The 64,281-nt window shown below is 39.2% G+C and overlaps 3 protein-coding genes across 9 annotated transcripts in view; 1 reads left to right on the forward strand and 2 right to left on the reverse strand.

The window, feature by feature from the left end:
* Positions 1-343, reverse strand: part of LOC113225859 (riboflavin transporter 2) — a 24,209-nt gene extending 23,866 nt beyond the window's left edge. Inside the window, exon 1 of one of the 2 annotated variants that reach the window (XM_026458311.1) lies at positions 1-343. This exon is cut by the window's left edge and continues 46 nt beyond it. The gene's annotated coding sequence lies outside the window, so the exon portion shown is untranslated. The other variant, XM_026458312.1, reaches the window with a different exon arrangement.
* An 11,856-nt stretch (positions 344-12,199) lies between these two features.
* Positions 12,200-46,536, reverse strand: LOC113225885 (reticulon-3-B). 6 transcript variants are annotated; one of them, XM_026458343.1, is made up of 7 exons: positions 45,661-46,536; positions 36,198-36,233; positions 23,763-23,970; positions 15,912-16,013; positions 15,116-15,222; positions 13,800-13,905; positions 12,200-12,411 (listed from the first exon to the last, which is right to left on the reverse strand). In XM_026458343.1, the coding sequence occupies exons 1-7, from the start codon at positions 46,301-46,303 to the stop codon at positions 12,357-12,359; spliced, it is 1,257 nt and encodes a 418-aa protein (XP_026314128.1). In that variant the 5' UTR covers positions 46,304-46,536; the 3' UTR covers positions 12,200-12,356. The 6 variants fall into 6 exon arrangements, with proteins under 6 accessions (XP_026314128.1, XP_026314131.1, XP_026314130.1 ...); XM_026458346.1 differs by lacking the exon at positions 45,661-46,536 and adding an exon at positions 43,453-43,664; XM_026458345.1 differs by lacking the exon at positions 45,661-46,536 and adding an exon at positions 36,332-36,435.
* Positions 46,537-49,341: 2,805 nt separating this feature from the next.
* Positions 49,342-58,187, forward strand: LOC113225880 (serine palmitoyltransferase 2). Its single transcript, XM_026458335.1, has 5 exons — positions 49,342-49,564; positions 51,226-51,438; positions 56,432-56,586; positions 56,670-57,093; positions 57,155-58,187. The coding sequence occupies exons 1-5, from the start codon at positions 49,403-49,405 to the stop codon at positions 57,833-57,835; spliced, it is 1,635 nt and encodes a 544-aa protein (XP_026314120.1). The 5' UTR covers positions 49,342-49,402; the 3' UTR covers positions 57,836-58,187.
* The last annotated feature ends 6,094 nt before the right edge of the window (positions 58,188-64,281 follow it).

Consider the following 64,281-nt stretch of genomic DNA (forward strand, 5'->3'; position numbering starts at 1 on the left):
TGGAGTGGCAGTCTGGAAGTTTTGTCACATATGCCCAATTTCCATCACTACAAACACTAAGTATGTACTTTGGTTATAGATATCAACATTGGATAATATCACATTGTTTGACTGTCGAAATCACAGACTACTTAGTGAACTACTTTCAATTAGGTAATACGTTGTATCATTGGTCAAGTGAGAATTAAAATAAATTAATTCGTTAACTATTTCTAAGATAAAAGACGAGCACTATTCTATTCTCTTTTTTTTTTTAATTTATAAAGGCTTTGGCAAAGCCATCAGCCTAAACATGAAGTTTAATTATGTTTCTGTAAATATTTCCGCCACAAAGAGGATAGGCAATTTGAGGCGGCGTGTTTGGATTGGATAGACTCGGGATTCCTTAGAACGGGCCGATACGGGTATTTTAGTTCGAGATTCGTATAATTTCGCGTTTTAATCTTCGATTAAGGCACAATAGCGCTATCCTATTCCACTTTAAACTAGATTTCACAAAATAATTGAAAGTCAAAATAAAAACGACACTTTTCCCTCCAAAAGGTCCAGAGCGAATCCTCTACAATTCTTCTGAGACCTATTCTATTCTATTTCCTTAATAGCGGACACTAGACACGTTTAAGTAATGTGAGTAATATTACAAAGGTGATATCACGCGACAGGGTACTGTGATATCATGCATCACTTTGGAAAAATGTGCATTACTAAAAATATACATAACGTTACCCATTACATAGACCATGTCGGGGCGCTCTGGGCGTTTCACAATATGAACCAAGTATAGTAAATATCTATATTAATAGCGCCACCCAGCAAATTTTCGACGTACTACTTGATGGGAGATTGCTAACCGTGCCGTAGTGTTACGTAGCGCTGCTGCCAGGTGTCGCTACTAACAGTACGCGGCGTGATACAATGTAATGTGTGAACATCACAGAGTGATGTTAGCATCACACTTTACCCGCGTGATGCATCACTCGGAAACAGTACGCGCGTGATGCATTACCCGAAACATTATCCGCGGGATGTATATTACCTGAAACAGTACGCGTGATGCTAATATTACAGAGTGATGTTTATGATGCGTGATGCTTAGTGTAATGAGTGACGATGATATTACGGAGTGATGTTTATAGTCTAAGTAATGCCAGTGATGTTGTAGCGGTAACATCACGGAGTGATGTTTGTATATGAGACAGGTATAATATTTCACTCTGTACCTCTCTGTTATCTGGTATATTTTCAATAAAGCACCTACTTCCGTTTCTATAGCTCTCTCGTAGTCTGGTAATACAATAGTAGGTTCAGGTTGTTAATTTCTAACTTTTTCATTTGGAGGCTCAGTGGGAAGATCTTGTATCTATGACTGTATTTCTTCAGGATAGCTTCCTTGTGAAGAAATTGATGAGTCCGAGACCATATGAACAGCAGCTCGGTCTTTAGCCACTCAAGTATGACATGCAACGTGCCACTTCTACCTGCAACAAACAAACATAATCATTAAAGTATTTTAAAAAACCTATTTGGTTTACTGTAAAAGTAATTATAAAAACATGTAATCTGATTCAACTTACAGTTCGAGGCGTAATCCATTCTTTTATAACATTATAAATTCTCAATTCACAATTTGAGTTCATGTGAAGAAGATGGCTGACTTGTGATGCAGAGAACGCTCACAGCAGAGACAAACACTACGGTGGTCATCAATATTGCCTTGGTGCTTCAACAGATGGTCTTTGCGCCAAGTACCAGCAAGCTTGGCAAACATAGTCACTGCTGTTCACCTGAAAGATGAGAAAAGTTTTAATGTAATTGCTGGTTTAAGATATTTAATTAAATGTAGACAATCTTTGGGAACTTTTTAAATGTTTAGTATCCGTCATTTGTAAGAGTAACGGTAAAGAAATACCTAGTAAGAAAACCTGTAGGCCAGGTTAGTTAACAAATAGGAGGTGAGTACTTACAAATTGTGGTGCAAGCCAAGCCATTAACGAATTATTGACAGTATCGATTCGTCATCTAAGGCTCGTTGACCTATTCAAACAGCGATGCATGGTGTTTATATATCCAATCAATAAGCCGGCAGTCAAACTCAAAATAGCGAGTCCATTGTAGAAAGTCGTGGTCGAGGAATAAAACAATGGAGAACATTCAAATTATATGAAATCGGTACGAATTACGAAACGAGATATCATTAGTATTTATGTAAATCTTTCCGGGGTTCTCAGTTGATCCCACTCATTGTGGGGTCATGGAAAAATTTCCATTCAAAAAAATCTCATACATATGTTTTAGAAAAATAAAATTATTTCCGGAAATGTTTCCAATATTTTTCATCTAATTTTCCACATTTGACGTTGACACCTGTCAAGTCAAAACTCAAAAGTTGAAGCGCAGACTAAGGAGAAGATACTACGTATGTTGAAGTTATTGAACGAAAACGATGGAAACAACAAGAGTTGGTGATGGTGTGGTTGTTCGAGGATTTGTCGCTATTGTGAGATCATTTTAAATCTCATTTTTCTTATAGGTGGCTTTTAGATATACAAGTTTATTTTATGATTCACGCTAGATAAGACTTAAAAAGATATTTCTAGACGTAAACATTACCACCACTATTTGAATTTTTTCGAAAAATTACCCAACAGTCAGTATATCTCAGGGTCGTATTCCAGAACTCTACTCAATGCTCAAGTCAGGACTTGAGTATTGCAGTGAGCACTGAAAGTCATACTCAAGTCCATGCCATTAGGGTCGTATTTCCAGTGCTTGAAATCATACTCAAGTCTGCTCAAATCCTGACTTGAGCATTGAGTAGAGTTCTGGAATACGACTCTCAGTCTCACATGCACACGCCATCATTCAAGTTATATAAAGTTATCAATTATGATCCGTTTAGGAATTTTTAAGTTATGGATCGCCATTAGAGGTGGGCTTTTAAATGCAAAGCACTTAAAAGAGTCTGCTTTTTAAAATAAGCGCATAAGCACGTTTTTCATTTTAAGCGTTAGCGTTGGTCACTGTCAATCTATGCGCTTAAACGTTTTATTAAACAACTTTTTAAGCATCAAACTAAAAAGTGAAAAGCGCTTTTACAAGCACGCTTTTTAAACGTACGTTTTAACGTTAAAAAATAAGCAGTTTTTTTCCATTTCAACGGTTAACAACTACAAAAGTTAAACAACTTATGTTTTTGAACGCTTTTAAACGCCAATGAACAAAATGTTAATATAATAATGTTATATCATAAACAAAAATAATACTCGTTTTTTTTAAAAAAAAATAACTTATCTTAAAACCTTTGGTGGTATACGTTTCACTATCAACACAACGTTGCAAGATTTTTTTGACATAAAAGTCTATGCGCTTCAACGTTTTCTAAACGATTTTGGTAACTTCAAACTAAAAAGCGTTTAAGTGCAAACGTGTTTAGAAAAGCACACTTTTTTAAAAAGCATAACGTTTAAACGTTTAAGAAAATAAGTAGTTTTTCCCATCTATAATCGCCATTATAGTATACATTCATACGTAATTGTTCCCCGATATGAACCCATAGTAAATATCAATATTAATAGCGCCACCTAGCAACTTTCTCACTTACTAGTTGATGGAACTTTGTATACCGCGCCGTAATGTTAGTTGTAGTGCTCTCGCCAGGTGTCGTTACTAACACCCACAGGTCACTGCTGTCAGCCAACCAGCAGAGACTAAAAATGATGTACCGATAAAACAAATCTACTTTATTGAATCGATTAGTTAATGAGAATCAATTTTAAGATTTTATTTTTGTAAATTATGTATGTATCTATTGTTTAAAACGCTTGAATCTATTAACTCTATTAAATAGAATTATTTTGATTGAATTTAACATTTGGCGCTAGCGTTTTTCTATTTTTAATTGTTTAAATCCATTTACATTAATCGATTATAATTTAATCGGTATTCTATTTTGTTTGTTACCTCAATTAACTTAAGATTTCTCATTTTCCAGATCGAGCATTAGGCTGATTTTTTACGTTTTGAAATAGAAAAATATAACCCTTTTTTTAAACCATACCTCGACTTATTAAATTTTGGCCCAGACTGCCCCGTCTCCATTACCTCTCGGAAAATTATCCAACAGTATCTCAATCTCACACGCACTCGCCATCATTCAAGTTAAGTTATCATGCGTATAGGAATTATTACGTAATGTATCGTCTCTTATTATACATTCGATATGAACTTAGAGTAAATATCGATATTAATTGCGCCACCTAGCAAATTTCTCACGTACTACTTGATGGACCTTGGTATACCGCTCCGTAGTGTTAAATAGCGCTCTCGCCAGGTGTCACTACTAACATCCATTACCCAAACGAAACAGTACACAGCGTGATGCTATGTAATGTGTAATGTTGATATCACGGAGTGATGTTTGCTGCTAACATTACTCGAAACATTACGCGTGATGCATCACTCGAAATAGTACGCGAGTGGTGTATTACCCGAAACATTACCCGCATGATACATTACCTGAAACAGTACGCGTGATGCGTAATGTAATGAGTGACGGTGATATTACGGAGTAATGTTTATAGTCTAAGTAATGCGAGTGATGTTTGTTTAAAAGACATCTCATGTGATAGTAATATTACGCGAAATGCAATGTAAATGCATCCAATTTGGAATATTGCAGTAGAACGATGTTTGTATTAGTACCCCAATTACTTAATAACTTACTAAATGGTGTAAAAAGATTAAACCGTAGACAATTTAAAATGAAATTGCATAATTTGTTAATCAGTGCTTGGTTAAATATAATATTGAGATTTTTCTTGGTAATCTAGAAGGAGATGGATACGCTTTCATACAATCAATCCAAGATGTAAAAACATGAAGGTGGTATCAGTTAATTGAGTAGGTATTAATACCTATCACTGAAATCAGATCACTGAAAATTCTGCGAACTGAGCTGAGAGCAGAGCCATAAGAGAATTAGTAAAAGTGAGGTTATGTAACAACATAATTAACGTCTGATTTTTGGAGTGCATTTGTTATTTTACAACTTACTAGATGGTGTAAACGAATTAAAAAGTAGACATTTAAAATGAAATTGCATAATTTGTTAATCATTGCTTGATTAAATACAATATTTTGATTTTTTACGTGGGTGAGTGTAGGTTGCCAGACGGTTCTTAATATTTCGTAATTTTTGTTTGATTCTCTCGAGTAATATGTAAGTAGATATTGTTTATAATGCAACTTTAACTTCTAGAAATGCGTTTTATAGGTTGCTTTAAAACGCATCCCGTTTTTCACCGACTTAAAAAGGAGGAGGTTCTCAATTTGTCGGTGTTTTTTTTTGGTTGTGTTAGGCTGTGTGATGTTATGGGTAATAGTGATATCACAGTGTAATATCACTTTTACGGGAATGTAATGTGATATCACATTACTTTTCGAGGTACTGTTTTGCCCAGTTTTGCGCATACCTACACTGTCTCTGGAAACAATGCCGACTTGTGCTTTGTTCTTGCCGCTACGTCCGTCGGAGCAATAATAGTGGTGTGCATAGATTTCGATTAAGTAATGTTGTTCACAAGTAGTAGTCGATAAAAAAAAATTAAAAAATACTTTTTTTTGTAAAGTTTAAGTTCATTACTTTATTTTTTTTGTCAGAATCAGGAATATAACGCACTCTATAAGTATGTCTCACTTTCAAATATACAGCCTAACCTATCATAACGATAATATCACCATCAGATTTTTATTACTAGTATTAATAGTATTATTAGTTAACACATTTCCCTGGAAACAAAAAAAAAACGATTATTAAAGTAGTAATGCGTCTCTTTCTAATAAGGTGTTTCAGCCAGCCATATTGTTTTTAACTTTTTAATTTTTACAGAAAATGTGGCCGCTTATGGATGACCAAAACTACTAATATACATAATACAAAGTAATATACTTATTTGTTACGCCACTTCATAATAGAAGGTTTCATTGTTGATATATATATTTTTTGTATTATTACAGTAAAAGCATATTACCTTTAAGCTAATTTTATTTAACCAAAATGTTAAAAAAATAATGGACTAGACACTGCCTAAGATGATTTTATCTAGCGTTGGCAACTTGTTAGACAAGTACAGACCACTACTTCGAGCTATCTCACGTGACTCGGTTTTTTATTTTTAATGAAAATAAACCTTAACATAACCTAATAAGGTGTAAATTTGTAATATTGGCACATCGAAGTGCGCAATCCAGTTTACATGAAATATACAAATCCGTGACTATAACCTACTGCTTCAGTGTTTAAGGGTTAAGGTGCCTACAGATACGATCGACATTGACGATCGTTAGCGATCGACAATGTGGATCGACAACGAGAGACATAGACGTTTTCGAGTTTGGGAGTGCTTATTGAGAATGTGGCATTAATTTCTAAATCCAAGATGGTTGCCAAGAATTAGAAAAAATGTATTATTGGTAATCCTTTTGGAAATGGCATTATAATATCTGAATACATGACTACTGCTACGACTTTTCGCATTTCTATGCAAGTTACGACTTTTCGCATTTCTATGCAATGGTAAGTTAGGTATCGTTTTCGAGATTTTTGGGGGTGCTCATTACGAATCTGGCCCTTATTTGTAAATCCAAGACGGTGGACATAATTTTTCAAAAAATGGCAAGTTGGGTATCGTTTTCGAGGTATTTGGGGGTGCTCATTACGAATATAGCACTTATTTGTAAATCCAAAATGGCGGACACGATTTATCAAAAATTGCAATATGAGTATCCTTTTCGAGGTATTTCGGGAAGCTCATTACGAATATGGCACTCATTTCTAAATCCAAGATGGCGGGCACGATTTTTCGAAAAATGGCATGTTGGGTATCATTTTCGAGGTGTTTGGGGGTGCTCATTACGAATATAGCGTTTATTTGTAAATCCAAGATAGCGGACACGACTTAAAAAAAATGCAATATGGGTATCCTTTTCGAGGTATTTGGGGATGCTCATTACGTATATGGCACTCATTTCTAAATCCAAAATGGCGGGTACGATTTTTCGAATAATGGCAAGTTGGGTATCGTTTTTAAGGTATTTGGGGTGCTCATTACGAATATAGCACTTATTTGTAAATCCAAGATGGCGGACACGATTTTTCAAAACAATGCAATATGGGCACTTTTTCGAGGTATTTGGGGATGCTCATTACGAATATGGCACTCATTTCTATATCCAAAATGGCGGGGACGATTTTCCGAATAATGGCAAGTTGGGTATCGTTTTCGAGGTATTTGGGGGTGCTCATTAGGAATATGGCACTTGTTTGTAAATCTAAGATTTCCAGAACCATCTTGAATTTAGAAATTAATGCCACATTCTCAATAAGCACTCCCAAACAACTCGAAAGCGTCTATAATTCTCGTTGTCGACAATTGTTATAATTGTTGTGACGTTGACAACGATCGACAATGTCGATTATGTCTGTAGGGTCCTAATCGACATTGTCGATCGACAATGACGATCAACAATGACGATCGACAATGTCGATCGTACCTGTAGGCACCTTTAGGAACTTCCATATATTAGCAAAATAACAGTTAGAGATATTATTTGTATTAAGTATTGACGCCTAGCTGCCCTCACCATCTGATTACATCTGTTACGAGCAGTCTTTTACAGAGGTCTAACAATCGCGTGAAATTAGATAGATATATAAAATCTTTATTCACCACCATGACAAATGCATACACAGACACGTGATACAGACATTAACTTAGACGTAACACAGTAATATATTCTACTATCTCTCTTGGAAGCCATGGCAATGAAAAGGCGCTGACTCAGCATAAATGACGCGGCTGCCCGCGATGCTGGTATTCTGCCAGGACCCTATAGGGACAGGGACGCCACTCGTAAAAACCCAAAACAAAACCAATTTAATTCAATTCAAATTCTAACCAATTCCATTCAATCCAATTCGATTTCACTCAATTCAATCCAAGTTAATTTCATTCAATTTATTTATTTATTATGTATTTGTTTTTTCTCAAACACCTTAGCCACTCATATTTCCAATTTTTGCATATTTAAAAGATACTCTTTCAGCTTCTGCTTGAAAGTTCTTTTTGTGACGTTGTTACGGATAGGAGGAGGAATATTGTTCCAACAACGAGAGGTTAAGTATCCTCCAATCATCACGGTTGAAAATCCGCACGATCGATCACGTCTAGTCATGGCCATACGAACGCCTCAATCAAGCCAAGGAGTAGGAGGTTTACTCCCGTTTTACTCTAACAGCCCTTAGTGGGGCAAGGGCATCCTATAGTTTGAGCAGACACTGTTTAAGGCTGGAAATATTCACATTAACTGACGACGCACCAAAGTCAAGCTTAGCAGCATCCTTCCTCGGCATATTAAGGTCAAGTCGAGCAAAGTTACGTATCCATAAGACAAAGGACTTAATTTTCGGGGGTTTAGTAAAACATAGCTAAATTGGGGATTGGGAATTTAGTAAAACAGCTAAATTGTAAATGTTTAGTTTTTGTATAATTCAAGTTTATGCGAAATATACGTTCAGATTTTTTGGGCATAAAAACTTTTTGCTTAATCTTGACGTAAATCCATAGGTCGGTAATGTAATTAAAAAGTCCGTGGGTATAATTTAGGACATTACGACCGACTTTGACGGCGTGACATGTCATGTCATGATATTGTGTACGAACAAGTGTGATGATAAAAAAATCGACCTCAAAAGTACGTGTAATTACGTCTATTTGCTAAGTTTTATTGAAATATCCCCTAGTTCGCCACTATACAGGACTTGACACTGGAGATAATAAAAAATCGGTTCTCACTACTCAAAGTATATAGAGAGAAAAACGTCTTGAATTGGAGAAATAGCAAAATCAACCATTAAAGTAATTGCTCCTAAATTAAAGTTAGGCGCTATTTATAAAACTGAATTTTCATGCGTGAAGCCACCCTTCGAGGTGGATGATTTTCTTCAAAATGAAATGGGACCACTATGGAAGTACCCCCTTTCCAACAAAAAAATAATCATGAAAATCGGTTCACAAATACCGGAGTTATCGCGTAACATACATACAAAAAAAAGAACATACAGTCGAATTGAGAACCTCCTCCTTTTTTGAAGTCGGTTAAAAACATTACCTAATCTTTTATCGCGTCGTGGGTCGCATTTATACGTCAACTATACTACTGGCCCGGTCACTTTCGAGACTAACTAACGGGCCAACTATATCGCAACCCATTTTAACGTTGTAAATTAATAATATTTATTTATATATATATTTATTAATTAGTGTATGGATGTATTCAGAAGAGTCCCGTGTCCAGCAGTGGAACGTATAGTTGAGATATCGAGCGAGGAATGCGCGCGAGCCATTTTTTTATAGGCGACAACTGGTTCGGTTCCTCGCCCCCTTTGCGGGGTATCAGGCAAGCCGCTGTCCTGCTACCGCTTGGACGACGGCTCACTCTAGGGCTCACTCCGAAATCTGTCTTAAAGAGAGACGCACGCGCATTTTCTTCATAACAAGCGATTTCGTATGAGGACTCCGCCAAGTTCTTTTTTTATTTTTGGAATTTAAAATAATTAATCGTTAGTGTTTTTACACCCACTTGTTTGGGTCCGAGGTTTCCGGTACTTATTACCGTTCTCAGCGTCGGCTGGCCTGTGCCCAGAGAGCAACACCGTGCCCCGGACATATATTCGGCGGACGCCGTCAACCCGCATCCCCGGACTTCATATTCGGCGGACGGATCCGGTCCTGTACCAGTTACTTCAACCCCGGACGTTACTTCGACGGAACATCCAGGGGAGTCCAGCTGCTGGTCGTAGGAAGGCAAAAGTTCAGTGAATAACCGTTGGGTTTAAAAAAACGATGCGCCCAAATAAATTTGTTGACAAGGGTATTCCTTCTTTTATTTAGAAGACCCCCCGTAACACCATGTACCTACACCATGCCTACACCTCTAAATTAAAGGCTAAATTGCCGCCTGCGTGGAGAGCCAGCGGTAGAGCTCCTTGTGACAGAGTTCGTGTATGGAAGTACTGCCACCTTACCTATTTCTACCGCCAAGTAATAACGCGAGCATTACTGCGTTCCGGTTTTGCAGGGAAAGGGTGCTGGTGAAATTATAAGCACGCAGGACTTGTCAACTTATGTCTCAGGGTGACGGGCGTAGTGGCAGTCCTTTAGGTCTTTGCGTTTTAAAGCTCTGAGTGGCACTACATCTGTTATGGACAGGTGTGTCCCTTACCAGCAGGCCCACGACTTGTTCGTACGGGACGAACAAGTCGTGGGCCTGCTGGCCACTTGGTAAAGAAAAAAGGAAAAACCCCGTTCAACGTTTACACTCTGTTCTGGCGAAAGTATTTCGTAGCGTCCTGAGCAGAAGTCTGTGCCTATTTGGGCACCATCAGGTCTGGTACTTAATTTATTACACGAGTTAAACCCGGGTTTTCACTATACGACTGCTCTGGACCGAGTGCGCTCGAACGGGCTAGATCGTATACAAGTCCACGCGGATTTCGGGCCACCCCTTACCCAAGTTCATCAGTGTCCAAGTCGTAGTAGCATTTGCTTCCTTTAACAATCAAGACGAAGACGACCGATCTGCAGCTGATAAGTATAGAAGTTGTAGCAGATGTGTTAATGGCTGAACTGTAAACTCATTTTTACACGCTTATTACAGATAGAAAGAAAAAACACATGTACCTATGCATGTTTTACATAAAAAAGTTACCCAATAAAAATTTGGTAAACAGATTAAGAATTATCTGTTGCTTGAGTTAGGAAAAAACTTTGCGTTTCACTCAAAATATTCATTAATTGCAAAAAAGCTGATTTTTTACCAAAAACCACTTCACGCTGTTGACCAATTCTGGGCAAATTCTTTACCTGCTAAACTCATATATATTTTACAATTTTCGTTTCTCTGTCATCTTATTCTTAAGTATACTTGCACAGCTGCAGTGAAGTGTTGTTTTGTTCCAAACTTAGGGTAGAGCACTTTTGAATCTAATCTTCTGATCAACAATTATTGTTATTAACTATTGTGTTGTTATGTTTGTTTTACTTGCTGCAATAATTAATGACCACATGACAGACAAAAATCTGGCAATTTGTTTTTTTCTATATTTAGCGGTAAGACCGCTAAGTTAGCAACGGCTCGATGATGCGACTGTCCTCACGTTGCAAAAGAAATAAGGTAAGTATCACAGAGTACTTAACAATACAATCGTTAACTGTATAACAGTTTTAAGCAAGCGGAGCTATAGCTCCGAAGCTTTGATTAACAAAAGGAAAAAAGGTACCTACTGATGGATAGTATTTTATAAATATAATGAAGATCCAAAAGTTTGTGAAAATGAAATTTAAATTATAAATGTGTCTTGAGGACGAAACCCTCGGTGTGCAAGTTTTGATCACGTTTTGTGGGTTTACTTTTCTGTGTTATGGCTTGAACTTTACTTCAAGCACAGTCAGAGCAGGTCGACTCGCGTAATAACGAATATATTTTATGTATATGTTTGTCGGTATGTTTTTGGACATTTTTAGCAGCGCTAACTAAGTGTTGATTATGATGTTCCATCTTTGTTTTGTATAATACCCAGTGACAGGACGAACAAGTTGTGCGCCTGGTGTTAAGTGACACTCCTGTCCATAACAGACGCAGTGCCACTCAGAACTTCAAAACGCAAAGATCCAAAGGGCACTGCCACTGCGCCCGTCACCCTGAGACATAAGTTGACAAGTCCCATGTGCTTATAATTTCACCAGCACCCTTTCCCTGCAAAACCGGAAAGCAGTAATGCTCACGATATTACTTGGCTGCAGAAATAGGTAAGGTGGCAGTACTTCCCTGGACGTACTCTGTCACAAGGAGCTCCACTGGTACTAAATCATATTTTAACTGACTAGTGTACCTGATGGCTACTTTGAGCCTAATGTGTTCCTATGTATGGGATAGATAGGATTACATTAGCAAAGGGATAGTGATCCCCAGACCCTACAATGTCGACCATTTCAAGGCAGCATTGTAACTTCAAACAAGTGGAAGTAAGCGCCGTGATACATTTCTGACCACCTAATTGTGGAGCGAAGGCCTGTGTGTCTGCTAGACGACGTCTTGTCAGAATGACACGACTTGGAAAGGCAAGAATGAAAAAGTCGTGTTTGGTTCGACAGTTATTTTAATTTAAAATTTCAAAAAGCAAATACAATAATCTCCGCATGACTCGTCTCATAAAGCTTTACACGTAAGGTAGTAATAGTAGATAATGTAATAAATATAACAAACAGTGAAGTACTCGGCGCCGAGGGCCCTCGGCTCTACTTGTCCTTCTCGCTCTCCGCCTTCCGGCCCAGAGGCACCGCCGCCCGCACCCTGCGACAAAAGAACAATTCAGCTCCCAGAAGCCATTCATCAACACGTCGTTTTACGAATGTGCCAACGAAAATGTTTGCTAAGTACATTTTCCTAAAACATACCCGAAAATAATTGCATGACTTTCAAAAAACGAACACGAAAAGTTTGTCATTTATGGACCGTGCGACATCTTCCCGGCCAAGGCCTTAAATATGACAACACATTACTGTCAGCTACTCTAAACTTATTTAAAATATTTTTTTTTGAGCACTTGCTATGGAGCCAGCAGCTTAATTAAACAAGTAACAAATAATTAAGAAACTCAAAAGGAAATAATACTTAAACTAAAAATTAATTTGTAGAAAAACTGTAACTATAATAATCTCAGTACAGAGTACTAAAAAAGAACGACCTCAAAAGTACGTGGAATTACGTCTATTTGCTAAGTTTTATTGAAATATCCCCTAGTTCGCCACTATACAGGACTTGACACTGGAGATAATAAAAATCGCTTCTCACTACTCAAAGTATATAGAGAGAAAAACGCCTTGAATTGGAGAAATAGCAAAATCAACCACTAAAGTAATTGCTCCTAAATTAAAGTTAGGCGCTATTTATAGAAATGGATCTTCAAGCGTGAACACCCACCCTTCTAAGTGGATGACTTTCTTCAAAATGAAATGGGACCACTATGGAAGTATCTCATTTCCAACAAAAAAAGAATCATGAAAATCGGTTCACAAATACCGGAGTTATCGCGTAACATACATACAAGAAAAAGAACATACAGTCGAATTGAGAATCTGCTCCTTTTTTGAAGTCGGTTAAAAACTCGCCATTTTTTTATTGGAATTTTAACTTCTGAACCAATCTATTATCAATAATTAATTGAGTAATTTGTACCACTTTTCTTTTTAAAAAAAAAGAAAATTGTGGTGTAATAAACTAAAGTGCTTTGGTACGCATTTCTAATTTTTCGTTTCTTTTTGTATTTACGTCGCAAAAATGAGTTCTAGTGAGAAGAGGGATAACAAAAATACAGTAATGTATTGTGCTCCCCCTAAATTAAAACAAGGGCCTTTAATATTAATTAATATTTTTTAATTTTTAAAGATGGTTTCCTCTCTTTACCCTTATTTCCTAAGAATGTTTGAGAAAAGTACTATATATGCCTCGGTGGGGACGGGTATTGTTTAACTCGTATTAATACAAGGTTTCGCTAGCGTTCGGCCTCGTCACCCATACTCGTCGGGCAATCCCTTACTTCCCGGCCTCTGCAGTAATGTATTGTTAAAAACATAGGTGGAAAAAGTAGGAGTTACATTAATAATAGAAAGGGGTAAGTACAGTGCGTGTATAAAGAAATGTTAGTCGAAGGGTGTAGAAATGAATGAACGAAGTCGTACTTAGAAGAGATCTCGTTGATCTTGGCACGCGCCAACTCGAGATTGGCGTCCACCTGCGCCTTGTTCATCTCGTAAGCCTTCGGTAGAGTGAACAACGCTATCCAGCCTGAGGAAAAAGAAATAATTATTTGCTACACGTTATAAAATTATGACTCTGGGAAAATAATTAATTCCATATATTAAAAAAATCTGTTTATATGTACTTTATTTCTAGGACCTTAAACTACGGTGGCTTCACAACCGGTACACGGCAAGCATAGTACCGAAAAGGTATGTAGCGCGCCCGCGACGACTGGTCTTTTAACAGTCTTAGGTTCACCGAATGCTTTCCACATTTGGAAATTTCCAATACAATTTACAAGCCGTCGACCACATTGAGTGCGCAAAGTCCAGCCCACGTTTTAAAAAATACAATGAATAATGCTGCGGTTTCACCAATAATTTCCCGGAGAATAAGGCGCAGAAGAATAAGAATAATCCAGGTCTGCGCGCGCAATTTTATTTATCCGCTTGACGTTCACTGGACGCGCTGCGGCTGTTTTGCGTCCGGGAAAACGCAACATTTCCAACGACATTTCCTTAGTACGTCAGACTTGTTATTGTTTATTGCCACAAGAGAACAAAATCTTCGAGAATTTGAGGTAAATTTATTCTTTGTTTGATACGAACGTATTGCATTTGCGTAATTTATTCTTCTATACAGTAAAATAAATAAATCTAATCATCAACACACACGCAGTTACGCACGGGTTTCCATTAAATTCTTAAGCTTTAGTTTCACTCATATAAGTTAGTACAAAGGACGCCGAAACATTGTGTTAACTAAAACCGTACAAGGAGATTCAAGTTAAAATGGAAACAAAAAAGCGACGTGTACAAACAATCTGTACCCTAACTGCGAATGGCCCACGTGTTCGGTGCACGATACATTTCGGTTCGGTTCATTCGAATGCGAGTGCGGGGCGCTTTGTTGGCTACTTGAATTGAAGTCGAATCAAAATATCGATATTCAATTACTTACCTATTACATGCGACTGTTAAGTATCAATCAAACATACGGACAGCGCGCGGGCGATTGATCAATGAAATGTCCGACGAGCTATATGATATAGGGGCCCTCGCAATGAATTAAACTGTACTACTGTCTTGGTCCAATGAGTGCTCTACGTTTGGTGGTACGGTCGCTTGTACCTAGAGTAATACGTAACTGTCGCAATTGTTTATTAAAAATTGTATAGTACATATTTAAAAAAAGTGACAGTTTGTACAAGTAGTATTACGTAGGTATGTATAGTTACGTGGCTGACTGTACGTACCGAGGATGATGAGCGTGATACCATTGAAGCAGGCGCCGACGTACGTGAGGCACCACAGCAGCACGCCGAACTTCAGCGAGTCCACCAAGTCCTCCACCAAAAATAATCTACGTCAAAAATATCATAAAGTTGGATTTAGTATGTTTGTTTTTCGCAGTGGCACTCATGCGCATAAACAAGGCATTGATCCCACGATAGTAGGTTAGGTGCATTTTTCACATCTCTTCGCTGACCTTGATCGTTCAATGTACGTTGCTATTAAGCAATCCCATGCACTGAGTAGGTATTGCAATACAGCGGGCTCTTGCAGAGTCAGCGTCAACTATTCATAATTATGTAGTATAGACCTTGTCAAATGTGCAGATACAAAACTGAATGTCTTTGTATACGTATACATATAAGATCGTATTTAGTCAAGTTGAAATGCTATCCACTGGTGTCCGATTCGGACGCAACGTCAATCGCCAAATGCGAGATTGAGTAACATTTTAGTTTATGTAGACCTACATATTATTTTTAATTTATAAATAAGTAATAAACGTAGCCAGTGCGCTCATACTAGTTATACACGGAGACGAGGCCACTTGCTACATCGTTGACGGAAATTGGTCTATGTAACAGAGAGAAAAACAAAAGAGCGCTGGAAGAGACACGAGTGACGGACTTAAGCCAGAAACAAAATTGATGATGGCGCGCAATTGAAAGACCTAAATAATGATTTCTACCTTTTCAGTAGAAGAAAAGGCAGGTAGTATACCGTTGGTGAAAACACTGGCTAAGATGAGACGCTGTTTACCTGCGCAGTTCGGTGAGCGCCGCGTTGAGGTGCGCGGTGGCGGCGGCCGCCAGCGACTGCGCGCGCTCCGCCGGCACGCTGATGTCCTGCTCCAGCAGCCATCTGCAACCACGCCGCGAACCACTTAAAGTGTGACCTTACTTCCCTAGGGTGGCCGAGGCGGCACTTACGCGTCGTACTTCATTATCATAAAAAAGTACAATACGGGTCTCTTAAAACTTCGGTATTGGCTGACAGATTGTTTCATTACCTTAACTTATACTCACCGATTCTTGGTAAATTTATATAAAGTTCAGGCCACAAATGACATAAATTCGTATATACATTAGGTTTTTTTTATACTATCAAGTGACGGGACGAAAACGTCGTGCGCCTGATGGTAAGCTACACGCCTGTCTATAACAGTTGCAGTGCCACTCGTAGCTTTAAATCGCAAAGATCTGAGGAGCACTGTCACCAGTGGCGGATTTGCCCTAAGGCCCAGTAGGCCCGGGCTTAGGGCGGCCAATCGTGACAAAAAATTCACTGATACAACAAATAACTCAAAGTACCTAAATAATCCAAAGGCTCGCGCACATTATGGCGGGCCGCACTGCACCGCATCGTGTAATAATAATCTTCCTAAATCACTTTCGTACATTTGTGTATAAAATATAGATATGTTTACATATCCACATATAATGTAATGTATTATCACTACCGCGTCAGTCTGTCTGATCGCGATAACGTCAAAACTACTGAACGGATTTTCATGCGGTTTCCACCAACAGACAGAGTGATTCATGAGGAAGGTTCAAGTGTATAATTTATTTAGGTTTTGTGTAAGTTGGCTGAGATCTTAAATGTTTTATTTAAATCTGAAACCTCCGAAAATATTAAAAACTAGCAGCTATTACTGTTAACCAAATGTTTTAATCGATTTCGATAAGAGTTGGCAATAAAGTCAAGTCAATTCATTATGTAGTCTACCAGTATATGATGAGACTACATGGCCTGGGGCCTAGGGCGGCCAAGACTGCAAATCCGCCACTGCGCCCGCCACCCTGAGACTTAAGTTGACAAGTCATGGGACTTGTCAACTTAGGTCTCAGGGTGCTTACTTACGTACTTAAGTGCCCGTAATTTCACCAGCACCCTTACCCTTCAAAACCGGAATACAGTAATGCTGACATTACTGCTTGGCGGCAGAAATAGGTAAGGTGGCAGTACCAACCTGTACGAACTCGTTCACAAGGAGCTCTATTGTTACGAAATTTAAAAAAAAATCTGTTTTACCTTAAGATTGTTAAGGACGGGGACACTTAGGGATTACCCTAATTCAAACAAGACAAGGAAATACTTAGTAAGTGCGTTTTTAAAGCGAAAAACATGTCTCACACGTCGCACATCTCCCGTGGGCGCTGTCGGTGTTTTCCTGCCAGTTTGTGTATATTGGTATGAAAAAACTACAGCGCTGTAAACAATCGACAGTCTCTTAACCGCAAGGATTAGCACCCGATATTGGGTACATAAATAAACACTTTCGCTTCAACTGCTCTCATTCAAGGAGGCTGTAGGTCAGGGGGCCTACCATAACCTTTCCACAAACAATCTTATTTCAATGTAAGCTTATTCTAATAGTACTCATATTCGTACCATGACGAACCCGTGAACCAAGTAATGTATTATTGCAAAAGTGATTGAAAGAACGAATGATTTCCCAATATTGTCTATTCCTTACTAAAAATAGGAAATAGATAACGCTATGTCAACTATATAATGCCATCTCTTTTTTTTTTGATGTTCCGAATCGTCTTATCGTAGTATAATGTTTAAAGTAGGTACTTAATGTTATTTACATTAAGAGAATTTTGACTGTTAAGAAAAGTATGTAATAATAAAATCTATAAAAATTACTTTGTTTTCAATAATTATTCCGCATTTTCATGAAGAAAAATAAATAAAACAAGCTCGAGTTTTGATAGTCACGTTGTGAGTTCGGAACTATAGTCTAGTGTCAAGTGTAAGTTTCGCCAATGAGCATATAGACGGCGCTGTTATAATTTTATGAATTAAACATCGCGTATTTTTATTTAAAGAAAAATTATTTACTATGTGTTAATAAATAAAAAATTAAACAAAATATTGAAGAGATATATGTAAATAAATAAGTTCAACTTAACTTTTAATCATTACAAATCAATATTAAGACAATAAAACTGAAAATAATATTGTTTCCACTGCATCCGTGTACCTATTTTAAGATTGCTAAATTTGACATAAGAGCATTATTACTTTAATGTTAACGTCGTGTCATGGTACGAACTGAGGGAATGAATAGTCACAAAGCTGCGAATAAAACATCATAGTTTTAACATTACAATAAACGTACTTAAGCGCGTTATGGTACGCAAAGTCAATGTAAGGTTAAAGTAATATTGTTTTAAGAGGTCGTGGTAGGCCCCCTGATCAATTTAATTGAAATCGGCGCTAACATAATGTTGCCATGTAAAAAGTTTTGAATATCCAATAGACATAATTTTTATTAGGCCAGACAATTTCCATGTAGGTTCAGTTGCCTGGGATGAAAAAATAGATATAGGAAACTCGTCTTATTACGTGATATATCTATTCGGTGACAAAATGTTATACAAAGTCAAAGTCAAAAGCCGTTTACTCCATAGGTAAAATAAATGTACACTCTTAAAAGGAACGTTAACGTAGGAGGATAAATTTCCTTTTCCTTAGTAAAACTCTGTGCTGTGTGCTTTTGTGTCACTGACATACGGGTAAATGTTAAGTACGTCCATCTCCCGCCAAGCGTGACGTGACAGAGCGCTCGGCTCGCGCCCGTCCCCGGACCTTGCCTGCGACTTCCCACTGCTCCTCTCCGATAGATAATAGTACATTAAGGGCGGCAAACCAGACGTTGTTTTAGTTGTGAAGTGTATTACAATTTTTTAAATTTAATTACTCGAAGTTTGTAATTTTTACCACCCGCGTCACACACATACAATGTTTTTCATCACATTGAAATAAATAAAATGATAATTTATTTCTTGAATAAATAATAGTGGCTTCACAACACAACAATTTTACTGATTCTGCAAATGGCGGCTCTTTTTTATACAAACAGATGGCCAGTTACATTCTTCCAACTCGAACTACAATGTTGTAAAAGGCAAAAACGAATACAGCCATTATGTATTAGATATACAATAAATAATTTCAAAGCATTAAATTTACTGTAGAATTTGAATTTATAAAATTAGTAGCAGTAGAACTCCTTGTGAAAGAGTTCGTCCAAGAAAGTACTGCCCCCTCACCTATTTCTGCCGCCAAGCAGTCATGGGAGCATTACTGCGTTCTGGTTTTGAAGGATAAGGGTGCTGGTGAAATTACAGGCACATGGGCAGCCCCACCCAAGCAGTTAACTTATACCTCGGTGACAAGCGTACAGGTAGTGCCCCTCAGATCTATGCGATTCAGAACTCTCAGTGGCACTGCAACTGTTATGGAAAGGTGTGTAACTTACCATCAGCCACACGGCTTGTTTGTCCCGTCACTTGATATTATATAAAAAAAAAATTAGTTACATTGCAAATATTTAGTTTTATTTCTATACTTCAAGCTTGTGAGAAATACATTCTCATTTTCTCAACTTTAATACTTATCAATTAAATTTAACGTGTTTAAAAGAAAGTACAGCCCAATGAAATAAAAAAAATCTGATGCAAAAGACCGCGGACGTAATTCAGATCGTTCATTAAGGTCGACTTTGCTTGCATGTCATGAGACTTGTTACGGATAAGTGTGACGAAAAGTAGATTACAACATTAGAGTAAACTTCGCCCACGACATAGTCGCTATTACTATTACATTGCACTGCGTTCATTGTATCGCGCGATGCTTGACTGTACCATTAAATGATTTGTCCACCCCATTTTCTAACATGTATGAACTATTGTAAGTATTCAAATATTTTTTTTAAGTTTTAGCTTTAATTTTTTTAATTTAAGTATTCTAAGCAAAAATTTAAAGTATACTGCAGTCAGTGTGTACTTGACTGTAGGTAACTTAATGCCGAATAGAATTTTATAATCGTTTGATACGGTCACGATTAAAGGATCATTAATTCATGACAGAAGCAGGTACTGGATAGAGGAGGACATAAGATATTTACAAAATATATTTTCTCCACAGCTGTTTGTAAACTATGATGCAGGTGTGATGTAGTCTTTAAAACGAATTTACTCCATTATTTGAACGTCAAATTTAAGAATAGAAGTAGGCACTATAGCTGTAATTTCACTTTTTATGTACGTATAGGTTTATACATATACGTACATAAAAAGAGTTTAGGTTCGTACCGTTATTGGTAAAACTAATGCAAAAAAAAAAGATTGGCGAATGCCATTCTACAGAAAAGAATATATTTTAAATAGCCCTATAAACGGTAATTGGAATAAAAAGTATTCCACATTTAAGTTGAAATGTCGTCTGGTCCTATCGACGACGGAGGCCTAACGTAACAACTTACAAATGCATGAGTCACATTTGCCATTTAAGTCATCAAAGGTTTTAAAAAGACGATTACGTCATACAGTTGTTACTTACAATGTGACATGAGACAAGGGGAAAACAAAATATTGAATAGCAATTATAAGAAACTGGATAATAATATCATGTAAGTATAGATCTACTTACTTTATAGTACATTATGTATTAAGATTACGGCGGTAAATAAGAGATTACTAACGAGAGTATGTTAGAATTTAATAACTCGAGGTTTCGATGTTGCTATTTAGTCAGTTCTAGTCGCAAAAAACTAGATTTTGTCGGTCCGCCGCTCAAAAGTTATAAGAATGTTTTACTGTCTACCCTGGAAATAAGCTTTTATTCCAGCAGCACCATTACTCAATCTCGAGAACCACAACAGCTAGCTTAGATCCGTTTACACTAAAAAAAAGCGCCCGGAACGCTTCCGCGGCCGCCTCTGTGTGGCCAGAGTATTATGGATTTTGCAATGGCGGTTTTTTTTTTAGATTGCCTGCTTTTCTTCTATATCTTATAATACAACTCGAACTAAAATGTTATAAAAGGCACGAGATGTTTTCGTTTCACCATCTTCTTGCCATCTATTAGTCACAAAAATTGACTACTTGTTGGATGGTATTACAATTTGCAAAATTAAACAAAACAAAAACAAATGATAATACCCTAATAAAAAAATAAAATACGACGGACATTAACGAATTTGTTTCTAATGAGTGTATATTACCGACTTTGCATCTTAACAGGTGGGAATGTGGCAATTTTGCATCTAAAACGGTTGCGCCATTTTCATAAGTTTGACAGTAGGGTAAAAGACCTAAATTTGTATCAGCCGAAACGAAAATGTTAACGAAAGAAAATTACCGAATCATGTTTGTTTATGTTTATGTAGGAAGTACAAGTAGGTATCATAATTGACGAATGAACTGAGATGTGCACTTATGTTTTCCATCAAAATGTTCACACGTTGGAAACGAGAGCTGTCTTTTCGGTGCATATCGTAAACATGTACCTACTCAAAAACAAAAACTGCATTCAAAAAGCAAACTTTCCATGTGCAAGAAAATGTAGTTGACAATAATGTTCTCTATTATTCTATGACTATGAATAAGGTTCTCTTCCATATGTCTGGATCACGACTACGTTACCTAGAATGTCTTGAACAAACTGGGTGCACATTTTCTTCCATTTTCAAACGATTAAACAGAAAAAAACAATAAATAAAACTTTCAAGCGTAATCTCCCTACAAAAAGTTACAACCGCCGTATTGAATCTATGAAGTAAAACGCGCTGTGATTATTTGAAATGGACAATATCGTCTTTGTTTCTGACCCAATCATGGACATTGTCAAGTTTGCGCCTTACCCCCGTCTTTCGGAGCGATTTTCGGAGAACCTATACGTCTCCGCAACTAACTGAAATTACCGCCTCGAAGCATTTGACGTCACAAACAAAATGACAATACAATACAAAAGAAGTCAATTTTAGACAGAGACGGTTTTGCTTGTATGCCCCTGAGATATAGAATAAACAATTTCCAAATTCTGAAATTACTGTACTATTTGAATACACAAAATAAATTTAGTAAAATATAATTAAATTGCAAAACTTCGGCTTTTTTTATACTTAAATTTTATGCAAAATATACATTCAGATTTTTCGAGCATAAATACTTTTTGCTTAATCTTGACGTAAAAAATCCATAAGGCGATAACATAATGAAAAACCATGGGCATAATTTAGGACATCACGGTCGACTTTGCCTGCATGTCATCGATCATGACACTGTTTACGAGCAAGTGTGATTGATGTAAATAATATTTAGTTGTTGGCAAAAATTACCCAAGTCGCACAATCACGTAAAATAGAAAACAGAGGTAAAATAGCCCTCTGTGTGAGGCAAGATTTCATCATCATCATCATATACAGCCTGACTTCACCCACTGCTGGGTATAGGCCTCCAAGTTTCTGTGCCACTCCCCACGATCCCGTGCCAATCTCATCCATCTTTATACTTAAATTTCATGCTAAATATACATGTATTAATTTACATGTACATAATTTTTTTTTAAGTTTTAGCTTTAATTGTTTTTATTTAAGTATTCTAAACAAAAAATTAAAGTAAATTTATTTAAATTTTATTTCCAGGCAAGATTTAACTTGCCTAAATTACGTATGTAATGTGTTGGCCAAAAAGTCAGTACAAATTGCACAATACAAAAATAGAAATTATTACAAGGTGCAACAAAATTTTGGAAAACCGAATCCAACACTTTTTGGATTGTTTATGTCACGTAAGATATTCGTATACATATAAATAGTATTCACCTTGTAATAAATGGAATACAAGCGCAGGTGATGTGCGTTACGATATTACGCTCGGTTAACCGGCGAGGTAAGTAGTCGAATACTGTTCAGCTGATTATACGAACACGTGGAGTTGCCCAGCAAGCCGGTTGATTCATTGACCCGCAAGCGCAGAGTGCGCCTTGCACACAGCCGCAGCTAAGGCGCTGGCAACCAAAATACTATCGAATACGCATTAATTATTATCTTAATCACAGATTATCACTTTTTGCCGTACAACAAACAGAGATAATATTTGTCTCTGGAGAGCGCTGCACCGAAAATGCTGGTTGTTTAATTCATTTTCAGTTACTCGTCATGACTACAACACTTATGTATATTTAATAATTTAACTGGCTGAGTGAAGAAATCGATTTCTCGCAGAATAAGCAAGATTAGCAACAAGCACATACAAAAATTCGTAAGGTCCGCTAATTCGTTCCGTGACTTAGTTAACATAACGTCTGCCACGGTTTGGTAGAAGACGTTGATTGGGATCCAGCCGATTCGAAGAAAGTTGTTCTCACTGTTTGATCTTTGTATTAAAAATTATATTTAAAAAACCGACCTCAAAGGTTTGCTGGAAAAAAGTCGATATTATTTGCTTTTGACAAATTTGATTGTAATCGGTTAAAGTAAGGCGCGCGAAACCGGATTGATCACCTAGTTTGCCACCCTTCGAGGTGGAATATTTTTTCAAATTTAAATGGGACCAACACTGAGGTGAGCTACCCTCTTTCCAAAAAAAGAATCATCAAAATCAGTTTCAAAGGCCGGAGTAATCGCGTAATATACACAACAAGAAAATGCAGTCCAATTGAGAAGCTCCTTCTTTTTTGAAGTCCATTAAAAAAGAGATTACGATTATTAGTTCATTATATTTGTTGTACGATAAAAATTCCTTCACAAACAGGTGGACGCCTTTAGCAGTAAGTAGTAGGTATTATTAAAGGCATGGTGTTTTTACTCACTTAAATGGATGTCCTTCATTGGTCTTTTGTACTGCCTGCAGCACGTTCTTGTAGACGCGGAAGGCGACGGCGGCGGAGAGCGTGAGCAGTGCAACGTACGCCAGCACAGAGACGACGCTGCAGCACGCCAGCGCCACCAGCACCACCAGCCCCGCGCCCAGCGCCGCGCCGGACCGCGCCGCGCACCGCCAGTAGATCAGAGACTCAACTGTAACACCACCACACATCTTTTTAATTCTTATTTCCCCAGCGACGTCAGTTATTGGCCTAACGCTAACCCTCCATCGAATGTATATAATATTTAGTATTTCGTTTACTACGGAGGAGTGCGTGAAGTGCAAAACGGTCAATGAATATTGTCCGTAAATGAACTCGACACGAGCCCAGTCGCAGTCGCGATCGCGAGATCAACAAATAAAGTTTTGGTCGGTAAACAAAGCTCACAGAAGTACCTAGTGGCATTCTAAGTTTCACGCTTATCGTAGAGTTAATGCCAATGGACGCAACTGTCTCGCCTACTCTATACTTAATAAGAACGCAAACGCAGACGAGTCTAACAATAATAAACGTTATGATTAGACATATTCACGGGGACATTGATGAATTATTTAATTTTTACTACATTCTGATGTACAATTTGGGATAAATTGCATAGCAGGAAAAGCAACCAAAGTGTATTAGGTAGATGCGTACGCCATAAAAACCGTTTTAAAAAAACAAACAAAACAAAAAGATTGTGAAGACAACAATATTGTAACAAATTTTTAAAGCAAACTGGTGTAGCGCGTGGGAAGTTCGTTGAAAGTTGATCCAAGTTGTGTGATCCTGGAATCCCGACCAGTTTGCACTGCCAAGACAAGGTCCGACAATCAGTATTGTCTTACACATACGTGTAAGCGCAGTCTTACAGTCACACCCGAGTGATTAAAGAAAATATGCAATATGTGCGTCAAATGCTGTAGCAAAATACATCATGAGTAAAGAGAGAGAGATTAGAGAAAGGTAAGACTAAAAAAAAATTGTTCGTTGTATCTTTACCATATTGACGATTTCAATGTGTGCAGGGTTTTTTGAAAGCACGTTCATACAAGGAATGCGGTTAACAGGTACGATTACAATCACTCTCGGCTCTAGCGAAGTGGCGATGAGATGATAACTAGTGTTTCAGTCATGACCAAACAATATGGTATGCCGGCGACGTCCACGTTAGCACTGCGCTTCCACGTCCTCAACGGAGGCGGCGGTCTCGCGGCCGCGGGCCCTAAGTATCAGCGGAGCAAGAGCTCGCTTGCACGCGGGAGAAATCGCAGACGGCAGCGAGATTCCACACAGGATCTTGAACTTAGTGGTTGTACCTGGTCCACGGGGAGGGAGGTCGTCGTTCTGCGCGGCGTGTCGCGACTGCTTGGGGCGCGCCATGACGGCGGAGTGAGCGAGCGCGCGCGGCGTCGCCCGCTGCCGCCGGCCGCCGGTCGCCACGAATACACCTTTCTCACAACGTCACCCAGCCGACTCAGCGCACCATGCCGCATCGCGTAAAACGTAGACTGTCTCTCAATAAACTTGCTGTCGGGTCCGAACGTTTATTTCAGTTTAACTGTACGCAACGTATCGAGATATAAATCATATTAGCTTAATTTTGCCGGCGCAAATGCCCGTAGGAATGCTCTCTTTAGGCACAGTGCAATAATTCATTATACCAGAAAAAGATACTTTAGGTCGGGACCAGGAGCCGCCTTAAGCGTTTGCGACACGAATAACTCCATCAAATTGTGGAAAGTTTATAGAGTATATTGGTCACCCTAGCGGCACATGCAAACCGCCAACGAAAGGCAGTAGAACGTCGCGTCATCGCGGCATCGGTGCCCCAAAGAGTCAAGACTCAGTCATATCTGACGACAATAAAGGCCCTCATAAAACTGATTACGTTATTTGTTTAGGTCCGTCTACACATTACGATATTACAGTGTGGAATCACTCCTAAGAGCGCTTTGAAATTTAGTCCGAAGATTGGAAGATACAGAAAAAAAAGCTAAAAATTATGACCAGTTTTATTATAATACTTTCAAAAGTATAATATTGCTCAGTTACATAATAATAATGTGGTGCGAATTGAGAGGGCGACTGTTGTGTGTTTTCTTTCACCGTCTGCTTGAGCACATTTGACTCGAAAATTGAAAGTGAACTCGCAACAAGTAAGCGCCATTCATGGTCTTATTCGAAAATATGAAGAGCTAGTCCAAAGACGCTCGAGAGAGCATTGCGAAATGGCAATCAATTGAAGTGCAGCGCTTGCCAAAATAAACAGGTAGGCGCTATTTGCGGGGTGCGAGTTGGCAGCGCGGGCGCAACAGGACGCGGGCGGGGAGAGGACGGAGCGGGACAGCGGTCAATGCCACTGCGGCTTATCGATCACTCTCGCTTGAACAATAATCTGTAGATGACAAGAAACACGCCGATTCAATGTTTCTACATACAATACTACCCAATTGAAGCATTCGTCTCAAACTGAATATTATGCCCAAACGCAGTATACGAATTGTTTTCTGAAAAGGCTTTCTTCGCATCCAACAACACAATCTGTACAACTCTGTCCGTCTTAGTGGACGACTCAGTGACCGGAAGTATCCATGTCTCTTAAATGGGTTGGTAGGTTAATGTGAAAGTACCTATAAGGCGCATCCATCGAATGTTATCCATTTTATAATAGGAGTTCACAATAAGTTAACTCAATTTAATGTAAAGAACAAGATGCGGACAGTACGATCGACTTCCTCGACCTCAATGATAAAAAAGAATAAATAAAAATACAATTGCTCCTTAAATGATTAAAAATCATTTATAATCTAATCACATTGTTATAGAAACATCGACAACGATAGCAAAATGCACATCACGCTTTGCATGTCTCTGCACTCGTGTAAAACAAAAAAGCAAAAGCATTCAATGGAGTTTTTTTAATTTGGAAACATCATGAATTTAGTGTATCAGAGATAAATCACTCGTTATAGAAACAGAAAGTCAGATATGAAACGAGGCATGTCTAATTTTTATCGATCTATTTTTCAATCCGAGTGAATAAGAGATGTTAAAAAGCATCAACAATAAACAATTAAGTAATACATTAAAAGGGAGCCGATGTGTCCCTTTCGAAACGAATCTAATCGGTGCGCAATTTAAATTGTATGTATCGCATCACGAAGCGAAGCGACCGTCACTTTGTGGGGTTTACGAGCTGCGACCGCAAAGGGAGATAAACGTAACCGCATTCAGCGCGTGCCGCAGGGCCGCAGTGCCACAGTGCCACAGTGCCGCACGTTGCGGTCGGAGCTGTTGCACCTACTCCTGTCTTCTAAGAACCAGCGCATGTTGTTGCCTGAATGAAAAGGCTAATCGCAATACAAAAACACTCTGTTATCTCGAATTGTACCATTACCTACATAATCTCAGGTTACGAGGAAAGATTCATATATAGAAAGCGTATAATGTGACGTCGATGCCAAAACTGGAAAATATTTTTCATCACACTTGCTGTAAACAGTGTCGCGGCGTGCAGACAAAGTCGAACGTAGTGTCCTAAATTATGTTCACGGGCTTGTTTATCATTACATTATCATTTTATGCACTTTTTACGTCAAGATTAAGCAAAAAGTTTTTATGCTCGAAAAATCTGAACGTACATTTCGCATAAACTTGAAGTATAAAAAAGTAAACGGTTACAATTTAACTATATACCTATATATATTTTTTATTTCACTAAATTTATTTTGTGAATTCAAATTCTGCAGTATTTTTACATTGTGGCTACATACATACATACATACATACATTGTGGCTACATACATACATACATACATACATTGTGGCTGCATACGTCTGTGCCTGATAACATTTTAGATAAATAAGACAGATATACACTTTATTGCTCACACGTCAGAACAAAACAGTATACATGGACAGCTGAAAACTAAGTGAGCAAAGACGGCCTTATCGCTAAGAGCTATCTCTTCTAGACAAACTGTGAGTTATAGAAAAGCTAATCAGAGCGGGGTACGTAGTGTGCCAATGGCAAAATTTGAATTGTATTATTTGTTGCATTATTTAATACGTTGTATAATTATAGACAAACTTAATATTTTATTTTATCAAATAATAAATAACGATATAGTACATTTTAGTTCGAGTTGTATTATCTATGGAAGCGCAGCTGGCAAAATGGTGATAAAAAAATTAAAGTTCCCGCCAATTGCAAAATCCGTACATTTTGTGAAGCGATATTCATTCTTACAAGGAATAAACTTATCGTTGTATCTATTTCCTCGCATATATAATATAGAACATTCATTGTACGTAGCACGGGCGGTAAAAATTACAATCTCGAGTCATTACAGTTTATAATATAAATTCTAACTTTCGTTTGTAACTTCTTATTTACAGTCCTTAGTACATCCAGTATATAACCGGAAATAGAGACGAAATGAGGGCCATATACTCCTGGTAACACACTAGCGATACAACTCTTACAAATATCAACTCTCGTTTGCCCTGAAATATAGACAGGCCAACTACTGACCTGCGTGTACGTCTCCGTATATTCCAAAAAATATTATGTATTTATTGTAATAAAGATAACATCTCTAACAATGCCGTGCTGTTCTATTCGGTGGTGAGGGAAAATAGCAAAACATCTAATTACAAAACAAACGGTATCACATTTCATCGGTAATTAAATATTAAAAAGGCAATTTTGTAATTTTCATCCATTATAGCAAAGCTCAAGTTCGTTTGCAAGCTGGTCGTTTTGAAGTGAAACAGTTGACGACACCCGTAAATTGTTTCGAACTCGGGCTGGCCAATCGGAGGGCAGTTGTCACAGTAATGATTTGGCAGAATAGTTTTCAAACAAATTAAATGACATTTCGTCTCTATTTCTGGTTATATACTCGATGCCTTAGTATAATACAATTTACTGGTGTTGTAGAACTTTACTTTCTTTCCTCCCAGTTTCAAGTATAAAACTTATTTCCCCAAAGTTTTGGGTGACTTAGAATGTAAGAAGGATAAAATTTACAAGTTCAAGGTCCGTAAAAATGGTCTGATCGTCGTGTTATGAGATAATTGACGTCCAGTGCACGCACATTCTATGCCCGATTTAAAGTTAGATGTTATTCTCGCATCCATCGATAAACCATTTCACTGCAAAAAAAAAATATTTTGGCAAAATACATTCAAGACAGATCGCCTGTCCGGTGATGTCACAAACGAGAGAACCTGTGTACTACGAGACCCTAAGAAAAATTGTTGATCAAAACGCATGTTGGGATGTGCGGTAAGAGCCACTTAAGTGTTGGTGCCAATTTCATATTACATGTTGTTACATGTATATGAATGGAAATATGTATTAGATAAATAGCCATATCACACTATTTATTCTCGTATCGTATTTGTGCGTAAACACTTCTAGACAGACAATTAGGTTACTCACAACCTGAACCTGATTAGTCGTCAAACATAAGTTATTCTTTCCGAGGATATTACTTTCACGATTTCAGGCATAACCTAACTTTTCCATAGCAAGTGTTCAATTTGCTAACCCCGTCAATCCACAGATGGTGAACTATAATGGAATATTATACGACATTTTCGACGCCCTGACAGACACCCAACGCACGTACCTACAGTAAAGGACTCCGCGCCAGTGAAAATGGCGCCTGCTTCGTCACGAGCGAGAAAGTTGATACAATGTCGCAAGTAACACAATTCATGGAATGTTGTACCTACTACATAATGAAATCAAGAGTGTAATCAAGAATGTAGAATAGTAGAAACAAAAATACAATAAAGTGTGAGGGAGGCGACGTGTCGCGCGTCGACAGACATGTGCTAAAAATAACGTCTTCCGCGTTTGTAGCCAGCCGCAGCAACTACGCGGCGGACGCCGGCCGGCTTGCTTCACATTTTAGCACTTCTTACCACCTCTGGGGTAGACTGACGCTACGCTCCTGACGTATCTGCATCGTTTCACGTTGCGTATTGTCTTTTCATACACACATATCCATATATTGTTGGTACAGGGTCAAGAGCACGTCAAGCTTTACACTTAAGACTTAAATGCAACTCTATGCCGCTTACGATAACAACGTTCCAGAGTACACAGTGTTAAGCTTGATGTGCTCTTAACCGTAAATTTGATCTGGAAATTTTAAAGACATTCTTAATCTGGTTGAGATATGCACTCCGAGGTCTACCTTTCGCCATGTTTCTCTCCATAATCCTATAAATTACTGTAATGACACCTAATCAAGATACCAATATTCAGGGCATATTTGTAAAATTATACTCTCGGTAGGTACAGAGTACCTACTAAAAAAACCGACCTCAAAAGTTCGTGGAATTATATCTATTTGGCAAGTTTTATTGAAATCGGTTACCGGAAAGTCGCGAAACCGGATTCATTCTCTAGTTTGCCACCCTTAGAGGTGGAATATTTTCTTCAAGTGGGACCACTACTGGGGTACCTTCTTTCCAACAAAAAAAAAAGAATCATCAAAAAAAGAAAAAGAAATATACAGTCGAATTGAGAACCTCTTCCTTTTTTTGACGTCGACTAGAAATACCTACTAACAACTTCGCAGGACTCTGTTACTAACATCACAAACAACAACTTTTGCTTCTTTAATAATTCGTTAGATTTTACTTTCATACATAAATAAACGTATTTAAATACATACTTGTAGATCGTTCTAAACATTGATAACTTTGTACAACACGCGGGAGTCGTCCGTTTAACCTTACTTACTACCAAATACAAATCTAACATGACGTGTCAGATAGTCCAAAAAGCTTTAGTTTCTTTTCAGCACACTTATCGTGTTTTGTCAAAAGCCACGGAACAAAAGCTGTTGTTTATGATGGTAGTAATCTAGTCCTGCGAGGTTGTTGGTATTTTAAAAATAACCCTGTATGGGCTCATGTTACGAGCAATGTATGTAAGTGGAAATTCTATGCAATGCCTGAAACGGTCAGGCAATGTATGAAATAAACTCTATTATAAAGTTCTAAGTGTAGGTATTATATAAAATGTCGTACATGCATTAGGCCATATATAAAATTTGTTAATTGTAGGTGCACAAAGCAATATCATAATAGGAATTGCTTTGTATTAAGAAAAATATTTTATGTTCGTCCAAGTGTCGCAATAGTTCATCTTGTAAGAATAATTAGGCAATTAGAAGAATTGGTAATTAAATTACAAACGATATTTGTTTATGAAAATATCTATGTTTATTGAACAAAATACTATATTATATTATTTTAACTGCCTCCGTGGCCGAACGGTTACCATGCCGGACCGCCACGCAGAGGTCCCAGGTTCGATTCCCGGGCCGGGCGAAATATTTGTATGACCTACAATTATTTCTCGCGTGAGTATGGGTGTAATTTGTGGTTGTCTATGTGTGTGTCCATGGCACCCGCGACACAGGGTTTCCCTAGTGCGGGGCTATGTTGAGTGTGTGCGTTATTATATATTATATTATATATATAATATAGTGGCACCGAAAGCTGCAGGTCAATTCAGAGCCTTACGATAACTCTGTTGTCGACCGATCCGACTAGATGTCGTATGATTTCTTTTAATTTTTATTCACAATAACCGAATCGACGGCAAACTGTCGTATTCGAAATAACCGAAATGACGCCACTCCCGCACGATTACTCTTACTTCTCGACCGGCAAAGGCTGCAACTAGCTACGTTATTCAAAACACAGTTGTCGGATGAACGTTACCGAACATCCTATTGTTTACAAAGCAAGAAGGTAGTATGAAAATCTTTTATTATTTTTCAATTTTATTAATTTATTTTAATGCGAGACTAATGCATTCCTATATTTAAGGCCTTTAAAGTCTTAAAAATGTATATAAAAGGATTTAATTTTTCTTATAATCTATATTCGCCAACTCCGTAAACGCTGTTGGATAACGATATCGTATCCGAATCCCAGTCTAGCGTTTAACTAGAACGTTCTGAATAGCTCCAAAAGCGCCCTTCGATTCGAGAACGATATCCAATCGAACGATTCGGTTAAGATATCGAGGAGTTCTGAATCGCGGTCCTGATACGCTAAATATGAAGGCTACACAAATCAAACCCAGCATACTGTTTAATGCATTAGCACAACTGTTATATTAAATGATAATCTGATGTCTAAAAGTAAATCCAATAATTCTTTGAATTCTTGCTATAAAAATTTTAACTCGAAGCCATTAACTTTTAGGTACATTCGTTTATCTTGGTTTGCATAAAGTACCTACAGCATTGAATGTTCAAAAAACAGTATCCATAATAATTTTCGGTTCAGCTCGGAAACGCAAACAAATTCGGTTCAGCTTTGTTCTAGCCTAACCCAAACCCGCAGGAGAGGGTCGAAGAAACGCAAACAGAAAAAAGAAAAGAAAGTCTACAGCCATCTTTCCATACATTCCTAGAAATTGAATATGACAGTTCAAAAAATATTAACTAATAAAGAAGCCCGGTAATGTACATGTAAAACGACTAGGTATTCTACACAATCCCTGAATTTTACACTTTGCAGGTAATATGTGTATAATATGACGCCCGTCTCACAGCAGAGGCATAAAGCGTGGTCCGCCACTTGCTGCAACCCTGACGTAAGTCCTTCACTTTCGCCGTTCGCATCAGTCCCCCATTTAATGCTCGTCTATTGTTGGTGCTTCTGTCCGGCCCTTTTTAATGACACCAATAATAGATGTCAATTTTAGATTATGCATGTTTGTCATATTATTACTAATCCCGAGGTATTTATTATGTTTTGAATCGTTGCCACTACTTACATCATCTATCATACAACATCAATCTGTTGGCATTCTGTAATCTAATTTTATTATCCTACTATCGCAAATAATAAAGTTACGAAATTCGAAAAGTAACATTTTTGGAAACTGACAATGTATTAATGTAGATAAAAAAGCACCGTGGCGCCAAACCAATATGCCATTTGGTTGTGCAAAATATGAGTAAATGAAATTTGATATAAAAACGATACACCAGTTTTATTTCATCAATTTTCCAAAAACGTTACTTTTCTCCTTGCTTCACTTCATTATTTAGGGTGCGCTGTGAACGTGGGTTTTCAACCTTTACGAATCGTCCTTCGGTGCACAGAGGATAATAATCTGTGACAGACACACGAGTGAATTTTGCAATTTACAGAGCACGTGAATCTCGCGCCGAAATGGGGCGGCTGTACATTCTGGCACATGGACAGACCGACAACAAACAAATGAAAAATATTCCAACGATAACGAGGTCAGGTTCGACACAATAAAGATAATTAAGGACCACTCAATCTATCTCAGAGGAATTCTATGCCCAGTGCAGAGACGCCCAAGTTACGAGTATGTCTCGTTCAAACAGTTAATCATGACATAGATTATTACATTAGGTATATATTCCTGTTTGTAGGTAAGCAATGGTGTCGCGGATGGGCATTGGTCAATAGACATTCTTACGAACGTTATCAAACAGAATTTGGGGCAGCAGTCACGAAATGATAAGAAACTGACGAGATCGATATCTGTAACTGTCACTCTGTCAGTCAAAATATCGTTATCTTTGCGCCGGCGGCAGCGGCGACATGTCGGATCAGGAGTTTCGCCACGGGAAACCACTCATCTAGCTGCGATCCCGCGCCCCTCTTCCGACTGATTTATCAATGTTTGTTTACACAAAGCCCTTATCGTTAAATTGATAGGTACTACATAATATCATTATCTAAAAATGTGAAGAGCCGTTCCAACCAAAGGGTTATTTCCCTCCACTGTCCGAAAAACCAGAAGGTATTTAAACATTTCTTCAAGTCTCTCTAAACAACAAACTCATCAAATCAAGAAAAGCTTTTATTGAGTGAACAAAGAACATTTTTAAAACAAATTTTGTACATCTGATTACAGAAAACGAAGAGAAACACATCCGCACCTTACAGGACAATACAATATAAATTCTCGATGTGGTCACCGATCAAGATTCTGGGAGTCCTAAAAATTAATGGATTCAAGAACCGGTTAGCGAAAATGGTGCGTCGATTAACACTGGAACTTGTTAAGTTGTTACGTCATGGAGGGTGGCTTAATGATAATGGTAACTTTATACACTTGTCATTAATTTCTTTTTTTAATACTCGATTGTCACAATCGGTATCGGAATTTTACGGAGCGCAATTGTGAGGATTTCCTGAGAAAGTGAGAAACAAAAAATGTCTATAGTAAATATAAATGTAATCCAGCCACAGTTCCTCATTTGACCGACATTACACTTAACAGGCACAAACTGTTCGGTAAATGCGACATACAATATTTGCTATTATTTAAAAGACACAGAGGCAAATAAAAACATTACTTATCATACGTATATGAGGTGTGTAATCCAAACGCCCGTTTTGCGCTATCGAAAGCGCAAGTAATGAATGCAAAACAAAAGAGCCACAAAGAGACCTCCGGCCACAAGATCGGGTTGCAGGCTGAAGTAGCACGCAGGTTATAGCAGAAACGAATACGAGGAACCTTCCCTGCAATTGGATCTCTAAAACAAGGTGCGAATGAACAAACTCGTTCGCTCTTCGCCAACCACGATTTCATCCGCGAGAAACTGCCTCTAATTGAATTAGAGAATTAACACTGAATTGGGAACGTTAGGCAACAGCTATGAATCGATTTTGCCGGACGTAGGCCAGCACGTGAGCTACAACGATAGTATTTTATCTTAGTCAGGTCCCAGTACTAATAAACTACTAGCCGATCTTCAAGGCATAACGACGTTACAGTCTATATCATGCAATAAAACGTACGTTTTAACAAAAAACCGGTCAAGCGCATGTTGGACTCGCGTATGACGGTGTTCCTGTATAAAATGATTCAAGTATCATTATTATTCATATTTGTGTCTACTAGTTGTCGTATAATACTTTGTTCAATAACTCTAAGATATATAAAATGAAACTATTTTTTCGGATCTAAATTGCGTACGTTTCGGGCTCTTTACAGGTCCTGCGGTCGCGGCTGACCAAGATGGTCAAGCCTTCAACCAGTTATATCTAATATTATCGAGAAAACCTAAGAACTCTGAACTCTAACGTCATTCTTTTGAAATATATTTTAAATTCGTCCAGCTACAACCTGCCTTAAATTTACAGCTCATACAATTTACATACGAGTACATTTATAATGCTTTTCTACAGTATTCTCCCACATTTGTATACTATCATTGTATTATTTGTCCGTGAATTTTCCTAAAATATATAAATAAATAAAATAAAATAAATAATTTATTGGAAAATATGTTAGTCAACATTATCTACTAATGAGTGAGTTTAAAGTTTCTTCGTTATACATTCTCTATTTTGAGATATAGAACCCGGTAAAAATAAGCTAGTAATGAAATGAACAAGTACCGTCCCAGTTATTGTAAGCCAACGGCTAGAGCTGCATGTAGCTAGTAACCGTCCTTCAATTGCCGGTACAGTGTGACAGCGTGTTGTCCCGCATACAATGTCACATAATGGTCAGTCTAAGGCCATAAATTACGCCGTTCAGTCAGATCTCTAGTGTCAGTTAAATAAGTCTAATTTCATATTGGCATTACGTTGTCGACGGCAGCGGTCGAAGCAGCGCGCATGCGCTTGCCGCTCGCCACCGATGGCAATCTTTTCGCACGCAATATTAATGAATAAACGCCATTCGAATGCGACTTAACCCGACAACCGTCATCTGCCCAACCTCAAGTAGGTACACCAGCGACTTATTAAGATAAATCATTATTAAAAGATAATTTGGCATTGCAGGTAAGAGTACCTAATTTATTTTTATCTTTACGCTTCCTGATTTTGTCAGCGGGAGTGTAACGGGTAAGGTGAATAATTTCGGAGAGTTATGGAAATATTCCAAATCGGTTAATGAGAGTTTAATGACTTGTGCCCCGGGTGTGTGCCGTACGTACATAGTTATTGTTTTCGGTTAGTTTAAAACACAGCATGTACTAATCATCGACCTGATCGCAGCGAGCAATGAATGACAATGACGCGTGCGAGTGACACAATTAGAACTATCTTGTCAGACCTTGACTTGACACGTGAAGTTATTATTGTTCTGTCTCCATCGGTCAGCGCGTTCGCGCTCCGCTCAGGTGACCCGGTACATCCACCACCGAAAACCGCATCCCGTAACCGCACAGCGACCGATAGCTAATCGCACTGTCCGAGTCCAACACTGAGCTCTCACAACACTTTGCTTTGTACGGTGGTCAGTAGGCTATAGGCGCCCGGGCGCGTGCAGCTCCGCCGCGCAGCCGCCGGCGGATACTGGCGGAGCGCCCGTCCGTGCGTATTTCTGCCACTGGCCCTCTCCCGGCGACCACTCACCTTCAGGATGCAGCCTCTTTGGGTCGAACCAAGCATCTGAAAGAGAAGGCGCGCGTTAGCGGGTTAGTGCGACAGAAGAGACAAGCTGCGAAGCTAAGCCGGCGGGTGACGTCGCGGACAGCAGGCGCACTTACTCGGGTTGAGGACGCTGCACAGCGAAGGCCCGGAGTCCGCCATGGTAGCACTTTACGTAACGTTAAGCTGCTCGGGCAGCCACGGACACGCGCCGCGCCTGACTCTCGCGTCGATACTGCCGCGCAGACCCGTCTGCCCGCGCCCCGCCGCCCGCGCATGCGCCGTTTAGCGCTCGCACCCACCAACCCTCGCGTGCATCCATCATCATCACACACCACTACCACCATGCATCCAAAAGACATGCAAGTTATAGCTCAAGAAGCAAATTAGTCGGTACATTTTTACAAGAGAGATAGTTACAGCTTGTCAACAATATGCCATTTAGTTAGTAAACATTTGGAAAGTTATAAACGATAACAGAAATATCACTTTATTTCACTTCCGCATCCAAATTTACTTCACCCTACAAATACTTATATCTATAGTCTATAGTCACCGTAACACATATATGAATACACTTTATTATTTGAATTTAATTTATACCAAGAAAACGTTCTCACTCGCATTAGATAAAGTGACTCTTGGTTACAAGTAATGAAGAGTACTAATCGCTAGCTAACTCAGTAACGGACACGGCCAAAGAGAACAAATACTTCGCAGTTGTGAGGCTTACGTCGCGAGTCAGAGCTCATTTCATATTCGCCGCTCCAGAATTCTGCATCACCCATGATTTGTGTTTGTGCATTTAATCATCATTTAAGCCACACAAAGCTCGTGCAGCTACAAACTTAATTCTCGAGGTTTTTTTTCATTTGAGTACAATACTATTTGAAATAAAATTGAAGTGATGGAAACTTCTTAGTTTGCTCCAGCAGATGCCACAGTACGATCTTTCAAATATGCAGTTTTATCTCAATCGGTTGAGCAGTGCAGAGATACTATAATAAATAGAGACAAATGATGACACATTGCTGTCGTAGCGTAATCTCAGCGTGAAGGTGTAGTCAACGTGGTGCAACAATTTGTCATTTATCGAGCGCGGGGCTGGCGCGGGCGCAGGCGGTGCGGGTGGGTCTACAGCGCCGCCGCGTCAAGGCCGCTCTGGCAATGATCTCGGCCTCGTCGCTCGACAGATCCTCATAGGCCAATTCTGTACGTCGGTATTATTGTTTTCAAGCAAATCGACGCCTAAATTGACAAGCATTTTCCGCTATAATATTCACACCTCTCAACATACCTATAATTAAGTTGCCCTTTGTCTGTGACGTCATTTTATTGTAACAGAGTGCTTTTTATATCTAAGTATATTTACACGTAGACATTACCGGCCGACATATTCCAGCACGATTGCTTATTACCATAATAACACGGCGCAAACAAATCGCACTTTATTGTGCATACTGTTAGCTTACCCAATCGATTCGGCATAGGAAAGGACCAAGGAATAATCACTGCAGGCTCTTAATTACCATATTCCTTTTATTTTTTATTTTTAACGAACTCGACCACGAACTCGTCCGATGGTTTTCGCCGTCACCCCAGTGGCGTCGTCTTTTTTTTAAAAAAATTCCCCATCCTAACGAAATCGACAACTAAATTTCCAAATTTAGTAATTATTGTAAGTCGTGAATTTTAAAGTAAATAATAGATTAAACAATAGTTTTTACTAACAATATATATTATTATATCTTGGTTGTAGCAGCTGCGGCCTAATAAGTTTTTATACTATTTATTAAATCAATTTCAGGTGACGTTGTATGTATAGCCGTGTAAGCACACCTAGTGCTTAGGTATATCGAGAAGTAATTTCGGTGAGTCACTCTGGTAACAGTAGATGACGGTGCCACCTTGTACCTACTCCAGAGCAGACTGTGAGGCGTGCATTAGAAACAATTGAATGAATTGTAGCTATCTAAATCGAATAACCTAAAATAAAATAATGATAGTACTGTTAGGAACGTTTCTGCTCGGATCTGCCAACCGACCGTCATAGCCTCGACGCGGATTTACCTATCGTTGATTTGTATAACGTGCTTTTTGTATTACATTAGATTTTGTAACCGATTTTTACTTCATTAAAATTATTCTTGATTTTTTGTCGTTTTTATGATTTCTGGTTTAGATTTCTAACAGTACTTATTAATAAGAAACCACCAGATAGGCGGAGATCGAAACTAGATGGGGTCTATACGAGAGATACTCCCTGCATGTTTATTAAATAGGTATTGAATAAGTAAGTTACTGTAATGTAGCAGTTTGTCATGCTCGGTATCAAGCTTATAGACTGTGTTACCAATATCCAGATTCGAAGTCGAACTAAGGTAAAGGACGTGGGGAACCGTATCACGAAGCTAAAGTGGAGCAGATCAGAACACCTGATACGTAGACAAGATGACAGATGGAGTAAGGCGATAACTGAGTGTCGTCCAAGGACTGGATACAGGAACGTTGGGCGTTCAGCGAGATGGGCGGATGACATCGCAGGAATTGGGGGGCGAACCTGGATGAGATTAGCACGAGATCGTGGCGAGTAGCACAGAAACTTGGAGGCCTATACCCAGCAGTGGGTGAAGTCAGGCTGTATATGATGATGATGATGATGAATGTGGCAGTGTGCTTTAATTTCTAAAGTACGTGTGTGAATTAGCAATGCCTCTCATTAACGGTGGGAGATCGTTGTTTGATCGAGATGGAACCTTGTTGAACTGTGAACCGCGGAGTTCTCGCGCATGCTTGACAATGCTCGCGCATTTCGCGGAAGATTTTGACTCGTAGGTATCTATGTATCTATGTAGTTTGTACGTTACACAATTGACCATAAATTTCGTTATGCAATGTATAATAAATATCGTCACAAAAATTCGCTTGCATTCCGTTGAGCGGCAATATAAATTGAGCCTAAGTATAGGTAAAAGCTATTGTGGGCTTCCGCTCTCTATTCTGCAAAGGTTCGTTTCATTAAAATTCACAAAAGTTTTTCGACAAAAAACGTCACAAAAATGAAGGTGACTTTATAAAAAAGTAACCGAACTAAACGTGAACAAACTGATAAGAATCTTATCACAAAATCAGACAAACAAGAAGTATGCGCAAATCGCATGAGATGCAAACGTTTATCATGATAATAATCGACTGTAAAAAGACATTAGAAACTGGTCCGTGATAGCCCATTCATGGACAGTAACGGTGTTTACCTTCAAATTAAATGTCAGAAAATGATAGTACTGGGTACACTATGTGGATCTCAAAAACTGACAAAATTCAATGATTTCACACATTCACATCACGCATTTGTGGACGATACATCAAGATCGTATAGTGGCGGTGGACACCGACGTGTTTGTATGATGTGATACCCATGTATTTATTGACATTTTCAACAACAAAGGTAAGTTTTAACCAAATGTGATCTCGCAAACTTTTAGTACTAATCGAATATAACGGCAATCGTCCTACTACAGTCGTGGCCGTACTTTCTGCTGTAAAAGAATCAGCCGTCGGTGATAGACCGTAATTATGACATGCATTGAATCCAATATAAGCATAACGGCTTAAAAAAAGCAGTGACATTTTTGTGTCCGATATTATTTAAGTACTGTCCCTGAACGAGTTAAGAAAATGAAAAGCTAAAGTCGATTAGTCGACGAACTATCAGTAACGGACGGCGATGTACAAAAAGTACCTACCTCATTTGCTGCCATTTTACGTTTAGTGACCGTAAAAAAGCATAGTATGGTGCAATGGCACAGCAATACAAAAGAAGAAATTATTATTTTAAATATTTGCGGAGTTTAAAACCAGTCGGCTATGTGGTTATTCGGCAAACCCATAACAAAACCTAGTAAGTGCTTTAAACAACATTTTACAGGAGAGTCCAATTACATAAATCAAAGTTGTCTTTAAACAATTTTCCTTTTAATGTAAAACAAAATGTATTCTGTAGGATAAAATCAACGAATACATTGATGCCCTTATTCAAGGGCAGTAGAACTCCTTGTGCATGAGTTCGTCTAGGGAAGTCCTGCTACCTTACCTATTCTGCCGCCAAGCAGTAACGTTTGCATTACTGCGTTCCGGTTTTGCAGTGTAAGGGTGCTGGTGAAATTACTGGCACATGAAATTTGTCAACTTATGTCTCAGGGTGACGGGCGCAGTGGCAGTGCCCCCCAGATCTTTGCTATTTAAAGCTCCGAGTGGCACTTCAACTGCAAAACTTGTTACTCCCATCACTTAATATTATAAAAAAAATATACCTCTTTTTTGTATAATTTACCTACTACATTAAATCAATAAAACGTCTAAGATTTTCTATACCATTCAAATTTATTATCTAATTGCTAATTCAAATACCTAGTAAGGCGCTTTAACTACTTACTTTAAAATCTAGAAAGTTTAAAATACTTGCTATGTTTCAAAAATAGGTTCAAGTGACTTACAATTTTTGAGTGGTCTCGAACCCGGCTAGGCATTACTAGTTTTAAGGTTTCCAAATCTTATAAATTGTACAATTTTGAAGGGGCTGTCACCCACCGCAATTAGGTGAGTACTTACTATGGGAGTATGTATTCCGTTAAAAAATGATTTTTGAAAAATTAGTCCATTACCAGGTTTTACTTTGGAGCAGTCACATGGCATTGTCACACTCATTGCGGGGGAAATGGAAAACCCTATGTCTGCCAGTTTGCCTACGTTTAACCAATAATTCAGTGCACGCGACGGCGACGGCCGGCTATGCTATGACTCATTCTGGAGCATAATAATCCGCCAATCGCGTACGAGCCCGACCCTCCCTAGCTTTTCATGTCTACATTTTAGGCTCTAATTAAGCCTACATAATTATCATTATATTGTGGATGAACCACATAATGAAGTAAAACAAAATCAAATTACAACCAAAAGAGTAAAACATTACTTAAATAAAAAGACAAAAATTCCGCAGACAGAACACGTGATTGACGCGTTCTACGTCCTTTCTTAGTAATGTGATGCATTTGAAGATATGACGTATGTAGCAGGCGTTTCGATCGCGTCGTTGCTGTTGGGAATCCCTTAGCTACCTACTTGTATAGGGAATGAAAGAGATAGAAACCCAAAAGGATGTTTTATAAACGTAGCTACAAAAAACGTGGAAAGACTGACATAGTGACTATTAAGACTGTGATTGATCGGGCGCATCAGAGACAATAATATAGAGCGCAGCGAGCGCGGAGGTTAAAAATACCCGCGAGACAGAGAGCGGACGGCCACGATAACAGCGAGTGGCGTCTACGCACCTGCATTGTCCCTGTCCGCCGAGCATGTGACTGCGGACAAAAGTCCTTTCAATTATGAATCCAAGTTAACCATCAACACACATGGTCTAGAATGTGATTAGAACGAAGCACCTGCATTTTTTATACAAAATAAAATTGTACGGACCAGTGTTTCTGCAAAGAAGCCTCATTAGAGAGAAGAAACATTAGACATTCAACGAATTTGTGCTAGTTTGCAAATTTGTGATGCGACTCGAAACCTACTATCGAGGACAGACCCTCTTTATAGTTTTTAGTAGTCAGTCGATGTTTAGATCTTTGTCTCTATGCTTGCTTCTTCTGCTGTTTTTACTGTCTGCTTTTCCTCTCTAATAATACACCTTTTCCTACCTAAACCGCCGTTTCCTTCGCTGTCCTCGATACCTACCCATCTAAATAGGAAACAAAGATATTTTAAGCGCACCCACAACGAATCACCCCTGGCGGTGAAGTGAAAATTGGGGCGCTTCGAGTGGAAACGAGTCATTTGTTTCGTGGCCTTTTGTAAAAGATTTCATTAACATGGTACATCTAGTGCAAACATAATTCCGAAAATATTTGAAATAAGAAAAATACGCGACTGCGAAAAGATTCTAAGTTTCCTTTTGGCTTTATTTCGTACTTAGCGACAACTGTGCCGGGTATATCCTTTAAATATCGAATGCAGACCGTATGGCACTGGGGCCGTGCGCGTAGAGTATCGATCCAGCAACCCCCTGCGCCCCGCGCACCTTGCAGGCTTTGCTGTACAGCCATCGTGGGGTTTTCCGGATAATCCAGAAGGACGGAGCAATGCAGACTTGAGAGCTCACACAACACACTAACTACTAATTCTAAAGTAATGGAGGTGCTCAATAAGTACACCAAGCTAAGTAAAGTTTGAGTATTTACAAAACGGTGGCATAACGTAAAATCTGGTAACTAATGGCAATGAGATTATGAGACAATGGAAATTGAGTGCCCCATTTGCGTGCCCCACTAAGCAAACACGGAGGCAGGCGAATGTCGCCGCTTTACCCGAACAAAGGATTTTGTGCTACATTTTTTGAGCCTCGAATTAGGTCAGGGGTGCACAGGGGGAGTCGAGTTCCCTTTACGAGTGTCACTTCAACTTATATTGAATGACTCACGAATTTATTACGAACTGACAGGTCTGAAGTTTTGTACCGTAACACTAGACTCCTGACCCAGGTGATCAAAGATGGATTAGAGTAGAAAATTGAGGCTAACTCGAACGGAAAAAAGGGCAAATAAAACTAAAATAAACAAAAGACAACTAAGATAAATAAGGACAAATAAAACTTTACGGTTATCATACGAATCAACCTTTCAAAATATGACTACATTTCAAATATTGACAGTGCTAATTTAAGTAATTTTGGCACCAGCGCCTGTGCCTTGCAGTCATTCTAAGGTCGATTAGGTCGAACTTTTAATCCAACCAATTGCAAACATAAAACAAAGATGACATAAACCGACGACAGATCCGACAACATGCAAAAATTGTGATAAATTCGAGCGGATAGTAACTATTTAATTTAACCGACGTCAGCCGCAGAGCGGAATCAGAATTCGTACGTACTAAATAAGTATAGTGAACTGGAATAAAAAATAATATGCGAGCTCAAAATAATTAAGACGTTTCGATGACGCAAATATAAACTTAATCGAACAGTTGTCATCATACAACATACTGTTTTGAAGTGGCTTCGTTTTATGATGGAGAATGAGCTAACAATGTTTCGTCACTGAACAACATTGTGCACCAGCAGTTTAGAAAATTAACAACGCGACAATCTTATAAATAATAATTAGGTACTTTACTCTTACGGAGTTACGCAAAAATTATATCATCAAGGAATGATCCGTATATGTAGAGTAGTACTCACAGGTGATGGCGTCATCGTTTCCGGACCCCATGATGGTCGATACACAATCAATCCACAAATGGCGGTAGTCCTTGAAGCGGTGATTCAGCAGCGGCTGGGCGGTATCACAACCCACGCGGTGCCGCTCCACATGAGGAACTTAAGCGCAGCACTTGATACCTAGCAGTGCGCGCTCGACGTGAGCTCGCCACCGAGGGATCCTCGTTTGTGAGCCGTCAGCCAGCGCCACACTCAATACTGCTGCTATAATTAGCGATGCCATGTTGCCCGCTGCCCGCACCCGCTGCCCTACTGTGCGAGCGCTGCTCTGCAAGGCTCGCGGTTCAAACTATCACAAACATCTTTCTTTTCCCGTAAAATCATGTATGAGATGTTGCACGAAATGCAAAGCGAATGCCTTCGTGCTATTAATCCAGGTGTCTATCCATTTGTAACTTGCAAATACAAGTACCTACTTGCAGAGTTGTTATATTTTTTAACAATACACGTGCAATTCATTGTGGCAAAATATATTTGTTGTTTGTTTAGCACCAACAGATTTTGCAACAGATTTTGCAAAGCTCCTCACTAACTCTCCTCACGGTTCATTATCACGACCCACGGATAAGATAGCGCTGCTTTACCTGACATAGTGGTTTGGTGAAAAATTACATCATAACATCGCAACGCAATTCGTAAGCTCTAATTCAATTCGTTAGCTCTAAACATGGAAGATGATGATGAGCACGGCTATAAATTAGGATGATATTGTAATATCGTAACCATGATTTAACATAAATTCACCGGCGCCTGATTATGATATCTGGGTAGGCCTTCAAGTGGTTTCATAGAATTTACGGCGCACAAAGTTGTTTGCAAACGTATGTATGTATATATTTGTTATTGATGCAGCTCAAAGTGACCGTTAAAGGATTTTTTTAATCAAACAGTTTTGGTTCGAGTCACACCTTCCATTGATTGATTGATTGGTTGATTGTCACGAGGTCCTCTGATGGTGTATCTACAATTTTATGTTTGAAACATATTCTAGGAAACTTTATTTTTATACGACGCGACGCGTCGTTAATAACTGTTTTCACAACAAACTTGATAAAATATGGCCCATTATTTCCAATTCAGTGGTTTTATAGCTCAATCCATGTTGTTCGGTCGTCGCATATCCACGAAGGAATATATCGAAGAACATCTTAGCCTGCTTGTTCTTGTTCATTTCGTCAAAATGTATGGTTCGCGTGCTACAATATTCATATTCATGAAATTATCCATTTTGAACATTAGCAAAAATTTTGTCAGTAATAATGGTGTTAATTTTCTGGTGTTGAGCTATATTAAGTTAAATGGCAACCAACAGTAGTTGCATGAACCCACAGCGTGAAACGTTTTTAGTCTAGTCTGCGTTGTTCCAAGTGCTCCGTTGAATTTGTCAGTTTCATGTAGGTAACTAGTTTATAATGATAGAAAAAGGAATTACTTGATTCGGAGAACTTCAGGAACAGGTCTTATATTATGTTCAAAATGCCTGAAGAATGTGCTAATTAATCGCGCGTTTCAGGTGGATGTCGCATTAGGTGGTAGCACATTCTTTCTGCGGTTCAGCGGCGGACGCCGTTACTCGGCAGCAGACGGCTGCAGCCGGTCAATGCTCTTACCGCTCCGCCGTCTCCGCGCTTCTGTCCTCCACCCGCAAAACAACTCTTACCAATTTATTTAAATTTAGTGTTTTTGCGTCTTCTCTTTTTGGAATTTTGTAAGAGTAAAATAGACGTTATTGGTAAATTCAGTTAGGCTTAGACCACTTAGGTACAGTGTTTCGTAAGTCTAACAAATTGTTCGCAAGTCTTTTCTTGAAGCCTTTCTTCACGTAAATGGTCAAATTGTTCACGCATGGTGGCGGCGTGGCGGCGTGGCGGTGCGGCGGCGATGCACAAGAACCACGTCTGCGTGCCCGTGTCACGTTACCGTAGACAATTTCCCTAATACACCTATCCTATTTGATGGAGGTTGCATAAAGTCATCTTTTGTATCGACGTAGACGATCAGAGTATCAAAATAAAAACTTTAGATACAATTTTTTATCTTTAAATAATTACGTTTTTATGGGACTGTCACAGTGATGATGAATGTGTTCATCATGCAGATTATATGCATAAGCATGGTAGTAGTAAATAGGATTTAAGTATATCCCCATGCATCGAATATACGACTCACCAAGTCCCATCTGGCAGAAGATGACCTCAGCTTCGATCACGTGCGCGACAGGCTTTGACACGGGCTTCGGCTTCGGAGGCGGCGAGGGGTCCCTCGGTTTAGGGGGAAGCGGCTCCATCTTCGGCTGCTGCTTGGGCTCTCTCTCTGGCTCCGGTTCGGACAGTTTCAGCAGAGGCTCTGGACTCGGCTCGCGGGGCGCGACCGTTGGAGCCGATGCTGGCACCGGAGCGGAGTCGAAACTGAGGAGCGCGGGCTCGGGCGGCGCCGGCTGTACGGGTGGCGCGGCCGCTGCCGGCGGCGGCTGTGCTCGATGCAGCGGCGACTCGCCGGTTGTGTCGGCGTCCGACTCGCTATCAGTGAACTTGTCAGCGAGCTGGTCGACGAGACGGTCGGCAGCGGACAGCGCGCGCGGCGGCTCGTGGAATTCGTCGCGCTCCATGTCCAGGAAGCTCTGCGAGGCGGCGCGCGGGCCGCCGTGGGCGACCTCGCCCGCGTCCTGGCCGCCACGCTCCAAGTGCTCGAAGTCGTCAGTGGAATCGTGCTCGCGCTTCATAGGCACCAGAGTCGGCGGCAACGGTGCGTCCAAGCCGGGAGCCTTGTCGCCACCCGCGAGCCCTCCGAGGAGCGCGTCGGCGCCTTCCATGACTCCGACGGAAGACGAGATCGGTAAGGATCGATAGGGTGTGGTGGTGCAGTGTAGCGGTGAAGTGCGGGCGAAGGGTGGTGCGGGCGCCTTGACGAGCTCGCGCTGTAGGACTGAACCGCGCGTCGGCTTTCGGCTGCACGACGTCACTCAGCACGAAAAACGGTATTACTCATCGTCGACCCCACCGATGCGATGCAACGGGGGCGGCGCCGTTCGCCGGTTTGTATTTTATTTGTCGAAATAATCGGAAAAAACGAGATGTAAACAGATATTCCTTAAAAGATTTTACGATCAAAAAATATTTATTTCCAAGTGATGGGAAGTACAGACGTTTCCTTCCTTGTGCGCTGACAAATTCTAACAGAATTTCAGGAAAACGGCGAAAAATTATTGACTTTCAGTTTAGCAAACTGTTTTACCCATAGAACAAGTTGAGATAGGACGGTACAGCAATGAGCGAAAGAGAAAGAGCATATGACATCTTTACTGTTTGCAACGAGTTACGTTCGTTACAGAAATAAAAAGGAATATATTGTGTCATTGACCTACCAAGATATTGTGTAAACTTTTTCGCATACTTATATGTAACCCAGGAAATACATAACTATACGATAATAAAAAAATAACTTTAATTTTCTTGGTCTACGTTCTCAGTTTTTGTTTATGGTGTGAATTTCATTTTCCAAATTTCAATAAATTGCACTTTACGAGTGATTTTTGCAAAAACCCATTCGTCTCTTTGTTTTAATGTTTTAAACACACAAATAAAGTCAATGAATTGTAAAATCAGACAAATATTTAAGTGAAATCAACAAAAAACGATATTTTAGGTCACATGAATGAGATTGCGGAAACACGAATGATTATTACTTAGACTCAAGTGAAAAAGACTGCACAATAACGAGAAATTTTACTATAATAAAACAAATTTTGTCGATCACAAAAGAACATTTAACATGAAACAAATATTTTAATTTCAGTTCTTGTAACAAAATCCTACTCATCCGTGTAAGACCATTGAAATTGGCATTTAAGTTGATCTCTTGCTAAAAAGGAGATGCGCAGGTTGCTTAAATATGTATACATACACTCCAATTGGCTGTAAATTCGTAAAAAAACACCCAGAATACTTCATAAAACGGAAAAATGTAACAAGTGGGTTCGCATTATGACAATAATAGATTAATGTTGCTTACCTCTCGACTTACTTTACACTCAACGAGTCCCTTAGTAATGTGCGTAAAACTATTTAATAAACTACCAAATCTCTTCAAGGAAGAAACCAATGAACAATGCTTTATTAAAAAACTAAAAAACCTATTATTAGGAAAGGCATATTACTCCTTGCAAGAATATTTCAACGACACATTTCCGACCTAAAACTATTAAAGGTACAGATAACACAAATATATAAATAAATTAAATAAAGTGATCTTGATATAAATTATAAATAAATAGAAACAAAATAAATACTACTCAATTGATAATAAAAATCACATTTTACATATTTTCTAAAAAAAAATATATAGATACATATAATATTGAATAAATAAATAATACAATATTATATTTTCCCATTTCATCATTCTTAATGCTTTTTTGTTTAAACATTATGTAAACATAAGACAAAACATAATTCTATTGCAGAAAAGACTATTGTAAAAAGTAAAACCTCCTCTCTCGGTCTCTCTTTAATTATAATTTATAATTTGCAGTGCCCTACACAGGGCCCATAATGCGATGTTAACTTAGCTATAAGTCTTTTACTATCCCATGTATGTGACATTGTGGTAAATGCAATAAAGAATTGAATTTAATTGAATTAAAATTAACAGATGTACATTATCCTGGGAGCGTTCAAGCATTATTAACCGATTGTGTTCAAAATGAGAACAATTATATTTTTTTATTAATTTTATTATTAATTATACTTATTACGTTGTTTTGGAATGTCGGCAACTTGTCAATCATACTTTACAATTTGTCGTATGACAAAATTACATGTCATGTTTAGTCATAATCTTTGATATTATGAAGAGTTTGTAATTTGGTAACATAATTGGAACGTATCTTGGATTCGTACATTTTCATTAATTGCATTAATAGTCAAGTTTGGCACTATTTAATAGTTATTTTACGATTTTCGGTCAATAAAATGATTAAAATTCCATTTAAAAATTGTCATAACATTCATGCCCATAATTTAGCAATAACACTTTAAAGATTGGAAACTCAAACTAAAATGTTTAAAAAACACTCAATAGTTAATACGATCTCTTATATAAGCTCTTAGAGCAATTATTTATTAAAAATTAGAAATATGAGCTCTTAGAGCAATTCTATTTAAGCCTGTAAGTTGGATAGTCTGTCAAATTCGTACTGTGACCTAACAAAAACAAAACGCTATCCATGCGTATGAAGTGTGATATAAAGTATGATTAAAAAGTTGCCGATATTATAAAACAACGTAATAAGTATAATTAATAATAATATTAATAAAAAATATAATTATTCTCATTTTGAACACAATTCCATCTCGCTCTTGTTAGATGTCAGATAGGCAGCCAGAGAAAAAACTTAATGTTTAAAAAGTAAAATTCATCATCCTGTCATGCCATTCCCGTTCAACTTTGTGTAGGCCATGATATGAATTTAAGCAATTCAGTTTTACCACGTCAAGTGAAATGCATGGAACTTGGTTGGCTGGTTATAAGCTCATAGTAGGCCCCCAGGCTTAAATAGAATTGCTCTAAGAGCTCATAGTAGGCCCCATGTTCAGTATTTGAATAATAAACATGAAACGAACATGCCATGTTGTAAATTTGACATTACCAGCGTCGGTAAAACAGTTCCCATAGCAATTTGACAATGACTTGATTGACGTACGTTTTGACGCATTTGAATAAAAATTTGTTGACACTTCAGCTGTGTTATCGCCAGTGGTTAACGAAGTTTGTGAGCGCTTTTCGTAATTCGGGATAATTTTATTAAAGTTTTTAAAGCACTGTATCTGCTGGAGAACGGGCGCCTTCCTTATTTATTGGCTTGCAATCTCAACAGAACCGCCACAACCATAGTTCACTCCCAAAGGCGAGGATGGCGGCGGTAGTAGTGAACGGCTGTGCTGACTACTCTACAACAATTTCATCAACAAAACTCAAAGAGTGTAATGAGATTGAAGACAAACAGTTAAATGGTAAAATAAACCATCACAAAAATGGTTACGTGATGTCACCCCATTTGGCGAATGGTGTCAGCGTGAGTAGAAATTGTTTTATTTTATAAACTTACGAAAAGTTTGTATTTATGTTTGTCCGGTGAAACGCTCCAGTTTCGTGTCAGCGTGAGTAGAAATTGTTTTATTTTATAAACCTACGAGAAGTTTGTATTTATGTTTGTCCGGTGAAACGCTCCAGTTTCGCACCAATGGGCGAGGTGCAGCCCCTTGTCGCAGCCTCGTTCAGTGAACGAAATGTGGGTTGCAGTGTAGCGCGGCAGTGGCAAGGCCGTTGCTGTCTCGCAGCACGTCTCGTGCTACTTTAGCCGAGACGGGCGTCTCTGTTACGATATATTCAGTATGGACCATCCAGAGAATAACTAATAGAGTAGGTCATGGACCTACTACTCTAAAGTTTCATAAACGCATTTCTTGAGTTTAGTTTTGAAATGATTATGTCTCCATAAGTTTAGTAGTTGCCAAGTAGTTATAATTGGATGCATTTACGTGTAATATTTTGAATAAATTAATTTAAGAATTTAATTCAAGATTAGAGAACTGTATACCTTTTTACAATAAGATTCCTGAGCATATATTAAAATTATCATTTCGTAAGTTTAAAACTTACATTGAAAGTATTTTAATTGTAAATTCATATTTCAAAATTGAAAACTATATGTTAGATAAAGTTGCATGGAAAGACGACAGGACTCTAGATTCCACAGAAATTGATTCAAAGTGTAATTAATGGCATTTAAGTTCAGTTTAAGGTCATTTGAAAAGAGCAATCTCTAGAGTTTCTTGTTCGTTCTTCTCAGGGAAGTCAGCACAGTGAACGAGCAGTAGCATAAAAAACAATGTTTTCAAGTGTAAATTTATTGACCTGTGGAATAAATGATTCTTTGACTTTGATAACATTTTGTATTTGTTCACTTAGTCTTGGTGGTCTGTTTTTGGAAATTTCTGAATATCCTAAAAACTGGTTTATATACTACGGATGTGTATGTAGATATAGGTTTGTGGCTAAAGAATCGTTTGATACGCTTGTGGTGTGACATGAAAATGGTCAGTAGTTTTGGGGGTACTCATATGCACTTTGGGTATCACAGCAAATTCAATTCAATCTGAAATCTCTGAAGGTTTTATTGGGTGTTGTGCCCTTGTTGTATATTCAAATTTTTTTTTCAGTTTATGGTACCAAATTTGTTTTCCATTTTTCTATACATATTTTTTATATTTAGAAGTTGGCAATACACATCAAATCCTGCTTTTATGTGGATGAAAAAAAAGCAAATTGTAAATTTGGACAAAATCGTGTTTCGATAACTTGTTGTGTTTAAAAAAAGAATTAAAAATTATGTTAATATTTATATACTATACATATACGTATATTATTTTCCGCGTTGCTAAAACCTAAGTAATAAATGCAGTGGGGTATTTATTTTTCTTTGCTTTTAAGTTAAAAAAACTATTATACATTTTGTGCCTGCTTGTTGTTTAGCGAAGATTCCATTACGAAATCGTTGTAACAGTCGGTAATTAAGCTAAAAGCCGCACGTCATGAGAGCGGCGTTCAAAGGCGTACAGAGGCGTCCACATCTCAAATGATCGAACATTAACTAACTGATTTTAATGAGAGATTTATCTCAGCGCTTGCCTGCATATGTGGCAGGATCGTGTATTTTAAAATAATTGTTTACAGAAGCCGTTCACGGCAGAGGAAGAGACGTGGGACGGTGTGGGGCAACCGCCGCGCATGCAGTGGGCCCAATACGACACCGACCCCGGCTCATTCGAGAAGTGCTCGCTGCTCACCGCGGCTCTCACGCACCTCGGCCTCTACCTCCTCATGTTCCTTGGCTTCGTCAATCAACTCCTTTTCAAACCCAAAGTGGCAACTGAGAGAAACAGAGAGGTCAGTATCAAAGCTCGACGCCCTTTAGCCGACATCCGGCCAACAGATTTAAATTGCGGACGATCTGGTTTATAGCCTCAACTGCAAAGACACCGGCGTCAAATCGATACTTCAGACAATTGTGAATCCCGGGCTTTACCCTAATCAGTACCGGAAATTTGCGGTTTCAGCGTGACCATTAGCGGGATTGACGTAAACAAAGTGAAGCATCGTTTGTTTTGCGACCGTGCGGTTTTAATTAACTATATTTAGTTGTTTATATGTGCCACGCATCACGCGCCCCGGGGTAATCTACAGCGGCAGGAAAACCGCGCGCCGTTCTACTTACTTTGTTGACGTCCTTTTTCTTAGCTACACACGTCCAACTCGACTACCTTCCATAATATAGTATATCTCACTATTGAACAAAATAAAGAAGAGTAACAAACAGTCGAAGTCAATAAACACAATCAAAATCATCAATTTCGCGTCATAATGATCACAGTGCAAAATGTACTACAGGGATAAGACGGAATTAAAATATGAACATAGATTCGGGGTTTATCATCATATGTACCTAGGACAAGCGACAGCTGCGTGCCAACCTGGGAGACTTCGTCCCGCATAGACCTTCGTTCTGCGTCGCAATAATTCACGTACTTGGGAGGAAACGCTAAACAACAACAAACCATGTCGTCGCTTAGAAGTAGCTGTATTATTGGTGGCTTAACGTCTTGTACCATCCCACAATCCTTTGGAACTAGTTGATTGCGCAATGCGCCATGAGCTATTTTATGACGCGACAGGCGCGACAAACGCCGAACGCCTCAAATTTGTACAGCGGCGTTGATCTTAAATTTTCTTAAATGAGCTTCTTAAGTGAGAGATAAAATTGAGTTTAAATTTTCGTATGCATACAAGATACATGACGTACATACATATCTCCAAGGATTGCAGCGTAATGTGCTCGTAATAAACAACCAACAATGGGTGCTTGTGTGTTTACCGTCGATGAGTCGCAAACGTTCTCCATGTGGCGGCTGTACACACTGATTACAACAACATCGGCCCGTATTGTCGTCCACTCGTGTGTCGCCGAACGTTTCTCACATGACCAAAAAAGCTTCAGAAACTTACGTTGACGAAAAACCTGTCTGCCCATGAGCACAGTACTAGGGATGAGATGTGGTTTCTTTTTACTAAACAATGCTGTCACTTGAGGAAAATGTAAAAAATATGAAACGACGACATTTCGTACCTAACAAGTGCCAAGTAGGCAATATTTTTGTGCGCTCACTTCTCAGGCCCAACACCACGGTTGTGATACGTACAAGTATTGTGCTTGTATTGTGTGCGTTGCGCTGCCGGAGTGTCTAATTACGACTAAGTAGCGGTGTAGGCCAAATTGTACTCAAAAAGCCGAGCACAGTGTGAGCGCGGTGCCTACGCCGAATCGATTCATCTTGATTAGTTGGTGACCATAGAAATTAGTGACCGAAATAGAAACATTTGCCGTGCCACCGATACCGACTAGTCGTCCTGGCGTATGTGCAACGTTACCTATGCATATATCTAGAAAAGCTATAAAACTAACAGAATTAAATAAGCGATAAAACGTAAGTTATCGATAGCGACATTTTCCTTTTATCATAACATATATGAAATGGTATGACTGTAAAATTATTGTGATAGAACATATAGCTAAATTCCAGTGAAGCATAATACATTTGTTTTTGTAACTTAATTGATATGGACTATGAAGAAAGTAGAGCGCGCGTTGCGAGTTGGCTCCGGAGTCCGGGCATATACACACCACAGATAGCTCCACACGTACTAAGCCTTCATAATTACTTTCCGCAGCAAAGCAGCAATAGCTGTTATAAAATTTTTATTCAATTAATATTCAATAATTTTTTGTGAAATTACACCAGTAGTCTGTTATAATTATTAGTTGTATTAATAAGTAATAGATGTTTCTCAAGAACAGGAAAGTGTACCTAGTTCTTTTGGCCACAAAACTACTGCGCAGTTAAGTAGTTCCTTCATTGCCGCTATTTATGAGGATACGTGCGACATTCGCCCGGACACGTGCGGGACGTTATTCCTGTGAATTTATGTGGGATATGACGTGAGGATATTGAAACCATGGGTTCCCAAACTTTTTTGGCTCACACACCACACACACTAGACAAAAAATCACACGGAAAAAAATTATATATATGTAGTATATAACTCAGGTTTCTTTTTTCAAACGCAGTAGCACCTTCTGGATAACATCAACGCCCCCAATTGTTTCCGAGGCCCCTATCGCCCTAAGACGTCAGCGCCCACTGGGGGCGGTAGCGACCACTTTGGGAAATTATGATTCAATCGATTATTTAACAATAACACTACTTTACACAACATTTGTTGCCAGAAATATTTTAGTTTTTGCTGGCCATCAATAGTATGCTAATTTCAAATATTACTTATATATGATTATTTTTGTCAGATACTTTTTGAGTTACAGATTAGTATCTACGTTCATGTAGGCAAAAACATTTATTTAGTTGGAAAAATTCTATTAAAAATTAAATTAACTATTAATTTTTTTTTCTTTCTTTAAAGTTATTCTCTTATGTGTAGACTTACAAAAATGGAATATCAGGGACCAGCAATAGTCAGACATCGTATTCGTGTCCCAAAAACCCTGATATTCCTATAATACGTAAACACTGATGCGCGAAACATTCTCTTAATTCTCGCTAAAATCTCCTAGATTTTTCGGAAAGCTATCCTGTGACTATGAAGTACTTATATTGCATCCCATATTTTTTAATTATAAACATAGATCTTTTACCAGTTTAATGTAATTTTTTTATTTTTTTATTTTTTAAGCTTTTAATTCAATGACAGTCACGAAATTTTGTAAATTTAACTCAAAACATTGTTTTCTGCTTTGGGAACCATCAAAAATACTTGCTTTATTCTTTTCCATAATGAGCCGAACAAAATTGTCTTGCTTGATTTTTTAGTGTATAAACCCTTTACGTCAGGACTACAAAAATAACAGTCAACAAGATGGTTTATCCGGTGTCACCAAAATGGTCTTTGTTCCAAATTTAAAAGCATTTCTTTTGCCACTTTGCTATGATCTTAAATATCCAATAATTAGAAACAATCAGGACCCTGGCTTGTCATGTTTCTCCAGGAGTATTTTACAATAAGGCAAATAAGTATTTTAATCAATATTTTTGCTACAACCTTTTAACACATACCTGCACTCCATATAAGCAAAAATTATTTCCGTTGTTTACGTAAAATCTCTTTGAACTGCTCATACCGAAAACACTTTAATCCTAACACAATGATACGAATGAAAATGTGCACATAGGAACCAACAAAACACATAAACGACGAAAAATAATAGTGAAGCGACTAGAGCTGTACACAAATTTTTGAAAGTTCAATCATCCGCGAATTTCAAACTAGCTTTGAAATTCGCGGAAACTGGAAAAAAGTAAAATTTTGTTAACTATTATAGTGACATTAATAAACAAGAATACACTATCTGCTAACACGTTTACTTATAACAGTAAACGCAATAGAAAGTCCATTTTGTTTGCGCGTCATGCGCACGCGCAATCGCAGCGTGGCATGTAAAACGACATTAACTTTAAATAAATAAAGATGTCTAATAAACTTGCTGTATGTTGTGTGTGTTTAAAGAGAAGTTAAAAGCTGTTTAAAGAGCAGCTACGAAGTCGCGTCGCCGTCGGGCCAAACGAAGGGACGCCGGACGCCATATGTCGCCGCGGATAGTTTTTTTAAACGACTATAAGCAGGCATTCGCCAAGAGTTGCAGCCGATACCACTTTAACCAGTTACTATATTATTATAGTTGAACAAATATTTCACAGATGAATGTTGTTCCTTGGAACGGCTTTAACTCTTCTATTGCATTAGGGTATTAAAACCATTAACACTTATTTTACTTAAGGCATATTATGAATTTAATCATCGTACGAGGTATGGGTGCGATAAATGTTTTTTCGGAATTCTAGTTTTGAAATATTTCTTTACTCAACAGTTCGATTTTTTTAACAGTAGGCACTTCGTAAAATACCGACTGCAGACTCTTTTATTTCTAATTCAACAAGCTATTAGTTTAGAATTAAATGCCACTGCATAAAAGTATTTAAACTAGCTGTTTGCATTACACAGGTGGCACGCGCGTTACCGAGACGGATCGCTCTTTTGTCCTATTGTACTCTAAAGATGAGGCGATAAGACGAATTGGTGCAAATCATATTTGGCCAACTATATACGACTATGACTCACTGGCATGGCAGTGGCGTGACACCACTCGGCTCGTAGGCACGTTGGAAATTGACGGTCGCATTTCAATTCTTTATCGTAACTCCGCTTCGATGAAATCATTCGACAATAGCCAGTATAAAAGTCTTGCTTCAAGGCAAAGAAAGATTTTTTATGGTGTCAAATGACGGGGCGAATAAAAAAAATGAATTTACGGTATAAGAAGACGAATTGTCATTTATCGCTGAAACTCGAGCATTTGGCGGTGCCTGTTCTTGAAATCGTTTTGTGGGCACTAACTGAACCAAACCTAATGCGTCGTCGTGAAATCCCACCACTTAAATCACTAAACGTAAAGATTAACTTGCGTGTCAATCAAACGATGTTTTGCTCGCCGCCCAAAGCGCAATGTTACTTATATAGGCATTATCTAATCTCCTTAATCTGCTGATAAACCAGTTGCACAGTTTTGTAGGCGAGTTTATTCTAATAACGGGGTACCTATCCTATTTTGCGGGCATTATTTGGTGAACGGGCGATGCAATTCCTGCAGCCGGGCGGGCTATTACTGAATGGCCGAATTGTGGGACCACGGTCGCTTCGACGTTTTCTCCTTTTTTGTTATTTTGCAACCATGGATAGATTTTATTTTCTGCCATTTCGCGTAAGCAATGCGAGGTGTAAGTAAGTAAGTAAAGTTGTGTCTGTCGCGTCGCAGGGCTACGCTCCCCTGTACAACCCGTTCGAGCAGTTCTTCTCGCGGTACGTGTACCGGCGCGTGCGCCACTGCTTCAACCGGCCCATCTGCTCCGCGCCCGGCGCCGAGGTGCTGCTCAAAGAGCGCACCACGAACGACTACAACTGGACGTTCAGGTTCGGGCTCGCGCACAAGTCGGCCCAGCGGGGGCCGGGGGGTCCGCGGGGGCCGCGCGGCGAGTGAGCTTTGCCGGTTGCAGCTTCACGGGCCGCGAGGTGCGCTGCATCAACCTGGGCTCGTACAACTACCTGGGCTTCAGCGAGGACGCGTGCGGCGAGGCGGCGGCGGCGGCGCGGCGCTACGGGCTGGCGCTGGGCTCGCCGCGCGCCGAGCTGGGCGACACGCCGCTGCACCGCGAGCTGGAGCGCACCACGGCGCACTTCCTCGGCGTGGAGGCGGCCGTGGTCTTCGGCATGGGCTTCGCCACCAACTCGCTGGTGCTGCCGGGGCTGCTGGGCCCGGGCTCGCTGGTGCTCAGCGACGAGAACAACCACGCGTCGCTCATCCTGGGCCTGCGGCTGGCGCGCGTCACGGTGCGCGTGTTCCGCCACAACGACCTGCAGCACCTGGAGCAGCTGGCGCGCGCCGCCATCGCCGAGGGCCGCTGGGACCGCGTCGTCGTGGTGAGTGGGCGCCGGGCGCGCGCGTTCGCCCGCGACGGCGCTGACCCGCGACGGCCCGCAGGTGGCGGAGGGCGTGTACAGCATGGAGGGCTCCGTGGCGCCGCTGCGCGCGCTGGTGGCGCTGAAGAAGCGGCTGGGGCTGCAGCTGTACCTGGACGAGGCGCACTCGGTGGGCGCCATGGGCCCGCGCGGCCGCGGCGTGGCCGAGCACTGCGGCGTGGACCCGCGGGACGTGGACGTGCTCATGGGCACCTTCACCAAGAGCTTCGGCGCCGCGGGCGGCTACATCGCGGGCTCGGCGGCGCTGGTGCGCCACGTGCGCGCGCACGGCCACGCGCAGGCCTACGCGCACAGCATGGCGCCGCCCGTGGCCGCCAAGGTGCTGGCCGCGCTGCGCGCCATCGCCGGGCCCGCGGGCCAGCGGCGCGTGCGCCAGCTGCGCGCCAACACGCACTACTTCCGCGCGCGCCTGCGCCGCCTGGGCGTGGTGACGTTCGGCCACGAGGACTCGCCCGTCGTGCCCATGCTGGTGTACACGTTCAGCAAGATGGCGGCCACGGTGGAGCGGCTGACGGCGCGCGGCGTGGCCACGGTGGGCGTGGGCTTCCCCGCCACGCCGCTCAACAAGGCGCGCATCCGCTTCTGCCTGTCGTCGGCGCACTCGCGCGCGCAGCTGGACGCCGCGCTGGACGCCATCGCCGCCGTCGTGGCCGAGCTGGGGCTGGCCTACTCGCGCCGCTAGCCGCGCCCCGCCCCGCCGTAGCTGTACTCAATAAATTATTTCTCTCCCGACGCCGCCTCCTCATTTCGTCCCCCGCCCCTCCGCCCCACAATGGGCTGAAAAAGGCCGGTGGTGGTGTTTTTGGAAATTTAAATTTTGTGTTGGATTTGTCTATCGAATATAAGAAACTATTACTAATAATGTCTTTCTGATAACTTACTATTTTCGGAGTTATTAATTTCCAAAGTCATTTTTGTACGAAACAAAACAAAAAAATGTGAAATCTCCCAATTCTCAAATTTTCTCAAAGAATTGACTTAATGTATGCATAGGACGTATATTTTTCCTATTTTAACGCGTATTCTCAGGTCTCGACTTTTCCCGATTTGGTCGCAATGTCAACTTTTGTTCTCTATTCCACACCACCCTAGAGGTTAAGAACTAGGTGCGTTTTTTTTTGTAGTGGTGTCCCCTTGAGGCCTAATCCACTGAAAACCTAATAAAATAAATAAAAATCACAATCACTGCTAGTCTCTGTTTTAATTCAATCATTGTCAGGGGTATCCACATTAACGAATGCTAAATTTTCCTGTTCGTCATCATTAAATGTCCCTGCCTGTTCAATAATTAATAAATTTTGTGCTTCTCCTGACAAAGTTTTATGTTTTCTGCGAAGTTTGTGGCGTTTTGTTGAAAAAGTGGATCAGAGCTAATCAACAAATTATTTAAAATATCTCCATTAGTAGCTTTTCTGCTGCATTTTCTGGAATGGTGTTGGCGGTACCTACAAAAATCTTTATTTCTAGCTTCGGCAGCTTCTTCAGATAGCTGTCCAATTGGTATTAGACCAAAACTTTTAATGATAGCTGCACCATGCATAAGAATTTTATGAATACTGGAAGGTATATAATACCAGTTATATAATTCCAAATACAGCTGCATAGTAGCTTGAGCATATTCGTGAAATTTGACTACCTCAAGATGGTAGCCCGATGAAATTGCCTCTAAAATGATTGCAAACCGCCTAATTAACTCTTCACTGACACCAGTTATCTCAGCAGTCATGGTTGGATTTGCAAAAAATCTTCTAGCGGTGTTTCCGTCATTGGTGGAACCGTGACTTTGTTTGACAACATCAATCAGAAGTCCCATTCTATTCTTGAAAGCGTCTTGTATGTTTTCCTTTCTGCTTTCCATGATGCACTTGTTGTCTCCCTTAACAGTCCATGTCTGTATCGTTAATCTATAAGCTACACTCGGCATCACAAAAATCGCACCTCAGTGAAAATAAGTTTCAAGCGTACCTAGTCATTTACACATACATTTAACCTAATTAATATTTATATATAATGAAAATATGTATAATAAACTCTAACTTAACATACATTTGGTTTAAAAACTAACATACACGTCGAGTACAGCGGCGTTGCAAAATAAAATTGCCGAACTACTCGTTAGAGGGTACACTAATTGCGCTACTCTACTGGGCTATAAAAGCGCCCGATTTAGGTAAAATGTGAGTCATTCACTATCCAGAGTTTGAAGACAACACACGTGAACAACTGCTGCCAGAAAAAACTCTTTTAAGATGGATACCACTGCTGATGAAGCCGCACAAGTGATGCGGCAATGTGATGTTGCTCGACAACTAAACCTAAGCCGTTTTTCCGTTCGGCGAGTATTGCAACGTTTCCAAGAGACTGGCGAACACATCCGAAGACGTGGATCTGGGAGGCAACGTTGTACGTCAGAGCGAGATGATCGCTTCATTGTGTCGACGTCGTTGCGCAATCGATTTTCCAATGCTGTTGAGTTACAACAGCAACTCCAATCAACTCGCAGGAGATCTGTAAGCGTCTCCACGATTAGAAGATTACGAGAAAAAAAAATCACAGCCTACAGAGCCGCTACAGGTCCAAGGCAGGAAGGCTATTCTCTTTTCGGATGAGACAAGAGTATGTCTTTTCTGCAACGACAGGCGTAGAAGAGTGTACAGGAGGCAGGGGGAAAGATTCGCACAAGCCTGCATTGAAGAGACAGTAGAATACGGGGGTGGCTCATGCATGTTTTGGGGCGGCATGTCAGTGGAAGGCAAAACGAGCCTTGTGTGCGTCTCCCGGGCAGGAGGTGCTCGCGGACAAGGGTCATTGAAAGCACCTCGGTACATTACCGACATCCTGGAAGAACATGTGTTACCATATGTTGGTTTTGTTGGAAACGGGTTCACTTTAATGCACGACAACGCCCGCTGTCACACCGCTGTCAGTACTCAAAATTACCTTCAGGAAATTGGGATCCCTGTTATGAGATGGCCGGCGCGAAGTCCTGACCTAAACCCTATCGAGCATCTTTGGGATGAGCTAAAACGACGCGTACAAGCACGTGAACCTGCCCCTACCACCCTTCGAGACCTGGAAGATGCCGTAGTCTCGGAATGGGACAACATTCCCCAAGATAACGTCGTTAAGTTGATTAGGTCAATGAAAGACCGCATGGAAGCGGTAATCAGGACAAGGGGAGGGAACACTAGCTTTTAAGTTAATTTTAAGTAAGCTTTTTATAAGTTTAAGCATTTTAAAAATTTTGGAATAAAAGTAATTTTTTAGTCTTTCACTTTTTTTATTTTTTTGTCACTTGGTAGTGATACCCACCATCGCGCCATATCTTTTATCAAACAATATGATAGATTAGCTTTAAAATGATACCTCATGGTAATATTTTTCCCATTGGCAAACAGGGTTAGAAGTATGTTGAAATTTATTACTTGATAGGTGCGATTTTTGTGACGCCGAGTGTATATGCAGAATGCATTCCATCATTCGTATCCAGCTGTGCAATGATGACAATCCGTATCTACAGAGATCTGGATTTGTCGGTTTTGACGCAATTAAGGGTAAATTATTCATCTCAGTTGGACTAGCTTTACAAATGTCGCATCTCTGAGATGAAGTGTCACATACAATTGATGTTGCTTTTCCGTCTATCATTGTCATTAATAAAGAGTGTGAAATGTTTTTTTCTCCAACTTCTGTTTCCACTAAATTAGCAATCTCTTCCTCAATAGCAGCTATTTTCCCGCAGTATGGTTATTTTGTTTTCTTTTACAAATTCAAAAAAGATGGGACGACACCAGTATGATGAATTTGGTGAATCATTTTGCCAGATGATTTGTTCCAACCAATTTGAAAAAAACCAATTTGATTGGTACTAAGCTTCCCATGAATATGCTTGAATCATCAAGTTGACTTTCTAAAGTTTCGTCGTCTGTTTGGATTCTTTGCTAGTAATTGGCTTGATTAGAAGCACCGTCAAATCCCCACTTACTGATGAGTGTTAATTCTTTACAATCACTATCCATGACGAGTGGCATCATTATTCTTCTTGTCGTTATATCCAGTAGAGCTTGTAACTTATTTTGGCCGAGGTTTCTGTCACTGTGATAGCGTCTTTTGCTGGGTAGCATTCCTGTTTCGCGTGTTGTACTTGATAATAGGATGGAAATATATTGCTGTCTTTTTCGTTAGCACATTGTCTTAATGTATTGTATTGCCACTTGGTTAGCTTAAGTGATAAAAACAACCCATAAGCCTCATCCGCTGAAAACGCAGGTTTTGTTTTTTGAATAGATATGCACCTTCTAACTTTTTTCACATCTTGTGGATTCTTAAGTAAATGTTCTAATATTTCAGCAATCTCCTCATTCCCATCTGCTTTTAACTGCTCAGAATATGCATATTTTATTTCGTCCGAAGACAAATGGAAGTTTTCTGCTCGTCTTTTTTTCTGTTTAGGAGCTAATTCACAAAAGGGTTTTCTAGGGCTTTGTTCGATGGAGACAGCGATAGAAACTTTTTCTGGTGACACAAACTCAGTTGATGTACTGGGCACTGGGTGATCTTCATTACTGCCTATTAAACATTTAATAAAATCTGGCCATAAGATGTTTGCTTGTAACCATTGGCAATTTTTAGTTTTAAATACACTTTCTTTACTATTTGCGTTTTGCCATCTTCTATTTAAATTATAGCAAAATTTTGCACAAAACGATTTTAAAGTCTTCGTGTTCATCACTTAATTCGACTAAAAGGACTGGATCTTATCTCGCTGTATAAGTTATCATTATTTTTGATACTGCCACTGCCACTGTTTTTAACGAAGAGAGTAACGAAAAGATCAAGGTTTGTCACTAAATCATGAAACATTTTCACAAACTTTTAACAAAACAAATAACTCAAACTCAAACTCAAAATAATCTTTATTTCATAGGTAAGCATTATTACACTTGAAATCGTCACAATGGTTAAACTCTACCGCTCATTCGTAAGGCAGATTCCCCTGAGAAGAATGAGCAAGAAACTGTAGGGGTTGCTCTTTGTAAATAGCATTTACAATATTTTTTTATTTTTATTTGAAACATCAGAGATCGAGACTACCTCCATGAGCTAAACGGGTTACTACCACGGATTTTTGTCATCCAAGTACGCAGAAGGTGTATAATAACCTTTAGTATAAAGTTTTTGTTTCACTTTAGTTTTAAACCTCGTGAAAGGCAAATTTTGTATATCAACCGGAATCTTGTTATAGAAGCGTATACATTGCCCTTTAAATGATTTTTTGACTTTGTGAAGACGACTATCAAGAAAAGCTAGTTTATTTCTATTTCTATTCCGTATTAATGTTATGTCTGTCACTATTTTTCATAAATAAATTACTATTCCTTTTAACATAAATTACATTTTCATAAATGTACTGTGAGGCTAGTGTAAGAATGTTAATTTCCTTAAACTTATCTCTCAAAGATACTTTGGGGCCCAGATTGTAAATTGCCCTAACTGCACGTTTCTGCAGGACAAAGATTCTATTGATATCGGCGGCATTACCCCAAAGTAAAATGCCGTATATCATTAGACTGTGAAAGTAACTGAAGTAAACCAATCTAGCGGTTTCGACGTCTGAAAGTTTCCTTATTTTTTTAATCGCGTACACTGCAGAGCCGAGCCGTTTTGATAACTTACTTATATGGGGACCCCATTGCAATTTAGCATCTAACGTTATACCTAGAAATACAACTGTATCCACAAGATTCAATTTTTCATTTCTAACTACAATGTTTGTAACCGTCTCTCTAACATTGGGTAATGTAAATTTCACACAATTTGTTTTTTTCTCATTAAGAAGTAGGTTATTAACAGCAAACCAATCAATTACTTTAGATATAGCATTGTTCACATCGTCATAGGAACATTGGTGCCTTTTAACTTTAAATAATAAGGAAGTATCATCAGCAAACAATACTATCTCATGTTTTATACTCTCCATGAGGCTAGGTAAGTCATTAATATAAACTAAAAATAAAAATGGGCCTAGAATTGAACCTTGAGGGACACCCATGCTAATTGCAGATCCTGACGATCTCGTACCGTTAACATCGACCCTCTGTACCCTACCACGCAAATACGATTTAAGAAGGTCGAGATCACGTCCCGCCACACCATAATGGCGAAGTTTCCTGACCAGTGTATCATGGTGCACACAATCAAAAGCTTTGGAAAGGTCACAGAATACACCAATAGCATCATGTGAGACTTCCCATGCATCAAATATATGATTAATCAACTCGACACCAGTATCGGTTGTAGAGCGACCCCGAGTGAAACCAAATTGTTTAGGAGACATTAAGTTATTACTATAAAAATGTGCACACATCTGATTTAGAATAATTTTTTCAAATATTTTACTGAGAGTTGGTAGTATTGATATAGGTCTGAAATTGGTGGGGTCAGAAATACTACCAGATTTGAAAAGTGGAATAACTTTACTTTGCTTCATGAGGTCAGGAAAGACACCATCATCAACACATTTATTAAAGACACAGGCCAAATAAGGCGCAATACAATCAACTATAGAACTAATTACTCTGACTGAAAGACCATCAAGATCAGCTGTATTTTTTATGTTTATAGACTTAAAGGCTTTAACAATATCGTTTGGAAATACATGACGGAACCTTAAATTAGTGATACTAACTGCATTATTTTCTTTTAGTAAGGATTCAGCGGCGGTAGGAGATGAATTTAACGACTTAGTAGTCAAAATTGGAATGTCAGTAAAAAAAAAATTCAAATATTTTAGCAACTTCTGCGTCTGTGTTTACAATTTTGTCATTAAATCTTAGTTGAAAATCTAAGTTACGAGGTTTGACCCTTCCAGTTTCGCTGTTTATAATATTCCAAGTCGTTTTTACTACATTCGCGCTGCTTTTTATTTTATTATTTATAAACATTGCTTTGGCTGCAACACAAACACGTTTAAACATTTTCGAATATTTCCTAACAAAATCATTAAAACTGTTACTAGTGTTATAAGTCCTTTCATCGTAAAGATCATATAGTCTTTGTCTACTTTTGTGAATTCCCACAGTCGCCCAATCACTAAATTTCAATGAATTATTAATAGTTATGATTTTG

This window comes from Hyposmocoma kahamanoa, unplaced genomic scaffold (genome assembly GCF_003589595.1).
Source record: "Hyposmocoma kahamanoa isolate Upper Pololo Valley unplaced genomic scaffold, ASM358959v1 179, whole genome shotgun sequence".
NCBI lineage: Eukaryota > Metazoa > Arthropoda > Insecta > Lepidoptera > Cosmopterigidae > Hyposmocoma > Hyposmocoma kahamanoa.

Excerpts from the sequence above, each read along its gene's own strand:
- LOC113225885 (XM_026458343.1), bottom strand. The coding sequence starts at position 46,303 with ATGGAAGGCGCCGACGCGCTCCTCGGAGGGCTCGCGGGTGGCGACAAG. Across the intron at positions 23,971-36,197 it reads AAAGAGGCTGCATCCTGAAG|TTGAGTCTCTGATCTACTGG; the intron begins GTGAGTGGTCGC and ends GTGGTGTTACAG. Across the intron at positions 13,906-15,115 it reads TATCACGCTCATCATCCTCG|GCTGGATAGCGTTGTTCACT; the intron begins GTACGTACAGTC and ends CTTTTTCCTCAG.
- LOC113225880 (XM_026458335.1), top strand. The coding sequence starts at position 49,403 with ATGGCGGCGGTAGTAGTGAACGGCTGTGCTGACTACTCTACAACAATT. Across the intron at positions 56,587-56,669 it reads GACTACAACTGGACGTTCAG|CTTCACGGGCCGCGAGGTGC; the intron begins GTTCGGGCTCGC and ends TGCCGGTTGCAG. Across the intron at positions 57,094-57,154 it reads GCTGGGACCGCGTCGTCGTG|GTGGCGGAGGGCGTGTACAG; the intron begins GTGAGTGGGCGC and ends GACGGCCCGCAG.